Source organism: Hibiscus syriacus, unplaced genomic scaffold (genome assembly GCF_006381635.1).
Source record: "Hibiscus syriacus cultivar Baekdansim isolate YM2019G1 unplaced genomic scaffold, ASM638163v2 tig00112383_pilon, whole genome shotgun sequence".
Lineage (NCBI taxonomy): Eukaryota > Viridiplantae > Streptophyta > Magnoliopsida > Malvales > Malvaceae > Hibiscus > Hibiscus syriacus.
The window spans coordinates 1,060,744-1,132,832 of NW_024063319.1; the positions used below are offsets into that span (position 1 = coordinate 1,060,744).

At 33.1% G+C, this 72,089-nt stretch overlaps 3 protein-coding genes, 1 non-coding gene and 1 pseudogene across 4 annotated transcripts; 3 read left to right on the forward strand and 2 right to left on the reverse strand.

The window, feature by feature from the left end:
• Nucleotides 1-16,302: 16,302 nt before the first annotated feature.
• Nucleotides 16,303-16,894, reverse strand: LOC120178949 (40S ribosomal protein S19-3-like). The gene is made up of 2 exons (XM_039184702.1): nucleotides 16,789-16,894; nucleotides 16,303-16,622 (listed from the first exon to the last, which is right to left on the reverse strand). The coding sequence occupies exons 1-2, from the start codon at nucleotides 16,892-16,894 to the stop codon at nucleotides 16,303-16,305; spliced, it is 426 nt and encodes a 141-aa protein (XP_039040633.1).
• A 21,931-nt stretch (nucleotides 16,895-38,825) lies between these two features.
• LOC120178901 (sphinganine C4-monooxygenase 1-like) lies at nucleotides 38,826-40,686 on the forward strand. The gene is made up of 2 exons (XM_039184670.1): nucleotides 38,826-39,132; nucleotides 40,106-40,686. Exons 1-2 carry the CDS (start codon nucleotides 38,905-38,907, stop codon nucleotides 40,658-40,660), a joined length of 783 nt encoding a protein of 260 aa, XP_039040601.1. The 5' UTR covers nucleotides 38,826-38,904; the 3' UTR covers nucleotides 40,661-40,686.
• A 1,914-nt stretch (nucleotides 40,687-42,600) lies between these two features.
• Nucleotides 42,601-44,769, forward strand: LOC120178899 (sphinganine C4-monooxygenase 1-like). Its single transcript, XM_039184669.1, has 2 exons — nucleotides 42,601-42,843; nucleotides 44,118-44,769. The coding sequence occupies exons 1-2, from the start codon at nucleotides 42,616-42,618 to the stop codon at nucleotides 44,667-44,669; spliced, it is 780 nt and encodes a 259-aa protein (XP_039040600.1). The 5' UTR covers nucleotides 42,601-42,615; the 3' UTR covers nucleotides 44,670-44,769.
• Nucleotides 44,770-45,101: 332 nt separating this feature from the next.
• Nucleotides 45,102-46,101, reverse strand: LOC120178950 (annotated as a pseudogene).
• Nucleotides 46,102-57,427: 11,326 nt separating this feature from the next.
• On the forward strand, nucleotides 57,428-57,534 carry LOC120178988. Its single transcript, XR_005521570.1, has one exon. It is a non-coding gene; the product is annotated as a small nucleolar RNA R71 (small nucleolar RNA).
• The last annotated feature ends 14,555 nt before the right edge of the window (nucleotides 57,535-72,089 follow it).

Here is a 72,089-nt window from a genome sequence, read left to right on the forward strand (position 1 = left end):
CAACTAGTACCATTATACTTTTCAAACTCAGGTACCCTAAACTCGTGGGGAATAATCAAGGTGGTGACTAAGCTTACCTCTCTCGCGTCTAAATTTTATGGGATACCTCACCAACCTTTCTTGCCTTAATCGACCCTTCTAAATGTTTAATTTTCCTTTTGAAATGCTTGGTAACCACAAGATTCTTCCCCTTATCCAAATAGGATGCCCTAAGGTGGTCAACCAACCTTGGTGTGTCAATTTGTTGACATTGACATCTTTCAGCAGATGCTCTTCATCTGTTGATAGCCATTGTAGCCAATATTCAAGTCATATGACCCAACACTTCTTCTTGATAAACTAATGCTTGATTTCTCATACTCTGTTATAGTGCGACCATCTGGTCTCGTATTTGAGTTCTTAAATCACCTTGGGACTGCTCTATTACTTCTAACGTCTTATCCATCGAGATTGGATGAGAATGTAAATGGGTGATCTCGGTATTACTGTCATCTAACCTTCCATAAATTATTTTGATGATTTTTTATAAGAAATACATAAAAATAAATTCAATGCATGCAAAAAGGTATCAATCCATAGTAACCATCTTAGATGATTTTCATTGATCACAAGAGGTTTCAATACATAGAATATCCAAACTACAGATAATGAATAGTTTTAGTTTCTAGCTTTTCTATCTAAGCCAGGTTATCTTTTAGGCATGATATGGTGTTAATCCATCAATCTGTTTCAAATCTCTTACAAAGATAGCTAAGTCGACCAACTTGTGAGCCACGTTGCTTGCATGAGTAACTGCCTCATTTATCGCGTTATCTTTTTTCTCCACTTTACATTTCAACCTTTGAAGTTGTAGGAAATTTTAATCATTCTCTTTCTTAAAAGACTCGATACAGTCATGAAATTCTCATGCAAGATTTCTATAGTCATGTATCAGCTCTGTCATTGCTTGCTTTATTGTCGGCTCTACTGGCTTCTAGTTTAGAACTTTTATCACAATTATGGTTTTAAAACGAGGCTTATGCATCGGTAAGGGATGTTCTCAACATTTCATTCTTTTTTTCCATATCCCCAATTCTTTTAAGGTTGTTTTACGTTCACTTTCTGCAATCCGCATATCTCGAGAGCACCTCTTAGCTTATCCTTTGTGCATTTTACAATTCTTTTTCCAATTTTTCGACATCATTCTTTAATTTAGAGGCTAATTTTTCCCACTCTTCTGGAGTATTTCCCAAACCCACACTTTGAAAGGCTTGGCCGATTCTTTGAAAACCATCTTGCATAGCTTCCAATTCTTTGTTTAGAATGTATTTTTCGTTCTGCAACTGACGTATTTGAGCTTCGTATTTCAACATAAGCTATTCGTTTTGGAAGCCCTCACTGATGCTTTTTGTCTTTGGATTCTGTCGGCTTTACCTTGACTGGATGTTCAACTACTGACCAGGATGACCCTCCTTCTCGAATTCCAAAATTCCATGATCTAGCAAGCAATAAATTCGACGGTTAAAGGCAACACATGTATCAATATAATGTCCTTGAGCTCCTGTGTGATATTCACAATTGGCATTGGTATCATACCACTTCGAATACTGAGGTTGCAAAGGCTTTACGTACTGTGGGGTCACTTTTCGTGCTTCTAACAACTCATTGTATAAATTCGCAAATGCGATAGGAGCAAAATCAAAGTTAGGTACATTATCTCCTAAATTTCGGTCATCCATGAGGTGTGTCTTTGTTGAGCGAACATTAGTTTTGGAAGCTGGCGTCAAACACTGAGCCGATGTAGCTGGATTGTTTTTATCCTTTATTTTTATATTCCCATGTACCTTTGTGGTGTCTGGACCTTTAGGGAACGTGAATTTACCCCGTTTAAAATGATCATATGGCATTTATTCATCTATTTTTATTTGAAATTTTATCGTTGTCACTGTTTTCTTTGTACTTCCTGACAACTTGTTGATACGGGCAATGATTGCATATGGTTCCTTAAGTTCGCTTGGATTACCTTATTTAAAAGTAGCCTCTTGTGTTACATAATTATATTTGTTAAGTTCCTTATCCCTTTGCATAGAAGCCCCTTTTTCTTTAGCCATCACAACTATTCTATCAATTATCTTGGATATTTGCTCCTTTATTTGTTGCAGTTCACTTTGTTCTTCGTCATACATGTAATCTTTGGACGTACAACTCTCTATTCTTCTCGGAACTTCTTTCGAGTGCCAATTCTTAGTTGTATTGTGGTCTATCTAATCATGAAACCCCTTGTCCATTATGAAAACCTTTTTAATTGACGACTACTCAGAATTCGACACCCTTTTGGTATGTCATGACTATATGATGCAACAAAAAAGAAAGGTAGAAAGAAAACAAGTTAGGACATATAACAACAGGTAAGGTGTAAAGATAAATGCAAATGCAAATGTTGATGCAAATGCAACAAAGCACGAGACGAGATAAAAATAAATTGAGTTAGTTAGAAACAAGACAAAAAGAATCAAGTTAGTTGAAATTATTATTCAAAGAAATGTAAGGTTAGCAAAAACTAATTAAATATGATTCAAAACTGAGACTGAAAAATAAAGTATTCAGAAGAAATTAAGAGTCCTAACCATACGCGTTCTAATTCTCCTAGGCTATCCACATGGCTCTAGTGGGGTAGGTTTGCTAAATTTTTTATATGAGGTTTGGTTCTATCAAAGGTTCCCAAGCTATCTATACAACCTACTAGGGTTGACCCTGATTCTGACCCATTACAGACTTACGTATCAGATTCGGCTCAGGGGATCACACCACTAAAAGCATATCTCAGATCATATATTCAGATAGGCAAATTAGGATGCTTTACAGATATATTTATCAGACCCACATAAGAAAGCCCATAGCTCCTCATGAGGTGTGACGTTTCTCTCTACTTAGATAAATCGAGATTGAGCTCGGGTTTAGAGATGTGGTGTGCAACAGTCCTACATAATTTCACAGAAGAGTAAGCATTAATCAAAGATAAAATCTTTTTTTTCTTTTTACATAACATAATGAAACGTAAATTACAATAAGATCGAACTCATAATTTCCAAAATCCTAAATATATGGTAACCAACTCGGTTCGATTCTCAAGTTATTTTTTTTAAAAAAAGTTCCCCAGTGGAGTCGTCAAGCTATCGAAACCGTTATTCGCCCAGGTGAGGAAAGGCCTAAGTACCGACTTGGGGGTTTTTCTTTGAAAAAGAATTTTGAAATATGAGGAGTCACCACCAATCACTTAAGATATGATTGGTACACCATAAAAACCGGGTGATTTTAATAAAACATTTTATTTTTTTATCAAAATATCAAGTTTTAAGGTCTGTAAAAATCTAGAAATCTGGTTCGGGAGTCGGTTACGCATGGGGAAGGATTAACACCCCCACAAGCGCCCAAAAATTGGTACCTAGTTTATTACCCTAAATTTAGAATCAAAAATTTTGAGTTCGAACTTTATCTAATTTAAAATCGTTACGAATACAAAGATAAAAAAGATATTTGTTTATTAAAGCTAATAGCATTCGCCCCTAGCATGAATACGGGAGATAAACTATTGTGCTTAATAATAACTCCGTAACAATGTCATATTTGGGACCTTTTCACTTAAGTTATTGATTGTCTAATAGCTCATATAGGATCATATAGATGCATTTAGGAGCATATAGTTGCATGTGTTGGAATTCTGTTTGCTGAGACATTTTATTTTGTAATCAGTGTTGCTTTATGGGGAAGGTGTTTTGTTTGATGATGTGTAGGATTTGGGAGCAAAGATAAGAAAAATGTGATTGCCGCGACAACTCAGACATCATTTCCGGGCAGAAAAAAATAAAAGAAGATATTTTTAGTAAGTGCCAACTGTCATTGACTATACGTGATTTCTATAATCAGCCATATAGAAAGGGCCCATTACCACCTATGCAGCGTCTTTCACATAAAATGAATGAACTTTAGGGTACTAGGGTAATTTTAACACAAAATCCTAGGTTCATTCTCTCCCTATAAATAGAATATGAAGCCACAATGAAAAAACACACTTTGAAACTTTTTGACAACCGCCAAGAGCCTAAAATTTTGGATAAGAACATCTCTTTTTTTTCCATCAATCATTTTTGCCGTGGCATTCCTCCGCTGACAAGCTAGAGGGAGAGGCGAACTAGGCGTCCAAGAGGAGCTAGATCGCTGGGACAGTTCGTGGTAGCCGAGGGAAGCTCCGATAGTGCACGTCAAAGGCTTTTCCTCATTCCCTTTGCTCTTTTCTTTCATATTTTATCATTTGGGTTGTAAGGAATGAATTAACTTGCTTTGTGCTTGCTTATTTTGAACCCCACCATGAACTAATCTTATTTGGTGGGAGTTCCTTATGGATATTTGATTTTGCTTTAATGAATGGTTGTTTTTTTATGTTATAATTTGTTTTGTTTATGAAGTTTAATGCCTTAAGGTTGTAGGAGCTATGAGAGTAGCCATTCCTTAGGAGATTACTAAGTTTTTAAGAGAATGTCTAAGTAGCACATCCTTATTATTCGAGAGAAACTAGGGAGGAATCACATAAGCAAGGGGTTTTAGGTAGTAACTAGGCCTAATCCACCTTAGAGATAAGGCTAAGATTTCAGTCGACTAAAAGAATTAGTGCATGATAGATAGGTCAGATGTTAATGTTTCCGCAAAAAGGTATTGCCGAGACATATCCTGTTATCTAGACTAATAGGATCCCTGCAGTAGCTAACGCCAACCGGTTTGCCAAGACGTCTTCAATCTGTTGAGTCCCTTGACTAGAGATAGCATAGGGCACCCTTAGTAAACTCTGTCGGGCAGATAAGGCATAGAAGTAAGACCATTATGAGAAGTAGACTTAAATTTTCTAAGTGACTCCTATCATTCATTCCCATAGTAGCTTGTCGTGTGAGGAGTCTAAAGTCCTTATAAGAAAATCCAGTATTTATAGTTTATTTTGCCTTTACATTTTCATTTATTTGCACTCAACACAATTCAATTTGCCATAACATCTCAACTTACTACCATATTACCATCAGACAGTTTCCACAACATCCATTCATTTTGCCACAACATTTTCATTTGCAAATAACATCACTAACTTTACTTAGGTGACATAGTAAAGCGCTTTGATTGAACTTATCAATTTCCTCCAATCCATGTGGAGACGATACTCACTCATCACTATATTACTTGTTCGATTGTGTATACTTGCACATATTTCCGCACCCATATATAGTACTCACAAACAGCGGGCACTTAATAACTGTACATTGCCTCGATTTTAGAAATCATGATACAATCTTGAAAATGATGTCGATCTATTTAAGGAATCACCAGTAGTCACCCCTGAGCATACCTGCGAGAGATATACTATTGACTCCCTAATAGATGAATATTACCTTGTGTTTGAAAATAATATGCAATCAAACAATTTATTATTAATCCTAATTAACTAAGGGTGAATTAAGGCTTTTTCTATCTTAAAGTATCAAATTATGAAAATTAAAGAACCCAGAGGCATAAACCTATAAATGTAGGTCTAATATTATTCATGTTCGATTTTAATCAATTATCGAATCGAATAATTGAGATGGTCCATTGAGCATTTAGGCAAGGGCCAACTCGAATTATTCTCTAAATTAAAAGGTCTATATTTAAATCTAGCTAAAAGTGGAGGCTCTATTTAACCTATTCAATTATATTAATTTAAAAATCTAATTGAAGTTTTAAGGACTAAAGTGTAAAAGAACTAAAATCCAGAGTTCTAAAAATCTAAAAGTTCAAGGACCTAAATATAAGAGAAGATAAAGAAGAAGAAAAAAACACTTACAAATGGTGTGAAACAAGTAAATAAAATATAAACATAAATATAAAATAAAAGGTAAACTAATTATAAAAGAAACACAATCAAGCTAGATCAAAATCTTAATCTAACAAAACGAATTAATAAATAATAAAGATCATGAGTTGGACTTTTTTTAGGAAATTAAAATATTAAAAAAATGGAACAGAATAATAAAGACCACGGGAGAGTTTTCTTAAAAAATTAACATAAAAGTAGAAATAATGGTTAATGAACAAATAAAATTGATTAACACAAATTAAGGCCTTAAAAAAGTAATAAAACAAAGAGGGAAATATTACACCAAATCACAATGTCAGGCAACAAACAAAACTATTTAAAGTAAAAAAACAAACGTATTTAAAACATTAATAAAGTATCAATACACGCCTAATATATCATGCCATAAATAAAAATCTTACTTAACATAAACATACAAACTGAAAAGTATAATAATGGTGGCGAAATTTGAATAAATACAAAAATAAAGATAAAGATCAGATATAATTAAAAGGCATTCAAACTAGTTGAGGGACTTAATTGGTATATTCTAAAACATGGATAGATTGTAAACGAAAATAACTCAATAATATATAACATGCACAGGAAAGGGGAAATAACGAATTTAGTCCTCACAGATGACCATAATGTAAAAACTCGCTAAAGTTAGAGGGACTAAATAGTGAATAAACCAAAAATTATATAACATACAAAGAAAAGGGGAAATAATAGATTTGGTCCCTACATGTGACCAAGATGTAAAAATGCGCTAAACCTAGAGGACCTATGTGTGATTTTACCCTAAATTATCTATATATATATATATAAACTTTTCTTTATTTCTTTTCATTTTAAACCGAAAACCAAAGTAAAATCACCAAATGCTCTCCCCTCTCTGTAACACCCCAACCCGTATCCGACCCGAATATGAGTCTGAGATGTCACATTGACTTTTTGAAACCATAGTCTTGTAAGATAGCAAAACATTTGAATTTATATTAAGAAAATATGATAATATATTGTTGAATTATGTTTTTTATAACCAATTTAAGAAAATATACGTTTTTATGAACAGTAAAATACGATATGAACAGTACCGTGAACATTAATGAACAGTGCCATGAACAGTAGTGAACAATACCGTGAACAGTACCGAATGTTAAAATTTTCCATATTGCTTCAGGGGTATCTATACCCTGCTACAGGGTACCGATACCCTGCTACAGTACTGCTACAATAACTTCGAAAAACATGTATAAAACTCATAAAATACTAAGTTTTCATCACTATACATTTACTATTTACATATATACGTTTAAAACATTACCAAACTCAATCATATGATTTTACAAAACCTATTAGAATATATATATCGGATTCAAATCTTTATTTACATGCCAACGTCAATCAATATTACAAAATACGATCTGTTCAATTCTTTTCTGATCTGATCTTTGGAAAGGAGAAACTGACATGTCTTGCATAATTTTTATCAATCTTCCTCTTCTCGAAACCTACGTGTGAAACAATCACATGCTAAGTCGTTGACTTAGTGAGGCATATAAAACATATAATAAAATCATAGAACATTTCTTATAACAGAATGCATACCTGCATATATACCCTCCTTAACTTATTCCATTATCATTAACATGATTTTATCGTATAATCTTATACTTATCATTTATACACATCATATATCATTTCATAAAGAAATTCACATTACCTCATATAATTCATGTAATACATTTCATATAACTAAAATCATATGCATAACTTTCATTGTATTCATTGTTATCTCTTTATTAGCCCATGTACACCTGTGAGAACTTACGGTATGTGAGTACATTGAGGTTGTGCACACTATGCTATCACCACAGCTCGTATAAATATCCTGAAGAACCTATCCAGAGGTCATAAAGAACCTTGACAACTGTCCATAGGTCCCGAAGAACCTAGGTAAACTGTCCATATGTTCCTTAGAACATAGGTAAACTGTCCATATGTCTCAAAAGACATAGGTAACCCTCGACTCTTGGCATGCCAACTATACCCCTAACGCTCATATCATATAACATGGGCATTATATTCATATCACTTCACATATTCACATGTATATTTCACTTTTCATATGATTTCATAATCATATGTCACTTTGCTTATAACACTTCTCTTGTGTTCATATGACATATAAATCATTGTCATCTCTTGTTCTCATATGCTTCACATACATCACATATATCACATTCATATCACATATTCATATAGGCTCACGGTTTTATCACCTATCATATCATTTCACATATACACTTTTATATCGTATAAAACCATATCTTCTTATCACATATCTTCTTATTATATCATTCACATATCTTATTTAATTTTCTTCAATTCTCCTTAAATCATATGACTATATTATTTATATAGCCTTTACACATGTTTATGTAGTTGCTATCGTTTCTCATGAATTCACTTTCATCATATTCTCCTATGATTACCTATTTTATCTCATAACCATATGTTTATATAAACCACATAGCACATACAAAAAAATATCCACTCATATAATCAAGCATACATACATTTTATGTCATTCACCTACTTATAATCAAGACTTCATGCACTATAACTATCGGAAATAGACTTATCACAAGTCCAATTTCCATATAATTTTATAAAATAAGATACACTCACCTTAGCCTTGCTTGCTTTGAATAAATCCTAATCCTTCGATTATTTCGGAACTTGTTTAGGTTCAATATCTACATAACATAATTTTCGAGATGATTATCAGAATTCTAAACCTTTTAACTTGATGTTAATAACTTAAGCTAGTTTAATGAACCAAAATTCCATTTTTCCTTTTGGGGGTATCGATACCTCCTCCTAGGGTATCGGTACCCTTATAGAAATCTGTAAATTTTGCCCAGATATCACTGTTCATGCACGAAAATTCACTATTCAACTTCAATTCTTCATGTTTCATTCCCTTTCATATTCTTAACTCAAATATACATACTTAAACCAATTTATATTCATTTATCTCATCTTAAACCTCAAAATCTTCTCCTCTTTATGAACTTCAATAATCATACCCAATTTTCAACATGTTTGAAATCCAATTCTAACACTTAATACTTCTTAATTAAGCTGATGACAAGTCAAATTTAACTTCAAATTCAACTTATCAACTCTATTTCAAGATTTCATTCAAGAACTCCAAATCTTTAATCTTCTTTAACTCCTTTATCTTTTGATTTTAAGATAACTTAAGTTTTCCTTAAGCTTAGTTATCATCTAATGATCAAAAGTTAAACTTTAAATAAACAAATAATCAACAAAATAGAAAACTCACATTTGCTCTAGCATGGCACGTTGGAGAAGAAGAAAGCAAGAGGAAGAAGATAACTCTCTTCCCTCCACGTGAATCATTCATATAAAGGGGGGAAAATATCTTTCTTGTCAAATGACCATTTTGCCCTTTAATTCCTTTGATAATTACTAACAACTTTCAGGAAATATCTCCACATAAATCATTGAACTATTAAACTATTCTATTTTTATCCCCAAATTCTAAAATTTTACAATTTAGTCACTAACCCGTAATTTGGGATGTTACACTCTCCTCTCTTCCTCGGCCGACCTACTGCTGGTCGCTTCGTACCCCTCTCCGGCGACCGTCCACCTATTGTTCCAGCTGCCACACACGGCGGTCGAAACTCCTAAACTAGCCTAAAATGACACACACTTCTAGATCTACTAACCTATGCCCCTATTTAGGGCTAAAAATACCAAAAATCTCCCTAAAGACCTCGAAAACCCCCTAGACCTTTTAGTTTCCCCCAACTTCGACGAAGCCCCCCACGACTCAGGTAAACTCAGATCTAACCTTTTTTTATTTTTTTTTTCTATTTTTTATTGCGAAAAACTTGGATGTAGTTTTATTTTGACTGAAAAAGACTTCATTTTTTCTGTGTTCATTGCTATTTGAAACTAAAAGAGGGTTTCTACTCATATTATTTACTATTTTTTCAAAACAAAAAACATCGTTGTTGTTTATTTTTCGAAAACTAAAAAAGTTTTTTTCTTTCTCTACCGAGATTCAAAACTAAAAGAAAAAAATTACAAATACTTGAAATTTAAATAAAGATAGAAATATAACCTTGAAATTTACAGTTTATTGTTTTTGGAAAAATGAAAAAAACAGAGAGAGTTACATTGTTTGATGCTTGGGGTTTTATACTCGTTTATAGAGAAAATAAAATAATTACATCTTTTGTTTGCTTGTTGTCTCTGCAGGTAGTGTGGAGTGTTGGGTGATGGTGGCATTCGTGAAGCTTCCCTCTGGTATTGGGGCAGAAAACGACTGTCACTGATAGGGGGATTGGGGGCGACTACCCTAGGGTTAGGTTTAGGTTAGGGTTTTGGGTCGGGTCTTGGTTTGGGCTCTGGGTTGACTTCTGGTTGGGTTTTAGGTTGGGTTCTGTTTGGGTTTTATTTTGTAAATGGTCCTGGAAAGAATAATCTATGTTTTTTGTATAAGTGTATATGATATCAGGATTATACGAGAAATGTTGGTGCATTGAGCTATGCTCCAAGAAGTGTACGAGGTAAGGTAGGGCGTTGAGACTTAAGTGAGTTTGAAAATAAAATGGGATTCATATGGAGTCCGTTTATCCAATGAGTGAGTTGTGTTTTAAAAAAAAAGGTCATTCATCTTAAATTGAAAGAATGTATGTGTGCTTGTGTTTTGCTACAAGATATATTATGTTGTACAAGAATATTATAATATGGATTTCATGTGCATTTATGATGCATTAAGTGAGCATAGAATCATGAAATTACGGTATGATCATTGAGGTAAAAACAAGTAAGGTTCAATGGCATTTAGATATGCTTTCTTTTAACCTTGTCATGTACATCATATTTGAATGTTAGTCATTCACTGGGCTTCATAGTTCACACTCGTTGTTTAATGTTTTTCATATCTTTACTTGTCGGATCGAGAGCTTGATCATCAATACACTTGGTAGTGATTAAAACAAAGGAGTTTTTGTAATGTTATTTGAACCTTGGTTTTATTTTGAGGTAATATGGGATCCTTAATTGAGCATTAAGTTGATTTGTTCTTGTGACACTTGCTAGTGCATAAGTGACCTATAATGACTTATATTATGCTTTGATTATTGAGTTAACAATGAAATGATGAATGTTGATGTTAGATTACATGTTCAGCAATATGTTCAAGTATTCCTTAAGTGACTAAGAGATGGTATATGCCCTTAACAAGTGTTTAGACCATTTAGACAAGTGACATTAAGTGAACATAACATGTTAGACCTTTAGGATGCATGAAACGACCAATAATGTACAAAATAGTTAGGTGACTTGTGTTAAGTTGACTTTATATGAAAATTTGACTTCGGATTCTAAATACTTGTATGATATGTTAAATGATGATATGAAGTATGCTACATATGCATTGCGACATGTTCTACGCGATTTAAGGGTGTCCAAGCATGTTCGTAGAGCATAGGATCAATTTCATGACCAATTTGATTCATTTTCATGTACATTAGAATGCATTTTTCATAAAAATGGTTCATCCCTTGCTCAAAAGGATCGATCCCTTCAGGCAAATGATCGATCCCTTCTCTAAAGGATCGATCCCAAACTCACTGATTTGCAATGGATCGATCCCCTGTGAAAAATGATCGATCCTTTCATTGTTTTCTTGATAAAATTAGGTAAAATTTCATTAATCAAATACCTAAAGTGTTCCCTAAGTCCTTGTACGGTCCCTAAACTTTAAAAGGTATTCAATTTGATCTAAAAACATGATTTTGCAATTAAAGCTTGGTTTTAACTCAAATTTTGCTAAAATTTGTTCTATGACTCTATAATGATAATAATTTCATATTGGAACCTTCGAATTCATATTTTTGGTTTATTTTCATATTTTTTGAAAAGTTTGCATTTTAGTCCCTAAGTTGAGCATTTTCAATTAGGTCTATGTTTGACATCCGATTAACCTAAAAATTTGTATGTCATTAATTAATGAGTAATAATAAATATTGGTAACTCTAAAATAAGAATTTGACTTGAACAAACATGCATTTTGAAATGTTCAAATTACCCCTACATTGTGAATGACGTTTATCCTGCGATATTCGGTCGTACAAATATTATGATTGATATCCTTATTGGTTGCTACCACGTGTTGAATGATGTATGTTTTAAAATTTCTTCTTCTTATCACACATGTATAAGGTTTTTGTTTTGTCCAACATGATTGGAATCTAATGTACGCTCAAGTATCCGAGTTAATGTTCATAACTGAGTATAGGGTGTTACAAGTTCTCTATATAAAAATGCCAAAATTGCTAAGCCCTAACTAATGTTTTGACACTTAGTGAAATTATTCATTATCGAAAGATATTGAGTGTGAGCCAAATTCCTGAATTTATCTAGGAACAATATCCCTCCAATCAATTGGAGAAGATACGAACGAATTACAAATTTGATCTCATCCTTGATAGAGTCTTCATTTACTTGAAATTCAGACTTCAACCAAGTTATCCATGTTCGCATTTCGTCTAAGACCTCTGGTGGTGACACCTTTCTCAAAACTTCATCAACAATAGCGAATCAGTTGTAATTGTTATGCCTCACTAATGTCGCACCTCAGAACACCTAATTGGTAATCGATTTCTTCCAACATAATCGTAGCTTCACCACTTGAAAAATGATAAGTATGCATTTCAGACCTCCAACATTCAATCAACACCGAAATCAGTGTCGAGTTCACCTTAAAACAACGAAGAAACGTGGTTGGATACAACCCAGATTGTTGTATATATATAATAATCCGCTGATGCGGATCTTTAAGTGTCATTCCTCATTGATGAATGCCCCATTCTTCTTCCAGAGTGAGTTTGAACGAATAAATATGAACAACATCAAGGTGTAACATTTCATATCGGGTAGAAATTTTTAGAAATTCTTCAAAAAATACAAATTTTTCTCAATTTTTTGTTCTTAACAATACACAATAAAAATCATAAACCTTAAACCCCTATTTACAACCCCAAACCCAACGATTATAAACGAATATAATTTTTAAAAAAATCCTATAGAACTCGTCACCTCAACGTGACGAGTTTCGATATGACCAATTCTTTTGATTGTTGCCCAACGAATATAAACGGCTAGTTAATTTTAAATTCCAATGGAACTCGTTACGTCGACATGATGAGTTCAAATATTTTTTTAATTTATTATAATTTTAAAATTAATTATTGAATTAAAAAAAATTAATTTTCACCTGACTCATCACGTCGACATGACGAATTCGAGGAAATATATTATAATATTGACCCACATAGGGCCCATTTTCTTGGGACCATCTAAAATATTATTTAGGCAAATTCGTCTTGTCTATGCATTATAGTGTTTGTCGTAAATTTAAAAAAAAAAATCGGGTCATCATTTTTTTCAAAATTTTTTTTGGACCCAAAATAATGAAAAAATGTAATTTTTTAAGTGATGAATACCACACACATTTATGAGATTTTGGTGGTTCGGGGCAAATTTAAAAATGTGAGCTCTAATAATAAATATTAAAAAAATAAACTTTAAGAGTATATAAAAATTTATTTAAAACTCCCTTTTGTGGTTGTATTAATTTTTGTGTTCATTTTGTTTTTCACTATCGGAAGTATGTTTTCGCGATAACATTATACCATAAAAATATGAAGAAAAAAATATAGAATGATAGCATATGAGTCATCGTCATTGAAATTTTTCCTCACTTTTAGATAAATTAATCGACTTTGTAATTCACTCTCACCTACATTTCATAATTAATAATAAAAAAATATAATGTACAACCACAAAGTATAAACATAATACAACATTCAAAATATACATAAATAATCAAAACACAATAATAAATTAATGAAATATATTTAACTTGATTTGAGTGGATTTTAACCTTCAATCTTAATTCACAACCACATTCAAATTCTAATATAAGAAAATGTTAAAAAAACAATGTTTTTAAAACCGGACCGGACATTGAATCGGTGAAAGTACTGGTTCACTGGTTCAACCGCGGTTGAACCGGATTTTATATAAAATAATATATATTTTTAATTTTACATAATATTCAAAGCAATATTAATATATGTGTAACACTTTTTTTAAGTTTACAATATTAAAAGGTATAAAAATATCACAAGTCATGACATATATAAATTAAAAATCATAAAATCAAGTGAAACAAAATGATTCAAATCAACTCCAACATAATATTTAAGGTAAAACATATTAAATAATAAATATAATTATATAACTATAATTAAAAAAATAAAATTGGGGCTTAAAAAATTATAACAAATGATGTCATTTAGTTTAATTTTTTTTTTAAATAATCTCACATGGCTAAGAAACATAGAAGAGCATCACAAAAGTTTAAAGAATAAAAATATGAGAACAAAACAATCTCACTTGGCTAAGAAACATAAAAGAGAATCCCAACTTACTTCTATAAATAATAGAGGTAATTTGACATTCAAAATCATGGAGCCTTTTGGTGAGCACAGAGCGAACTATTCTTTCGCTTCAATTGAGCTCAAATTTTAGGCTTCAATCGAACTTCTAAATTTTTTTGAGTTCGAGCCTTTTCGAGTTCAAGTTTTAATATTATATTTCGAGTTCGAGTTGAATTTGATAATTTTTAACTCGTGAGTTTTTGAGTCGAGTTGAGCTTACTTTTAAAGTTTTCGAGTTCCAGTCGAGCTCATCAATACTCGAATTTGACTTGGCCCGTTGAACAAACGACGTCGTTTAGTTTAATTTTTTTTAAAAAGAAAAAAAGTGAACCGGCAGTTCAAACCGGTTTTACCAATTTTTAGCCGGTTCACCCGGTTTTCTGTCGGTTCTACCGATTTTCAACCGGTTCATTGTCAGACCGATTTTATGAGGTAACCGGACCGGGCAGGCCACCGGTTCACGGTTCAACCGGTTGAACCGACTGGTCCAATCCGATTTTAATAACGATGTAAAAAAGAGTTACGGGCTTTTAAAAAAATAATCCAAAAAAATAAATAAATTTATTTTAACTTACTGCTCACCACATAAACAAAAGAGAAAACAACCGTTGGACATAAATATAATTTATTAATTACATCAAAAGGAGCATAGGTAAACTTAAAGAATAAAACAAAAATTGAATTAATATTCGTTTTTAAAATTTTGCTTTTGGATTATTTTTACGATTGTATTTTTTACAAATAAAATTAATTTTAACTTTTGATTGGGGCCTGGGTAGATATCCCTCCTGTCTAGGCTCAGATACGGCTTTGATAAATACATCTGAACTTAGGTTGGAAAGTATTTTTCAGAAGCTAGAGTATATAGCTTTTGATTTTTATCGAAAGTAAATTTTAACAAATTAATTTATTTGTGTTTATTTATACCATTATTTTTTTAACTTTTTAAAAATAAAATCATAAGTATATGTTTAAGGTATATTTATTTCTTTACTTGATTTTTGAAAAAAAATGTTATTTTTATTTTTAAGTGTTTGGTTGGATATATTATCTTTTTATTTAGTCCCTACGTAATTTTAATTGTTATTTTTTTACTAAAGATATACTATCTTTTTATTTAGTCTCTTAACTTTGAATTTTACTCTATTTGATCTTTTGACTACAAGTATTTGTAAATTTTTTCTTCACATCAATTCCTTACTCATTTATACTCTCAACAATATTTTGCCCTTAAAATATTTTCTTTAAAATATAATATTATGAATATATTTCATAAGTTATATTATATTTGATATATTAAATAACATTATAATATAAAAGAATATATATATATATATATATATATTATGGTTAGATAAAGTAAAAAAAATTGGAATAAATCATTGTCATAATACTATAAATAATTATAATAAAAATAGTATAAAACCTCGAATAATTCGACTTGAATTTCTTAAATTCGATTAAAAAAATTCAAGTTGAGTTCAAGTTGTAAAATACGACTCATCGACTCGTATAACTCAAAATTTTTTTACTCGACTCGACTCAATCGAATGCTCACCTCTCTACATAAACGTAGTGAGTAAAAAAACTGTAGTTACAAACCCATCGTCTTCTTCGGTTTGTTCCACACGTTTTGTGGTATCCTAGCTTACGCGGGAAGTTTTAGGCCGGAAAAGTATGGTCGTGTGGGAGAGCCGACAGTGCCATCATCAAGACAAGAATTGTGTTGATTGCTAATATCTTCTTTGATTATCCTTTTGCTTTTGTTTCTTTTCTTAGCCGATTCAGGGGCTGCGGGAGGAGCGAACAAAAGCTTCCATCTTCTTCTTCCTCCTAGGAAAACACTCTTTCCAAACGACTAAATTTCAGCAACATGAAAAACATTAAGATTTCTCAGATGGCAACCGCAATCCTTCCAGCTATTTGGTCCGTATACCGCTGGCTGTTTGCTGTGATTTTCCAACCACCTCTAGAATCAATATCAATGATGTTGACATTCTGCAATTGCTGGAGAATGCGACAAGCAATAGATCCACTGCTCTTACAGAAATGGCGTGGGCGACTTTCGTTTCTCTTAGTCCCTCCATAAATTCTTCTAAAGGCATCAACACCAAGACCTCCTACTTTGAAACCAATTTTGCTTCCATTGTTGTCAACTGTGTGCTTCTTGCAGGGTAAATCAGCATTCCAGAAGAAATTTGGGTTCTTGAAATCTGGAAAAGCAGGTTCAAAAGATGCAGCAGGTTAATCTTTTCTTTCACATGTAAATAAATTCTGGCATTTTTTTGGCACTAATGTATCATATTCTCAATGGTTTTATATATATCTTAACTTGCATTGAACTAATCCATTGGAACAGGTGGTTTTGAGGAAAGAAACTGGGAATCAATGACAAAAGGGTAAACTGTCTACTGCTCAGGAGAGAGAAATAGGAAGGAGGTTTAATTCCAGAAGAAGAAGAAGATAACGGGAGGTAACGTGACATGTCCGCTGTAACTAGCAGAAGGTAATGACATGGACCGTATTTAAAACGAATTAAAAGTTCAATGACTGTATTGTAAGTTTTAAAAGTTGGGTGACCAAAATTTAAGTATCTAAAAATTTGGGGACTATATATATATTTTACCCTTATTTTATTCGTATTCCTATCCTGCGACCTGCTGTATATACAAAATTTAAAATCATCTTCGTCATGCAATCCATAAAACTAAAACCATCTACATAGGTCTCAAAATTCAATTAATTCCTTCTATATTCGTTCCATGCCCCTTCATATTATATATTTATAAGTTTCAAAAATAATCAATACATGCAGCATAAGTGTTATATAATTTTTTTTGAAAGAACTGTTGCAATTTTGTTAAACACCATTTACAATAACTTCATGATCTAGAAATATTAGTAAGAATAGAGGGGGTTCATCAAACAATGCTTCACCTATGGGTTGTTCGCGTAATAGTTTTACCGATGCATCTGTCACCTGGTTTTGTTTGCGAGGATATATTGAATCCGTATCTCCCAATTTTGATCATTATAAATCATCCTTTGAATCATGCCCCCTACGAATGATCTCGTAGAGTTTCTGATTGTCCTTGAGCCACCCTAACCGCTTCAATGTTGTCTATTTCAATAATAATTTTTCTAAACCAGAGGTTCTTTGCACGGTGAAGCGCTTCATGCAACGCCCAAAGTTCCGACAAAAGAATTGAGCATTTGTTGAAGCGTTTTGAGAAACCAAAAACCCATCGACCTTCATTATCTTACAACACATCATCCATTGCTGCATTTTTAGTGGTACTCGACACTGCTCCATCTATATTAACTTTCACCCATTCCTCCGGTGGTCAGTGTCAATCCATTATGTCTTCATGTTTGTGTCTGCTGTTAAGCGCTACTGCATTTTTTTGTTTCTTGCAGTTACAATCTCCTCTTTCATGACTACATTTTCATCAATGACACTAGTAATCTTCACAAAGTTCGTATTAAATATTTGCTCATTTCGTCGGACCCACATGATTTTCAGCAGATTAATGCAAAATTAATTTTGTTTGTAATGGTTTTTTTTTATTAATTTATGGTGATTATCAGTTGTAGTATTTGTTCTAAAGACATTTAATTATTTGGAAATGAACGTTTAAATACGCTACAGTCGTTGATGTTTAAATCTGTGACCTCTAAGTTTAACAATCATTCATTTAATCATTGAGATCGTTTGATTCGTGTTATAATAATTATTTTTTAAATATGCTTATTATGATGCAGAACATGTGAGAATGATGCGAAAAGAGACGGAGAATTAGACGAGATAAGTAAATGGTCACACTCACATTTGTCCCACCACCTACGATGGCTCTAATGTTCACATCCTCGTCTTGAAGCCTCATTGTCCAACCCTCTCCCCCCCCCCCAACCCCAAAAAAACACACACACACACAGAGTATGACATAATTTTGATAAGGATTTAAACCCATTTTTCTTTCTCATTTTCTCATTTTTTCCATTTTTCCTCTTTAAAATTTCCCTAGAGGTCAGATATCGTCCTCCCTGTCAATCGGTCATCAATCACCATTAATCGTCGCACCAATTACTGTCATCGATGGTTTTCTCAAACTAAAATTTGTAGGTTAGACCTTTTGAATTTTTGATCATACAAAGATTCGGTGTTCGGTTTCTCAAAAATCACTCCAATTATTCTAAATCTAAATCAAACTCTTCGATTTTCTTGGAATTAAAACTCATTTGATCCCCATCATCTTTCGTCAGATGAGCTAGTCTTGAAGATATATTACTTCCACCGTCACGAAGAGTATTCCCTCTGTTAGGATTTTGAATTTTCAAGGTGAAGCTCAGTTCGTCAGAAAATGCAAGACTTAGCTTGGGCTTTCCTCTTTCTCCCTTCTTGTTTTTCCCATTCGACTTAATCACAATTGGTTTTACAAATTGAGGCTGTTGAGTGAGACAGCGGTGGACACTGCCGTTACCATCGTCGCTTTGATTGTTGTTACGATTAGCGAGGAAGCCACTCGTTCTCGTACTCACTATTATTGGCCGATTTGGGCCTTGTTATTAGGCTAGAACAACACCAATGGTTATGGTGGGGTTGTTTTGAGTTGTGTAAATGGATCACGTTTGGGTTTTACTGGTTCGCGAGGTTAAATAAATATGTTTCATGGGGAATTACATTATTACTTCAAGAGACATCTGATATCGATATATTAAAGTATAAAAGTCACATATACACACATATATAGTTATACAATTAATTATAATTAATATACATATATTTTGAACATGAAAAAGGAAATGAATTTACGTGAACCAACTTACTTAAGTGGTTGAAAAAATCGTTATTATTCTTAGAGGTCAAGGGTTCGAGCACTAGCGGCTGTAGCAATAGCGGCTGTAGCAATAGGGATGTAAAAAACTGACTCGACTTGTAAAAATGATTGAAACTAACTCGAGTTAAAACTGGCTTTTGACATGAACGGTGGTGATCTGAAACATACTCGAGTCCGAACTGGTGTTTACCTGAACTCGAGTTGGACCTGGAAATTGTGTATCTGAACCTAACATCACCCGATCTGAGAATGACATGAACTCAATTTGAGCTGATAATATGATAACTGAACCCGACCTACATCCGACGAAAATGAACCTGAACCCGAGATTAACCTGGTAAATAACTGATATTATCCGACCTATTATCAAGCTGACATGTTATGAACCTGACCTGTAATTGACTTAACCTATAAATGATCCGACTTGTTATTGAACTGATCTGATATTTACATGACTTACAAATTATCATTAATGAAATTATGAGATTTTGATTAAGTTGTGAGATTTTCCGTTTATAATAAATCATGCTTATTTATGTGATTAATTCTTAAATGTTAAAATAAATTATTAATTATGGTAATTTAATTAATAAATTTACTTAATATATTAATTATGATTCTTATATTATAAATCTTAATTATAATCATTAAAAATAATTTTATTGAATAATTTATTTATTGAATATGACTAATTAAATAATAATTAATTTAAATATTTATAAGTTCAATTTATGTTTTATGTAATAATTAATTAATATTGTAAATCTAATTTATCTGAAAATTGGAACATTTATATAAAAGATAGATTACTTGAGATTGAAAAATTGAATAACATAAAATTTATTACACTTTAATACAATAAAATTTCAATAAATGAACAAAAATAATTTTATATTAAAATTTAAGCTCTCAGATTTTATAACAAAAGTTTTATAAGGCAAAAAGTCTTACTTTGCTACCATAAATCTCTTCATCGAGCTTTTATCTCAAAAGATCTAAATACTGCCAACGCTATTAAATTATGGGTAACTTTTCAGCTTTAAAAGTCAAAATGACACCAACATAATTTAACATGAGTAACTATTTAGAAAAAAAAAATTTACAACAGTCAAACCAACAATAATTTACAAGGCATCAATAGGCAGCATTGCATCAATCAACATTTTCTTCATTCAACAAGCATCCAGTCAGTGGTAAAGCCAAAGGGAATACGATGGTCAACAGTGCCAAACATTTACAACTTTACCAAACCCTAACAGAATCAAACATTTAACAAACATTTCTAAATCAAGCAATATCAAGCAAAATCAGGACGTAAGCATTCAATAAGCATTCAGAATTATGTTTGCTGCAATTTGTAACGCAACCTACAAAAACAAAATCATCAATAAACAATTTGAAAAATTAATTAAATAAACATAATAAATATATAAAAAATGAAATCACCTTTAAAATGAAGAAACAAGACAGAATCATTCACAGACCAATTCCAATAGAAAAACTCAGGAGATAATGTTCTCGAAAGAATTATTTCACGAGATAATGCTTTGGTCGGATTAATTGCTGATATAGGGTGAATTCTACAGTTCCCATGCAGGTCGCCATGTACTCCGGGCGATGTAGGAGGTCACCAACGCATCCCTGCAAGCTGCTAGCCATGCACGTCGTTGGAAGAAGGTCACCAGGGCATCCATGTGAGCTGTGGTGCTTTGCATGCGCCATGCATTCCCAGCGACTTACCAGGTCGCCATGCACGCATGCAGTCCTGACGACCAACGTTCACGTTTACTCCTGCTCGCCTCTGCATGCCTGTCCCCTGTCGTTGCTCCTTTGGTCCTATGCAGCTATCATAGCTGCATTATTGCAGCGTGAATTCAGCTACATTATTGCAGCACTTATTGATACATTATTGCAGCCTTCAGCAGCCCGTGAAGGACATGTTTTGGGTGATATAATTGAAGCAGTCGGGTGGGTGGGATTGTTATATATTGGATGAGGTTAATGAATGAATCATAAAAGAAAGAAAGGGAGAAGAGAGAAAGGGAAAAGAGGAAGAAGAAGAAAGGGAGCTAGTATCAACATCGAGGTAAGTATTATTATTATTTAAATTAGTTTATTATTTTAAATAATTAGTTTGTTAGTTTAGGGTTTAGGGTTATTATTAGTTTAAGTTATGTCATACATAAATATAAAATTATTTAATTAGTTTGTTTGATAGTTATGTATTAAAAAATAATTAATTAGTTTGTTTGGTAGTCGTTAGTTATATATAAAAAATATTAAATTAGTTTGTAGTTAGTTAAATTTGGTTGTTGAATTTATATTATATAAAAAATTTAGTTAATTAGTTTATTAGTAGTTTAAGTTATATTATAATTAAAAAATAGTTTATTAGTTTAAGTTATATAAAAGAATAGTTTATTAGTTGATTAAGGGAACATTTAAGTTATATTTTAAAAAGTTTAGTTTGTTAGTTTATTATATTATAAGTTATTATATAAAAAAATTTTGTTGGTTAGTTTATATTAGATTATATTAAATGATTTTATAAATATTGTTGTTTATTTTTTTTACAGATTCATTCCAATGGATGACCAAATTTCACTGCTGAGATTTGACAATGAACATATTTCAACTCATTTGGGAATAATGGTGAATAAAATATTTTTTTAATGAATTATTATTAATAAATATTTGAATATTATTTTATGATTATGATAAATTTTTTGAATTATTTAATTGCAGGAGGAAGAGCAGCGAGTCCTTCGTCATCGGCTACATAATGTGCCCAAGCCACACCGATTGATAGAAGAAAACTTGCAGCAGGCTGGATTTTGGTATGTAACATTTTTGCGAGAATACAAGTTGGTCTCAGGTTTGATCAGTGCGTTGATTGAGCGTTGGAGACCAGAAACGCACACGTTTCATTTGCTGTATGGAGAATGTATGATAACTCTGGAGGATGTGGCAATGCAACTCGGATTCCAAACAAATGGGATGCCAGTGGTAATGACACATGAGTACAATAATGTGGCACAACTTTGCAGTACGTTTCTTGAGAAAACGCCGGTACCACCAGAGTGTAAAGGGTGGCGTGTGAAGTTGTCATGATTAAAGAGTCAATTTCAGCTCCAATCAAATAGTACAGAGCAAGAAAGTTTATATGAAACACGAGCATATATATTACAGTTTATTGGGGGAATTTTGATGCCGGATAAATCCGGTAATTATGTTCACACTCAGTATCTTCTTTTTTAAGAAATTTTGTGAATAGTAGGCAACGTAGTTGGGGATAGGCGATATTGGCATTCTTGTATCGTGAGATGTACAAGGCGTCATTAGTCGTGAATGATAATAATACAAAAAAAATCGGTGGATGTCTGATGCTGCTACAATCATGAGCTTGGCATAAACTTCAGTTTTTGACACCGATTAGTCGGACTGCGATTGACTTTCCACTTGCCGGAAGGTAATATGAATTCTCTATTTTAATATAAAATATTAATTATAAATTATTTATTTTGATTAAAAATATTGAGCAAAATGACCATATTTTTGTTTTGATTGATATACAGGTGGAGGCATAAAATTGAAGGAACGGGGTTGGTGTACAACAATATTAAAGAGTTCAGGGTGAAGATCGTCATTAAGGGCAAAAAGGAGGTATGTATAATATGTTATTATTAATTATTATTTAAATTAACTATATTATTTGATTTAAATCAATTTTATTGTTATTTTAATCTTACAGTTTAATTGGAGACCATACGTAGATACAGTAATTTTGGCGTGTGTGTCGCACGATGTTTTTCATGGGTGTCAATATTGGTGTGTTGTTACACCATTGATCAATTTTGCTTTTGTTGAGATCCAATTTGCGGATAGAGTTCTGAGGTAATTCGGCTTCCACCAACCTATTCCGCAGAGTCCATGGGATCATGACCTCCTCCAAAACTTAGATGGTCGCCGTCAGGTGAATTAGGTTGAGACGTATGACCACCTCCACAGATTTAATGGTCGCCGTAAAGATAAGGTGAATTGGGTTGAGAAGCATGCAACCTACATTAATGCTTGGAACAATAGGGCTTAATTCTTGCCAACTCTTGACCCCATTCAAGACGATGACTTTAATTTTGAGACTTCGACTTACCTTAATTATTTTTTGGATAATGGAAAGCCGTTCTTGACAACAAGGGTAGAAAGTAAATAGTTTTTTAGATTTAAGAAAAGATTTGGTAAAGCTGAATACTCTCTACCGAGTGGGAGTGAGAGTTCACCTCAACAACCTGAAGCGGAAATAACCCGTGTGGATAATAGCGCACCACAACCGTTCGTCGATGTAGGATCGTTGCATCACGTATTTGATGATTCTACTGTCCCGGCATACGTATCAGAGTTTGTACAGCCTGAGGCACCCATCTACTCTCCCATGTTTGAGTCGACGTATGACTTTGATCAAATGATATCTATGATGTCAAATACAAGTATTTGTTAGTCAACGTTTGCAAGTGGGATGGAAGAGCAAATTGGTGGAATGACAGTTGAAATGCCCCCAATGAATGAGGAGGATGGGTACCATACTCCTGAGAAACTGCAACGGCCACAATGCATCAGACGTCCGCCCCGACATTATCATTCAACAACACCCCGGCATCGACAACAATTGTAAACTCATTTGTTATTTGTTACAAATTAAATATTGAAATTATACTAGTTTTTTATTTTTTAAACATAAGTTATGTATTTAGAATTTTTTAACCTTAACTTAAAAACTTAAATTTCAATTTAAAATAAACTTTAAGTTGCAAATGTTAAATATTATTAAAACTTAAATATTATAATATTAAATATGCATATCTCTACGTGAAATGTAAAAAATATAAATTTGACATATTTATAAATATAAATTTGACTAGTTATAAATTCAATTATTTATAAATTCGATTTAAATTGAATAAATTCTATTTAAATATTTAATAACTATTAGTAATCATTATTAAATCATTAGTATCAAATCATTATTATAATTTCATTTGTACTAATCATTACTAAATTATTAGTATTAAATCATTAAATATTAATAATAAATCATTATTAATAATCATTACTAAATCATTATTATAATTTTAAATATCAAATCATTACTAAATCATATCATTATTAAAAAATAATTATTTGTAATGATTTAAATATGAACAGATTTATTATTTGCTAAAAATTAAATGGTTAACGTTCGAATCTCTTTAAAAAACTTGAATAGTCAGAGGAAGATTTCGACTAGTAATCTTAAATTAAATGATTTAAATATTGAAATTAAATATTATTATTCCATAATTATTAATAATCATTATTAAATCATTATTATAATTGCATTATTACTAATCATTATTATCAAATCATTAAATATTAATAATAAATCATTATTACTAATCTAGTAAATCATTACTATCAAATCATTAAATATTAATAATAAATCATTTTTAGTAATCATTACTAAATCATTAGTATCAAATCATTAATAAATTCGACTATTTATAAATATAAATTCGACTAGTCCACACTTGTGAAGATAAGTAATTTTTAAATCAAATGTTAGCCTTTAATGCTCAACTACGGTTAGAAAGCTAAGTTGAAAGCTAAGTTGACTGCTAAGTTGTTTTTGTTGAATAAAATAATTCAATTAAAATTGAACTTATATATTATTAAAAAAATAAATTTGATTTAATAATTATTAATTATAAAACATAAATTCAACTTCAATTCGAAGATCTAATAATTTAAGAACAAAAATTACATAAATTTCCTTGCAAAAATAGGTTCATTATTACAAAATCAACTATATAAATACATAGAAATACATATAAGATTACTAATGATGAGGCCTATATCTTAGTAAATTAGGACATTTGTTTTTTGAATGGCCTTCACCCCTACATAATCCGCATCTCTTTGGTTGACCTCTCTCTAGCATGGAAATCTATACTGGTATGAATACGAGCGGAGTCAGGTCGATCCTTTGGACTTCTACGAAGCATTGGATTTGGCAGCCATTTGTCATGATCCTTTTTGGGCCAATATGATTCATTTGGGATTTGCCTGAACGCATAGCTGTAGACATTTAATATCCTATGTAGGTGAAAGCATTCATCAACATAAGTGTATGCGCTTATACCAGCATATATACATGCAGCGACTGCATGAGCACATGGATATTTCCATGCCTGAAAACGACCACAATCACACCATTTGTGTCCTAAATCAACTCTAAATGTTGGTCTTCTCCTCCGACGTTACGGCGTATGCACGACACAACAAAGGTATGACCAACTCGGTCGAAATTATGAACAACCATTGATGTTGCTAATCACTCATTTGCTTCCATTACTTCCACCACTGTATGAGCCCAAGTTTGACCTCTATTTATGAGACTCTCAATTTCCTTGCCTTTATCAGACCAAACCTTAGCCAACCGAAAGTACGTCTCTTTCACCACACTCACTATTAGGAGATGACGTGTACCTTTTAGTACTGAATTAATGGCCTCAGCAAGGTTTATGGTCATATGTTCGTATCTTCAACCTTCATCGTATGCTTGCGACCATTTTTCCTGCGGTATTTTTGAAGCCCATTTCCAAACACGCTGATTATCATAAAATGCCTTCAAATTCTCCAATCTCTTATCAAAATTTGGTCGGCGTAGTTTGTATCATGTTTCATAATATATTATATTGGACCGCAATTAAAAAAACCCACATAAAAAATGCATAAATATTGAAAATAAAACTTACCCATGCTAATTATCTCGCTTCGAATGTGTGCGTTATGAAACTGGTCGATACTATTCTTACCAATATGATGGATACAAAATGTCGGATATCCATACAGAGGTATCCAATGACTTCCTGGTCGTTCAATTGCCACCAAAATACCCGTTCCTCTATCGGATATCAAGCAACCTCCATCTTCACGAACGACATATTGACGTAGATTGGTCAGAAAAAAAATCTCAAGCCTCTGTTGTCTCTCCCTCAACAATGGCGAATACAATAGGAAGATATTTCGTTCACCATCTTACGCAACTGCTATCAAGAGTACATGCATATATTGACCATACATCCACGTACCATCTATTTGGATCATACATTTGCAAAATTGAAATCCTTCAATAGATGCCTTGAATGCCCAAAAGAGTCTATCAAATATTTTCTTCCCTAGCACAAGTTAACCTTCTTCGTTATATGCGGGCATGGTTTGAGACTTCACTATGGTTCCTAGGATAAATCATTTCATTGCTTGTAGCAAATATGGTAGCTCATTGTACGATGTATCCCAATCTCTATACGTCAGCTTCATTGCCTTCATCTTCGCATTCCACACCTTGCCATATTTTTCTTGATATCCAAATTGGCTTCGAATAGATGCAGCTAACACTGAACAATATATCTTTGGATTCTTTTCAACCATCGCCTTCACGTATTCGCATATTACATTGGAGTCCAATAGTCAGTGGTCTTGTTCGATGGAGTTTCACAAACATGTGTGAGGACCATTGTACCTCGTGATGACCCAAGCATCGTGCCTTTGAATTTTCGACACTATGATCTTCCACTTGCACTCTGGGCCATATTTTACACACTTTGTATATAGGGTTTTCTAGATGGACTCTGCAACATGGAAATCAACATTGCATTTGATGCAGTACTATTTAATTGCCAGCATAGCTTTATTTTTTCCTCTGAATTGCACCCCAACTGAAAATTCACCAAAATTATGGAATGATTCAACCATTTGGTACGGAGGTAAATGTGGCATGTCTGGGAATTCAAGTGCCCTCATCGCATCATAATCTATCTCATACATGTGAGGAGTAGCTTTATACAGTGTCGGAACTTCATCAATGCCCACCTCCACCGAAAAAATTATCATCGTCGCCCAAAATGGGTTCTTCGGTTTCTTCATCTTCGCTTGAATCATCATGAATTTCTCCCCATCGATTTTCAGCATCAATATCAACAGTCAATTCCGAATGTGTATGTTTATCGTCTTATACTCTGCCGCTGCAGATATCCCTCCGACTTCATTTCCACTTTCCAATAGTGCCATAAAATTGTTCGGGAACCTGTATGTCGGGTCCTCAAACTCTCTATCGAAAGCCATTTCAGATGGATTTTGAGCCACATCTCTTGATGACCCAAGAACATCACATATGTTACGCACATCAACAAATAACTCAATAATTGCTATATTGGTTGACTCATGTAATCCATTCATGGTTCTAATATCATCATCTTCTTCAAGTGGAACTGCAACATATCTGACTGCGTTGGGACATATCATAAATATGTACCTCAAACCATCAACTGCAACTCAAATTTTTATTTCTATCTTCTGCTTCATTTGTATAAATGTGAAGTCTTTTTTGAACATCATATTTATTGGTTTTTCAGACTGAAAACAACTCCGCCCTCATTTTCCATAATCTGTCTATTATAATGGACAATCGTGAAAAAGTTGTTGCTCATTTTCTCTACAAATAAAAAAATATAAATTTAGATTAAAAAATTAGATAAGATAATTTCATAAATCATTAAATAAAAAAATATAATATATTATTATATTAACGATAAAATAAAATTTGTTATTTAACTTGATTGATTGATTACTAATATTACTAATAATGATTTAATAATTATTATTAATATAATTATTTAATAATAATATGATTTAGTAATGATTGCTAATAATTATTTATTAGAAATATTTAATGATTTAGATTTGATATTAATCATTTAGTAATGATTACTAATAATAATGATTAGTTTGCTAATGTTTTTTATTTTTTAAAATATCAAACAAATTTGTTAATTAATCAATCAAATTTGTTAAATATCAAATAAATTTTAAGATTATATTCCATTCAATTTTTACTCCTTACAAATTTACACATAATCTAATATAAATTAAACAAAATATTTTTTAAACAACAATAAATATTTTTAAACACAATATTTTTTAAACGGAAATAACTTAAACATATTAATTTTATATAATCTAATATAAACTAATTAACTAACTAATTTACACATACACAACAACAAAAAAATGGACAACAAAAAATAATAAATTACCCACGTATTTATGTCTTCTTCCTTTCCTTTCTTGTTTCTTTCTTCGAATCAATCTGTACGTGGGCAAAAGTTGTGGAATAATGCCTTGTTCGTGTAAACAAAATATTTCTTTAAACAAAATATTTTATACAAATTAATTTTATATAATCTAATATATTATAATATAACTTAAACTAATAAACTATTTCTTTATTATAATATAACTTAGTTAAAATAACAAACTAACAAACTAATTAAACACTAATTAAGTTTTTTTATAATATAACTTCAACTTAAACTTCAACAAACAACCTAATATACGTTTAAACACACTAACAAATTAATTAAATAATTTTTTTACATATAATAACTTTAACTAAGAAACTAATTAACTAATTTTTTATATAATATAATATATAATTTAAACTAACAAACTAATAATTTAAACTAACAAACTAATTAACTAAATTTTAGTTTTACCCTAAACCCTAAACTAACAAACTAATAATTTCATATAATAAACTAATTTAAACAATAAAAAATTACCTCACAAACGATGTTTGAGCCTTTATCTCCCTTTCTTTTTCTTCCTTTCCTTTCCTTTCTCTCGACAAATTTTCTTTCTTTCTTATGCTTCTACCCTAAACCCCCTATATCCAATATATAACTCACTTTCAACCGTTGGTGAGCTGCAATCAATTTGAGCATTGAAGCTCCATTCAATTTGAGCGTTAAAGTTGTAATCATGCTGCATGCAACAGCTTAATTAACGCTGCAATAATGTAGCTGCATGGGATGAGCATAGGCATGCAGCGGTAGGGAATCACGTATGGAGGGAGCAGCAGTAACATTCGTGCATAAGGATCAGGCGTGAACGTTGGTCATGGGGACTGTACGGCGACCTATAGGTCGCAGGGCGTGCATGGCGACCTGGTAGATTACTGGGCGTGTATGGAGACCTACCCCATGCGACGTGCATGGCGCATGCAAAGCACCACAGCTTGTACGGATGCCCTAACAACCTCCTTCCTCGCCCGGAGTACATGGCGACATATAGAATTGCTGTGGAATTCACCCTATCTCAACAATTAAACTCAGCAACACATTATCTCGTGAATGTTTTTTCCAACAACATTATCTCGTTGATTTTGTCAATTCCAATGTATTGACTTACTGTAAAACACCCTACAAAAGTAAACCTAAAAATCATTAATAAACAATTCAAAATATTAATGAAATTAAAATAAAAAATAATATATTTACCTTTACATAGCATTATCATTAACTACAATAAGATAATCTTCGTCCCTTTCCTCCAGTTCAAAACCATACAACCAATTACGAGTTGTTACAAAAATCTCAACATTTTTAGGTAAGAGTTTAGCTCTCAACTTGTTCAAAATTCGACCCCCCATACTGAAGGACAATTCAAATGCAGCTGAAGTAATTGGAATAACCAATATATCTCTCGCCATGCGAGAAAGTACCGGATAAGAAATACTTTGATTTTTTCAATACTCCAAAATATAAAATTTAGATTCTCCAGTATGAGGAACAATAGGCAAAATGATGTAAGGGTCAACATCTAATCGTCTACTCCTTGAAACTGCTAAATTGGTATCAAAATTATGGAAATAAATAAATAAATTATGAAAATATAATAAAATAAGTTAAAGTAAATAAAATTAAATATCAAATTCTAAAAACTAACCTTAAATAGATCATATTTTTTAAATAATCGAGGCAGATTGGAACTTGACACACTTCTCTCTAAAGATGTGTTACTTTGGACAGAAGAAGAAGAAGAACCACAAGGTGCATATTTTGAATAAAATATATATAACTCAAGAAACTCATTATAAATGAGACTCACCCTCCGTTGAACCTCGTCCTCTACATAAAAAACATTGTACAACTCCTTCAGAAGTTGTAATTTATATCGAGGATCAAGTAAAATAGCAAAAGGCATAATCATTGAGTGATCAGACCAATATTTCTCATATAGTTCAAGCATGGGTCCTGCCATTGAAGAAATACCTTTACAAGGATCATTATAAATATCACACAACAACTTCTCAATTGCAACAAAATTGTAAGTACCAAAACGTAGAGAAAACGTGTCACAAAGACATAGATAAACGTGCCATAAAAACAAAGAACATGTCACATGTCATAGAGACATAATCATTCTTAATAAAAAATTAAAAAAAATTAAAAAATTAAAAATAACCGACGGTGACAACCAACATTAAAACCGATGCCGCCACCGATTTAACAAAATTCAAGAAGAAAAAGTTGGATTGATCAATAAAACGTAATCGCTTTCTTCCTCCTCCTCACTTTCTTTTTTTATACTATATTATATATATAATATATATAGTTTATATACTATGCAGTTTATATATAGTATATAAATATAAACTATATACTATGTAGTTTATATATAATTTATGTTATTATTTATAATTTATAATTTATAATATATATAGATTATATATTTATATAGTTTATACATACTATATAAATATAAACTATATATTTTATATATTATATATTTTATAAATATTATATTATTTTATGGTTTACATATATATTAATATATTATAATTATTTTAATTTTTCTCAAACTTTTGAAATGAATGAAATTTAGTCTATTTTACAAATTATCTTCATATTTTACAATTATTTCGATTTGATCCCTCTACATTGTTTAATTTATTTAATTTTTTATTTGTAATTTTATATTTGTTTAATTTAGTCCTTAAAATTATATTTTCATATGAAATTGGCCCATACTTATTACTTATTTATATTTTTGTAATTGGCCCATAACTTTTTAAATGGGTATAATTTAGTCCATTTTTATATTAATTTCAACTTCACAATTTAAAATTATTTCGATTTGGCCCCTTGTCAATGCATGTTGTTTAAATTATTTAAATTTTTATTTGTAATTTCATATTTGTTTAATTTAGTCCTTAAAATTATATTTTTATCAAAATTGATCCATAATTATTTATATTTTTAGTTATTTACTCTAAATCATTTACAATTATAAATTGCAATTCAACGTTCACGAAAGGCGAAAAATATAATTAATCAAAAAAATAAAAATGTCCCGACCTGAAATTAATCGGTATCCGGTAAAGATCCGACTTGAATTTTATCTATCAATGATGTGACCCGATCTAAACGAGATATGGCTGAAGTCCATCCAAACATGAATTAACATGGTCTTTAACTGCTCTGGACCTAAACCGTTTTGACCTGAATTAACATTGATCCGAATTGAAATTAACCCGACCTGAAACTGATGTCAAATCAACCTGAAAATGACCCGAATTGGTTTAACATGGACCTGATCTGATCCGATTCGAACCATCAAATTAACCTGACACGATCTGTATTCAATTTTACCTGACCTGACCTGACAGGATCCGATTGAAACCTGAACAATTACCTAGTTTTACATCCCGATGTAGCAGGGTGATTGAATGTTTATTATCAATAGTAGAGAATATTTTACAATAGATACTACTTTGTAATCACTTTAACTTAATAAAAAGAAAAGAAAAATGAAATGAATTTAATCTTTAAATAGATTTAAGATCTCAATTCATGTTGAATCTAGTCCAATGTGCTACCACTCTAGACCAATTGCTTCGATATCTAAGACAAACTATCTTCTATTTTGGACTTTAGATAATATAATAATCTTTATTAATTATCTGCTTAGGATAATTAAACGGATTACATTACGTAGATATTTTTATTACCACCTATTTTAAATTGTCTTATGTATTATAATTAATATAAACAATAGGTAATAAAAAAGTCAGAATTTGTTTAAAACTTTATCACTTTTATATGCAATATCAAGTTTGAAGATAATGTGCGCAACCAGGAATATAAACATTTAATGTCAAAAGATTTAAAGTTATCTTGAATAAATATTGTTTTGTATTTACCTCATATTAAAAAAGAAAAAAATAATGTGCGCAACAAAATAACTAAATACTAATATATAAAAAAGTATTTATTTTATTTTAGTTCAAATGAGTTCAATAAATACATAAATTACATCACTAATGACTCAAATGTGCTTGGGGTTAGTCTTCTTAATTAATTTGTTTCGGTCATAAATGTTTCATGCTCCTTGCACCAGAACAGTAATGGTCTAGATCGAAGGCTGTGAAATAGTTCATCTCTGATTTGACGAAGAGTCACAGGAAGAACGATTGGAGACGACGATGATGGGTTCATTCTTCTTTCATTAGTTCTTGAAATACAGTACTTTTCATTCGTTATCAGACTCATACTAACGGTATTAGCTTTGGAGGGGATCCTTCTTTCAATGGGACCAATTTTTTTTTTGGACTTTCAATAGGACAATTGACTGAATAAGGACAGGGCCTTGTGCCCCAGTTCAACATGTGCCTTGTGTCTGGAAGTTGGTTGGCGCCCCACAAGTTTAGGACAATATAACTATGTCTGGAGCCCAATTTCCCAATTCCAATATAATTATATATAGTTGTTTTTTTCCTTTTCAATTTGGCATGCACTATCAAAATCAAAAGCAGTAAATACGTGAGTGGAACAGCGAGCAATCGGCTTCCTCAAGCTCTTCCACATATTCTTTAGCAAAAAATCTTTGTAAAGCCCCAAGCTCATATTATTTGTGGTGTCAAATTTACAACTTCTCAAAACCAATTCTTTGTCGTGTGGGATAGAATAATTGGGGTGTTTATTCTGATTGTGAAATAATTTGTGAGTTGTTGTTTGAATTAAAATATCTTACATTTCTTGCATTAAAATTTCGAAAGGATAATCTTTTACTTGAAATTTTCGATGATTATTGTGTGTATGCAACATTCCCTTTTACTGAATTACTATGTACTGTTTTGCATAACATTATTATAGTAAAATTATTGAAAATATATTAATAAATTTTTTAAAATATGTAATAATTTTAATATTTTTTGCCCTTAGATCTATCTCTGATTAAGATGTCATTAACGAATGCAACAATTATTTACCGACATGCGTGCAATTCTCACACATGATCCCCTTAGTCAGGATTGTTTGCTTCTTCAATTATTTTAAAAAACAAAACCTTTTTTCTCATCTGAAAATTTTATTGAAAATTATTGTATCAAATTGACCAGTTAGGGAGTCTGCAACACACAATAATTTTATTTCTAATTTTGTTATTTTTAAAAACAATTGAACTTGTAATCGATTATAATTTACAAATAAACAAAAATATTACATATAATGCTTAAAATAATAATTCAACTCACAAAAATATACTTATAAGCATAAAAATTTACACTATAGAATACAATTTTATACTAACAACCAATTGAAACATGTGTTTTTAGGACTCTAAACGAACCAAATGAACACGAATAGGGAATGTTCACGTTCGTTCGTTTAACTTTAACCGAACAAATGAACGGACACGAACATAAACGAACAAAAAATTTCTTGTTCGTGTTCGTTCGTTAAGAAATGTAACTTTTTTGTGTTCGTTCATGTTTGTTCATTTAAATGATAAACTTACACAAATGAACGAACATAAACAAAGGGATGTAAACAAACATAAACAAACGAACGTAAATGAACATAAACCAAAACAACAATAATCACGTAGACGAACATAAATAAACAAAACAAACGAACATAAATTAATTTATTTTACAACAAGATCTCGAATTCTTGGAAAAAAATTATTTTGAGGTTTCGACCTAGTCTTCTCCTATGATTCAATGAAGAGTGCTAGACAACAGTGAACAAAGTCTAAATAGTGTGAGGCATGAGCGATACCCGATAAGATTGAGATTTGAAAATAAATTTTTTCTTCTTTCTTAACAATTTTAAGATTATATTATATTTAATTGTTTTGGGCTTTTTTATTTGTATTTAAAATTAATTAAATTTTAAAATATTAATTAGTGTCAGATTAAAATTTATTGGGCCTTAATATTTTAATTGGGTATAGAGATATTGGTCTAAACATAAATGAACGAACAAAAACGAATTAAAGTAAATGAACATAAACAAACGAACATAAATGAACATATGACCGAACGTTCACGAAAGTAAATGGACAAACGAGTCATATGTTCGTGTCCGTTCATTTTATTAAACGAACACAAAATCTTGTTCATGTTTGTTCGTTTAACAAATAAACGAACACAAAATCTTGTTCGTGTTTGTTCGTTTAACAAATAAACGAACACAAAATCTCGTTCGTGTTTGTTCGTTTAATAAATAAATGAACATAAACAAACTCTCCGCTGAATGGTTCACAAACAGTTCGCTGAACGTTCGGTTCGTTTACAGACCTATGCGTCTTAGAGCAACCAACAACAACTCAAATGTGGAAACTAGAAAAAGCATCAGCAGTCAATAGCAACTAACTATTAAGGAGTCTGCAAAACTCGATTTGACTTAAAAACTTTTTTCTTTCTATTCGATTCAACTCAAAAAAAAATTACTCAAATTGACTTCGAGTTCTAATTTCAAAAACTTGACTCGAAAATATTTCAAGTTCAAGTCGAGTTATAAAATACAACTATAATAATTCAAAAATTTTATTAATTAGTGGATTGATTTTCAAGTTTGAGTGGAGTCTCTCGACTCTGTATGATATATGCATATTACATATGAAAAAATATATAAAAAATACATATGTACTGTATATGGTTAAAAAACTCCATTTAAATAAGAATCAAATAACATCATAATATTATAAATATTTACAATTAAATTTAAACAGAAACTCGAAAATTCAATTCGACTTAAAAAAGTTTCAAAATAAGTTTGAGTTATAAAATAATACTCTTCAACTCAAATAGCTCAAAATTTTTTTGTTCGAATCAACTAGATCAAACGGTCAGTCCTATTAAAAAATATGAGTGAATGAATTAGAGTTTTATAGAAAAATTGAAAAAAAAAATTAAAGAAATTATATTCTAAAGTAGAAAACAAGGAAAATAAAAAGAAGATTCACACCATATGTTGCCTATAATGGAAAGAAGAAGCGGTTGATGTTGTTCAATACAAATATTATGTTAATTTTCCACCAAAATTTATAGGAAGAACAACAGTTTCTCAAATACTAAAGTCGTTTGATAATTTTATTTTTTAATTTTTTGAATGAAAATTAGGGATAAATTGAGGGACAAGAGTCACCCTGAAAATTTAAAATTATTATATATTTTAAATTTTTTATATATTTCTATTAAAAATATATTTTCACATCCTAAAATTCCTGTAAATTAAAGTTCATTATCCAACATAAAATCTTGCCACCGTGAAAATGATAACTGAAACTGATAATTTAACTGTTTGTACAATATCGATTTACGTATTAATCTTTTACTAGTAAAATATAGTTTTCCTATATCGATCTTAAAAATGGACATGAATTCCACCGACCATTTGCTATAATATTTCTTAGAACCAATTATTATTATTTTCTTTTTCCAACTATTAATGGGAATCAAAGCTAGAACTTTCCATGCTTCCAAAATCACTGATAAGCGAAAGGACCACCGAGAAAACAAGTAACTGAAACACTAATTTTTCCCTTTTTCTTTTGGAATAGATCAATAAAAATATATATATACTTCAAACATAATCATTTAAATTCAAATATTTTAAACCACAACATTTTTAGGATAAACTATGAATTTAATACCTAACTTATAAATTTTGGTATGTTTTAGTACCTAAATTTTTAATTTTTTCAAATTCATACCTAACGTTTAGTTTTTGTTTAATTTTAGTACCCATCGTTTAAAACTTAACGGACGGGATCACGGGGCATAGCTCTGGTGGATGGACGATCAATTCGAGCAGTGGACTACGAGAGAATGATGAGTCGACCAACATAGTCCAGTTTTCGGTCCATCAGATGGTTGACGACGAAGATTGGAGGATGAAGAAATCGAAGAATTCATCATCGATTTGGGAAGATTAAGGCAATTTTTGATGAAATGGAGGCTGAAATCATGTTCAGAGGATCGAAAAGGTGTGGGCTGGAAAGCTTGAGCTTCATTGGTTGATGGATGCGATGGTCAATGATTGTAGACATGGTGGTCTACGAGCCCATCCACTAAATTTTTAACGGAGGGGTACTAAAATAAAACAAAAACTAAATATAAAACGGATCAAATTGGATAGTTGAGGTACTAAAAGCGTAATTTACCTTTTTTATTATTAACATTATTTAATTAGTTTTAATAATTATATAGATAGATAGATATTCTTGTGATAAATAGTTTTGTAGGTACACGTTTACTCTTGTGCACAAGAGCAGAACTAAAAATTTATAGCGGACGGAGACTAATTTTTTTTTCATAAATACAATTTTTTTTAATCGAAGAGATCTAACAATTTTTTTATTTAATTTTTAAAAAATATATATATTTTTATATTAATTAATAATTAAAAATATAATTGATGGGGTCAAAGCTCCCCTTGTCCCACCTTGGTTAGGTTGCTTCACATAGTTGAGTCTGTAGTCCATTTTAATTAATGGTCAATTTAAAATTGAAGGACAGCTGTCACCTTTTCGTTCATCTTTGGCATGGAACCAAATATTTGCATGTGTATAAAATTAAGAGGCAATTCATGATGGAGATTTCGATCAACGTCCCCTTAACGTCTTTAAAGATAGAATTTGTTATACACTCGCCATTGGAGAGAGATTTCACTTGAAGACCATCATCAGTAATATATACGGGACCTCATTTTCACGTTCTATAATTCGATCACAAATTAAGCGACATAAATGGTGAAAGAATTATTATTATTTCTTAAAGTTTCAGGTTCGAGCATCAGTAATATCAGGAGTGCGAACGTTTAATATCAAATAATTGAGAGTTATTTTTAAATAAATATCGTCTTATATTTATCCCAAACTCAGGGCCGTGGTTAGGTTGTTGGAGGCCATGTGCAAATTCTTATAAAGGGGTCCTTAGATTTCGAATTTATTTTGGGGCCCTATTTTTTTAAAATTATTAATGGCAACAACTGATAGATATACTCGATTTCGGGGTCTCTATTCTTCGAGGCCTCTATTTTTTAGGCTTATTAATGACAATAACTGATAGATATACTCGATTTCAGAGTCCCTATTTTTTTGAGCCATGCGCAGTCGCACACTTTGTACACCTTCAGCCACGCCCTGCCCAAACTATGTAGTTACATTTAAAGATTTATGAAAATATAAAAAGAGAACCCTACAAAAGTTTTGTCATGCTTAAAATTATAGATAAATTTGTAATTTTTATTTTTACATTAAACCTGAAATTATTCAGCATCAAAACTACGATTCTTTTTTAAGCTACGCATAAAGTATTTGTTTTAGAAAAATACATCAATCATAGAAAGAATTAATTGTAAATTTGTGATTACATATGAAATGAGGGACCACAACCGGTAATTTTGTAGTTCAACAGTCTAATATACTACTAAAAAATACACTATCGAAAATATTATTAAATTTTTAATATTTTTAATAAAGTGTTACTTAAAATATTATTATTTTTATTAAAAATATTAATTTTATTAGCTAATATTCGGTGAGAAAAATAATATTTTAAATAACACTCAATCTTAATATTTTCGATAGAAAACTAATGTTTAGATAATACCAAATATTAACATTTTAACAGAATAAATGATATTTTAAATAATATTTTATAAAAAATATTAAAAAAATAATATTTTTGATTACATATTTTCTTTAACGGTATATTAGGATATAGACTTCCCCACGACATTGGGAGAGGGTATCCACAAAATTCTGCGTCTGGTTTTGTTCAGGTGCCATTAATGAATTCAACAGTTATGTACTGACATGACTGCAATACTCACACATTGGCTCCCGTTAGTTTGTATTCTTTGCATCTTCCATTATTTTAAAAATTAAAAGCTTTTTCGTCCTAAACTTTTAGGATAAATTCGTGTTTAGTCACTAACCTATTCATATAATTATATTTTAGTCACTTCATTATTCTTTTGCAAAACCATATTTAAGGATACATTCTCATTATATGTTAGTCACGTACCGTTAAAAATAAACAAAATTATTGATGTGATGAATTTTTTTATTATTTTAATAATGATATAATATTATCTTATGATGACGTGCGCCATCATCACTGTTTATTCGTAGCAATAAATTTTATTTATTTTATTTTCATCTTACATAGACACAACATCCATCCCTAAAACCGTAGTTTACACCAACCTTACTTTCCATTAACAATTCATTTGGACGATTCCCCAAAAAAATGCCAAAAAAAAAACCCAGTGGTCCACATACACATTTGGGAGCAAAAACTTTCATTTAGTGGTCGAAAGACACATTAAACCCCACCACCTTTTTTCGTAGCTTCACGGACCCTCTAGACTCTAGTAACTCTCACTTCCCCTATAAGTGAAGGAGAGAATGCTTCAAGTTTCTCATACGCTCTGGGTTTTCGTGTCCTAAAATCGATACATACATTTCGTGGGGTTTGCTTTTGCATTCTGCAATGGCTCTGGAGATAACAAATGAAATGCTGGTGGGCAGTTTAATGCCGGTTGTTGTTTACTGGGTTTATGGAGGACTATACACTATTTTAGGCTACTCTTGTAAGAGTTACAGATTGCATCCCAAGGAAGATGAGGATGACAAGAATTTTGCCTCCAAGGAGACTGTCATCAAAGGTGTCCTTTGGCAACAATTCCGTCAGTTCATCGCCACCAACCTATTGTATATGGTATGAATTGTTGCCAAAGGGTTCTCTCTTCATTTTTCTCAAAAACTTGTTCGTCAAACTCTTTTCTTATGTTTTAACTTAATAATATAGGGTAAATCACGTATTCAGTCATCCAATTATCGCTTTGATTCTGTTTTGGTCATCCAACTATTTTTTTAAATCATCACTAATGGTACATTTTTGTTTCATTTTGGTCACCTGCCGTTAAAAAAATTAACAGTGATACTAACATGTCACCATATGGCAATGTAACATCATTATTGAAAAAAATAAAAAGGCCACATCAGTAGTACTGTTAATTTTTTAACGGCAAGTGTCCAAAATGAAACTAGAATGTAATGTTAGTGTTGACTAAATACGTAGTTTACCCATAATATTATTAAGGCATAATACCAAAATGCCTCTAATATTTGATTAAATATTCAATTTAGTCCTTCTTTTTTTTAGAGCATTTTTGGTCCATAAGGTTTCATTTTGGGACAAAAAGGATTGTTCGTGGATAAAAACTTAAGTCAACAAACTGTTTACGCTCCAAATATAGGGGTCCTTCTTCCTAATGAAATGTTATGGGATAAAATTCTCCCAAAAAAATATGGTTCAAAGTGACTATTTAATCAAATGTTAGGGGCCTCTTTGCTCTAAAATGAAATATTAGGGACCAAATGCTCTATAAGAAATGTTAGGGACCAAAATGATTACTTAATCAAATTTTAGGGACATTTTTGCCATTATACCTATTATTAACTATAAAGTTAACGTAAACAACTACGAAAACCCAACATATCTTATGATCTAAAGTATAAAAACCACATTTTTTTTTACGTTAAAAATAACTAAGTAATCCATTGCAGACGAGGGAGTGATGAATATTTTATATTCCAATAGCGTTTACAATTATATTTTTATCTTGGTTTTTGTTACCCAATTTTTATCCAAGGCCAATAATGTTGAATTTTTTGTTAATATGGTACAGCTGACAAGAGGAAACGACGGCGGAGCATCTTCAGGGCAGTCAGCTTCCTTCTTTGTCATAGCAAGACAGTTTATTGTAGCAATGTTCGTATTCGACACTTACCAATATTTTGTTCACAGATACCTACACCAGAACAAGTTCTTGTACAAGCACCTCCATTCCAAGCACCACCGTCTGGTGGTTTCCTACCCCTTTGGTGCCATCTACAGTCATCCGGTCGAGGGACTTCTGTTCGACATCATCGGCGGCTCGCTCGCCATTTACGTCTCCGGCATGTCGCCTCTAACGTCGGCCTTCTTCTCAGCTTTCTGCAACATGAAATCGGTGGATGACCATTGTGGATTAGTGCTTCCCGGCAACCCTTTTCACTTCTTCTTTACCAACAACACCGCGTACCATGACCTCCACCACCAGCTTTACGGCGGCAAATACAACTTCTCGCAACCGTTCTTCTCCATTTGGGACAAGATTTTGGGAACGTATATGCCTTATGAACTTGAGAAAATAGAAGGGGGAGGCTTCAAGTTGAGGCCAGTTAAGGAGTGCAAGAGTTAATTAACTAATTAATTACCACTGCTCCTATTAGTTTGAGTGTGTTGCTTTTGTTTTAAATTACTGTAAAATCGTCGCAAGCATGTTTAGTGCTTATTTCGGAATTAAAAAAAAAAGCTTGTAAAGTAAATTTGGGTCTTATTTGTCATAATACTAGCTAGTATTTAAGCAAAAATGTGGATCTTTTTTCTTGTGAAATCAATTGTTTGTTTCAGAATGTACGAGAACCAATATGAAATTCACAGCCGAATTAATAAAGGTTTAGTAACTTATAATATTTTCGGATAAAAAATAATAGTAAATTTATTATTAATTATTCTACATTAATTAGAAACTACACTAATAATCACTCAACTATTATAATTCTTTTCATCATTCAATTGATTGAGACATAACGTTTTAATTACATATGGATAATATGACTTTGTTTGAGTAGTAAAATAAACCATAATGTTTATACATTTCATCAATTTAGAATTGTTTCTGAAAAATATTCCTCAACTTTTATCTATTTTGATTTTGATTTTAATAAAAAAAAACATAATTTATATGGAAAAGTATATTATAAAATGCCCTTATAGTTAAAGAAAAGCTCTACAAATAGGGTTGATTAATGAATGACGTCTGACATTAATGGTTAGAATCCAGATTTTAAGATTTAAGGATGAGAGAATAAGATTTTAGTGTCTAAAGTTTAGGGCATATGATGATATTTAAATATTATTTGTGAAATTAAAATATTTCACTGATAATATACCAAATGTTAATCGATTTTATACTTATTAGGTTCAACTTAAAAAGAGGTCCTCGAATTATTTTTGTTGTTACATGTTAAGGCTAGTAAAGACCATCATCCCAATTCATTATCAATTTATATATACCGAGTTTAATTCGTGAAGATGATTCATCACGTGAAGACATAAGATATATGCACCTTGGAAGCAATCTATTATTATGTACAAAGGCTCACCTTACAATGACATAACATTTACTCCCACTTAAAAGGGACAATATTCGAGTAAATAACTCATTTTATACAAATGTATAAAAGGTGTTCATGCAAGAAACAACCCCTACAAAATAATCTTCATATACTTTTTATTACGAAAGTGTAACCCTCTAGATTTAACTCAAGTTTTATGATCGAATCAGAAGGTCATATTTGTAATATCCTAAAATTTGGGTTGATAAAATTTGGTCTTTATCTTGATATGATTTAGGGGTGGGTATAGGTCGGGTTGCATCAACTTTTCATCCATTCTCTTTTGACTCGATAAAAATAAATCCTTCACCCCAAAAATTAAACCAAACCGATTTAGTATGATTCCATCTGATCCAAAATCTAACATATCTTTTAAGATAAAATCTGCACCTAACCTAACCCGATCTGACACAAATATATGTATATATATAATTCTTAATTTTGTTTGATAAAATTATGTTAAAAATAATTAAAAATAAATATTATTTTACGAATGTACCACATTGTCAAACTGATGAAATTAAAACTAAGTGATCTAAATAAGATAGACAAGAAATATAAGTAACCAAAATATAAAGTTCTCAAATCCAACAATCAAAATAAGACAGACCGAAAATAAAAAGTGAGCAGACATGTGGTTTACCTTTTTGTTATAGATATTTCCGAAAGGACCCACCGAAATATGCTTCTTGTTATTGAAGCCCATAGTTTCCGTCTTTCTTCTCACACCTTCCTTTCCTTTTCGAATCTTCTGCGACCTTTCCAACCCTAAGCAACAGCTGCTTTTGTTATTTTATTCTACTTTTTCCATTTCCATTTTCAATTGCGAATTCCTCTTATCATCATTATTAGTTTTAATAAATAAAGTTTTGACTTTTATTTATGTTCATTTAAATCTTTAAATTCCGACTGAAAGACTCAAACTTTGATTAAAAAAACCAGTTCATGTGATTTTGTTTGTGATTAGTTTAGTAAAATGGGAATGGGTTTTGCTGTATCCGATGAATTGTTGGGAACTGTGGTTCCTATTGTTGTTTATTGGATTTATTCAGGAATTTATATGTGTTTAGGGTCATTTGAGAATTATAGATTGCATTCTAAAAGAGACGAGGAAGAGAAGAATTTGGTTTCCAAACGAACAGTCGTTAAAGGCGTTCTCTTACAGCAGTTCCTTCAGGCTGCTGTCGCGATCCTTTTGTTCACGGTAAATCATCCCTTCAACGACTCTTATATGCTTTAGTTTTTGAAACATTGATCTGAAATTCTCAAATTCAAATTCTGCAAAGGGTTCCTTTATGTATATTTATAATTATACCTGAAATTTTAGGAGAACAGAATGGTTTCTTTGTTGGGTTTCATTCAAATTCTTGTTTTTTCTTTGATGACAATTTGTTTCACCCCCCCTTTTTTTTTTCTTTTTTGGGGCATATAAAGATGAATCGAACTACCTTTGGAGAAGTTTTTGTTAGATTATTATTAGAGTGTCACTTGGTTTGTCTTAGAAATTAGCTAGCACTCAAGATTTGGATCTATTGCAGCGTTCCAAATTCATACCTTTGATTACTTTGCAAAGATGAAAGCAAAAGTTTGGAGTTAATTGTTTGCATCAGCCCATTGCATGCCATATATTTGCTCACCATATTAAAGTTGGATAGATAAATTTAGGTATAATCAGCCATGAGTCTCAATTTGATTTCTTTTGACCCATGAAAGATTTATATTGCAATGAAATACTTAGTTATAGAGCATATGGTGTTCGTGTACTTATAGATGATTGATCAGGCTCATAGCTTATCTGGTAGCATTGTTTCGTAGAATCTATGTTGATCTAATGCTTCATTTCCCTCCTAGAGTACTCGTGTCCAACACATATTTGAACATAGGTATGTGGTACTATTCTCCAAATATATGAAAGAACTTGTGAGAAATGAGTGTATCCGAGCCGGATGCTATTCTTGTGACATAGCTGTGGATTGTCTTCATCATTATTAGATTTCATCTGTAATTGAGCTGCAATTTTATATGCTTTTCTGCATATACCCTGAATACTGTCTTTTGAATTTATGCTTTATTGGATAGGAGCTAGGCAGAGTATATATATAAAAATGCTTGTTATGGATTGTGTTGTAATCTTTAGTTTAATGGAAGTAATCTATTTTCATTAGTTAGCACAACCAACCACATCAAATTTCCTCTATTTTAGGACTGATTCACAGGTTTCTTCATTATCGTGTCACCTGATGAAACACTTGTAAGCTAGGTGTTGTTTCCCGTTTCTTGTGTTACAGAACTGTTATAATTTCATATGTAGCTGAGTCCTTACTAGTTTTCATTTTCTTTTTTTATCTTTTGATTTGTTGTTAATTGAAACCAGAAATCCCGTATGTTTTGCTAGCATGCACAATGAGCCATAGAGGCAATTTCATTTGTGAAATTATATCTATATTGTACATATTTATCAAACATTGTTTTGTGCAGGTCACAGGGAGTCATGCTGGGGCTTCCCCTCAGCAGCCATCTTCCTTTATTATTCTAGGTAGACAGTTTGTTACAGCAATGCTGGTTATGGATACCTGGCAATACTTTTTGCACCGATACTTCCACGAGAATAAGTTCCTCTATCAGCACCTGCACTCTCGGCATCACCGTCTTATCGTTCCCTATGCATTTGGAGCTTTGTACAACCATCCATTAGAGGGGCTTCTCCTTGACACAGTAGGCGGGGCCTTATCATTTATGCTCTCTGGCATGTCTCCTCGGACCTCCATCTTTTTCTTCTCTTTCGCCACCATCAAAACAGTGGACGACCATTGCGGGCTAATGCTTCCCGGAAACCCCTTCCATATATTCTTTAGAAACAATTCTGCATATCATGATGTCCACCATCAGCTTTACGGTAGCAAATACAATTTCTCACAGCCCTTCTTCGTCATGTGGGATCGAATTATGGGGACCTATATGCCTTATTCACTTGAGAAGAGAGCAGAAGGGGGATTCGAAGCTCAGCCAAAAGTGTTGAAAGAAGATTAGATTGAGAATCCGTTTCTGTTACAGAAAAAAACATGTACCACCTGTATTTTCCTTTTCCAATTCATCCATCATTCATCAAATTCTTGTGCTCTTACACCTATAAGTTTATTTTTTTAGTGGTAATCCAAGTAGTATAATCGAAGCTTGGACCTCTATTATCTTCTACCGGTGGTCCACATAGAAAATGCCGATAAAAGCATAGGAGGTCCAATGATTGAAACTCCAGGTCATACCACTTCCTAATAAAGCTGGAAACATAAATTAATCATGGTCTTGATCAATGATCTGGTCTTATATTGAATATATTAGCTGAGCAAAATAGGTTCTGCAATGGAAGAGAAGACCAAGCTGTACAAAATAAACATGGTACCGTAGTAAAAAATCCCATCATATGTTGTACAAAATAAACTCCAGGGTAAACCTATTACAGGGCTACTGAATATGCAAGAGATGTGAAGCTCTTGGCCTTTGAGTATGTTGAAAAGCACCGGCGAATTTAATTCCGCCTTGAAAACTTGTGGCAGACATGTAGGAGTCCGACACACGGCTCATTCTTGGGTTAAAACTTGACTTCTCATTTGTTGCATCTTCGGCAACATCAACAACTTTCTGGCTATTACACCCCAATAGGCCACTTGAACAGTGCCTCCGAAACTGTCATTTTTAGTGCTTTCAGCTATGGTGGTTGTCGAAAATGTGTTCATTGAGCTTGATAGAGTTATCGGTGGCCGTAGCTCTTCGTAGTCGGATATGACTGAGAAATCTGCTGCACTGGCCGTGACCACACACCACTCTATACTAGCTCCGCTTGGTGCATAATAAGTTGGTGGTGTGGCACACCCGGAAACAACATTGGTTGCTTTGTTTCACGAGAAACAAATCGACTTTGCCTATCAGGCTCTATCTCAAACAAATCTGAGCTTGCATAACTCCCTGCATCATTATAGTTACCTATAGGATTTTCATTTCCTTCGAATTTTGGACTAGAATGATAACAAGATAACATTTTTAGCCCCCTCTCAATGTTCAATGACTTGTTTCCCCTTGCAAGTACAGGGGAGCCGAAAACCTCTAGTGATTTCTGTCCAATTTCATCAAGATCTCCTTGGAATGAAATATCAACCAATTGAATTCTCGGGAAAGGAAAAATATCTTCCTTCATCCAAGGCTCTGCTACTGGTTTATTGACCTCTAGAATGGCCTTAATGGCTCTGCTACTTTTTTCACCAACTTGTACGTCGTCAGTATCAATAAACTTCCTACCAGAACAGTAACAATTGCAGCCTGCAAGACCCGGAAGAAAAATCTTTCCATTCACTTTACTAAGTTTTCTTCCAGGAATACTTTGGAGTAATGCACTTTGGCTGTCCCGGCTTGAGTCAGAACGAGCACTTGGAGTTCCTTGATGAGTTACAGGCTTGTTCGTCTCTATGTTGATTCATCCGTTGAAATATTTTTTAGCTCCAAATACTTCAATTTCTCCATCTTCTTCTGGATAATGATGTTCATCTTCGTTGGTGGTGTTCGAGCCGATGAGGTCTAGGCTCGACACTGAAAGTTTTCTACAACACTCCCCATGAATGAAGAGAAAAAAACATCATGACGACTGTTATTGTTTTCCTCGAAGGTTAGTATTCGTGACATGTTTGTGCTGTAATTTGATGTTAATGTTATCATAACCATGGGGTTGTCAAAATCCACACAGAATAGTCGACGCAATGAAACAAAAATAAAAGAGCAAGTGAAAAAAATGACCCCAAGAAAACAGTTCCCCCTTTCCAATACTTGGAAAATATTGGGAATCAAGGTCGTTTCCGCTTCGTGAAGTTAAGATAGACACTTAGAGATTAAAGATAGTAAAGAGGGCACAAGAGTATAATTCTCCAATTTGGAGATTCTTCCACTATACAAAAGAATAGTAGGATTACAAGGATGTATTCACAAAATTTGACTCACACTCGGTGGCTCACTAAAGCTTGAGGATAAAGACTTCCCAAGCTATCTCTCTTCTCTCTCAAAAAGGTTCTCTAACTCTCTTAGTATTTTTGGATTTCTTGGATGGTTAGGAATGAAGTCTCTCACCCCTATTTATATTACTCCACCTCCACAATCAATGGTGGAGATTACTTGCATCAAAGGGTGTAGATTAATTATCTAGAATGCTCCACACACTCTAAGAAACTCTACACTATTCCACTCCCTTCCATATTCTTTCATAAGGTTCCACACATCTCTAGAATATTCCAGAAGATTCCACACTCTTCCACAAGCTTCTAGAGGGTTCTACACTTCTCTAGAGTTATCCGAAATGTTCTAGAAAATTCTACACTTCTCTAGAAAGCTCTAGAATTTTTTAGAACCTCTTCAATTAAGGAGAGATCCAACAAATCTCCCCCTATCGACTTAATTGAGAGGTAGTAGAAAGCCGACACATTGACAGCAATCTTCGAACTTCTTTGTCGGTATTACATTGGTCATCATGCCTGGGTTAGTTAAGAAGCGACTCACGACTCCAACTGCATAGGCGATATCTGGTCTTGTGCATATAATTGCATACATGAGACTGCCTACTACAGATGAGCATGGAATTGTTTTCATTTCCTCTATTTTGTTCTCACTTGTAGGACTCTGCTTCAAACTCAGCTTGAAGTGTCTAGTAAGTGGTGTGTTAACCGACTTTGATTTGTTCATGTTGAATCTTACCAACACCTTCTAAATGTATCTCTCTTAGTATAACCATAACAATCTCTTTGATCTATCACAAGTTATTCGCATCCCAAAGATTTGTTTAGCCGATCCCAAATCTTTCATGGCGAAACTCTTCCTTAGTTCTTTATTTAAAGCAACTATCTTTATGCGATATTGTCTAATAATTAACATATCGTCAACATATAGTAGGAGTGTGAGAAATTCGTCACTTGCATACCTTTCATGAAGACACAATGATCGCTTTCCGTCTTTTTGAAATCATGTTCTGCCATAAAAGAGTCAAACTTTTTGTACCATTGTCTTGGTGTTTGCTTAAGCTCGTATAGACTCTAAGTCAGACGATACACTAGATATTTTTTGCCTGGAACTTTGAATCTCTCAGGCTACTCCATGTAGATTTCGTCCTCTAGATCGTCATGTAGGAACGCTATCTTGACATCGAGTTGTTCAATTTCCAAATCTTGCATGGCTGCTAAGCCAAGGACCATTCGGATGGATGACATATTTACCACAATAGAGAATATTTCTTCAATGTCTATACCTTTTTCTTGTCCGAATCCTGTGACGACCAACCGAGCTTTATAGCGAGGCTTTGAGCTGCTATATTCGGTCTTGATCTGATACATCCACTTATTCTTCAAGGCTCTTCTCCCTTTTGGTAGCTCCACAAGTTCATAAGAATGATTCTCATACAAGGATTGCATCTCTTCTTGCATGGCTCTTCTCCATTATTCTTTATGACTATCACTCATTGCTTCTTCATAACTTTGAGGTTCCCCCTCATCAGTGAGCATAACATACTCATCTGTATTATACCAAGTGGATGGTCTTCTTTCTCTCGAGGATCTTCTCGGATCTGGTGCCATTAGAGAACTAGATTGAGGATCTTCCTAAGCTGGTTCATCATGAGTCTCATGGTTGCTTTGCTCTAACATAGATTCATGATCTTCAATATCATTGTTTTCTTGTGTTTTATTATCCTTAAGTCGAACTGGAGTAAGTTCGGTGTTCTTGCTTCTTCTCAATCTTGGTCTCTCTGAATTTTTAATATCTTCGATTGTTTGATCTTCGAAGAAAACAACATCTTTGCTGCAGACAAACTTTTTATTGACTGGATCCCAAAGTCGATAACTGAATTCATCCTTAGGTGAACGAAGGTAGATGCATTCCTTCGTCTTTGCATCAAGCTTGTCTCTCTCATCTCTGGGTATGTGAACAAATGCCTTGCACCTGAATACCTTGAGGTGATTGTATAAAGCCCTTTTACCCGTTCAGACTTCTTCTAGGATACCCCCGTTCAAGGGAACTGATGGTGTGAAGTTGACAATGTCAACCACTGCCATTATATCTTCTCCCCAAAAATGATTTAGGTAACTTAGCATGAGAGAGCACACATAGAACTCTTTCTTCAACAGTTCTATTCATTCTCTCAGCTACTTCCTTTATTTGTAGTGTCTTGGGTGGAGTCCTCTATAGTCTAATGCCACTTTTCTTGCAATATGCTTCAAAAGGACATTTATACTCACCTCCATTGTCAGATCTTACACACTTGATCTTCCTTTCGGTCTCACGCTCCACTAGAGCATGAAATTCTTTGAAGCGTCAAGCACTTGATCCTTTGATTTTAGCAGGTGCATCCACACCTTCCTTGAATGGTCATCAATGAAGGTGACAAAGTATAATGCACCACCTATTGATCTCTCAGACATCGAGCACACATCGATGTGTACAAGGTCTAGGATGTTTTTTCTCCTTGTGGGTGGAGAAGATCTTTGGAAAGTAACTCTGTGTTGTTTTCTAGCTAAATAATGAATACAAGGATCAAGTGGTTTCCGAGCGAGCATATGAAGACCCTTCTCAGTGATATGCCCAAGTCGTTTATGCCATATCTCCACATCTTCAGTGGTGATGTTTACCTCTCATTTGCAGAGCTTAGCTTGCATCACGTACAATGACCCTTCTTTCTTTCCTCTAGCCATTATTAGACTTCTTTTGGTGAGCTTCCACTTTCCTTCACCAAAGTAATTTACCAGACCAACATCATCTAGCTTCCTAGCAGAGATAAGATTGAGGCGCATTGCTGGAACATGCCTCACATCTTTTAAGATAAGCTTGCATCTATTGCTTTTCGTCAGGATAATGTCTCCTATCCCGGCGATCTTGCTCCTGTCTTGATTTCCCATTTGCACCATACCAAAGTTACCGCTTCGGTATGATGAGAAGAAACTTCCCTGTGGAGTAACATGGAATGAAGCACCTGAATCGAAAATCCAAGAGCTGTCATCATAAGCAATGTTTAGGATATTAACTTCATCAAAGAGATATAGCAGATCTTCTTTTGATACTACGTCAGTAGTACTGTTCTCTTCTTGCTTCTTCGTTGGGCTGATTTGATCTGGTTTAACATTATCGACCTTCTGGTCTTTCTTAAAGGATCGACATTCCATTTTCTTGTGGCTCATCCTTCCACAGTAGTAGCATGTAATCTTCGAGAGTGACTTGGATCTACCTTGGGATTGATGCATATCTCGGCTTTTTCTACGTCCACGGGTTTTATTCCTACCCCGATTCTCAATAATATTAGCTTCGGGATGAATAGATGCACCTCGTTCCAATGTCTTTGCTTCTTCATCGAGGAGGCTATTACTAACGGTATCCATGGTGAGCTTTCCTTCAGGAGCTGAATTACTAAGTGTAACAACGAGTGTATCCCAACTTTCCGGTAAGGAACTAAGGAGTAGAAGGGCTTGTAACTCATCATCAATTTTCATCTCAGTTTTTGTTAAGTGGTTTACGAGCCCCTTAAAATTATTTAAGTGCTCAATCATACTTTGACCATCCTTATACTCCAATTTCACCAACCGTCGAACTAAATTGGCTTTGTTACGAGGCGTTTTCTTTTGAATCATGGACTCAAGCTTTGTCCATAATTCATAAGCATTTGTCTAAGTAGAAACATGCTCAAAGAGGGTTTTATAAATGTACTTACGGATCATAGCAACGTCCTTCCAATTTAGTAGCTCCCATTGAGCATCACTCTTGCCTTCTATTTTGTCTTTGTAGATGATGGGTTCATGCAAATCCTTGCAGTACAGGTGGTTCTCCATCATCGGCTTCTAATATGAGTAGTTATTGGCTGTGAGCTTGAACATGTCTCCATCATGAGCAATGTTATCCTCCATCTTAAACTGTACGAGCTAATTACGACTACGGATGAACCTGGCTCTGGTACCACTGTTGGGAATCAAGGTCGTTACAGCTTCATGAAGTTAAGATAGACACTTAAAGATTAAGGATAGTAAAGAGAGCACAAGAGTATAATTCTCCAATTTGGAGATCATCCACTATACAAAAAATAGTAGGATTACAAGGATGTATTTACAAAATTTGACTCACATTCGGTGGCTCACTCAAGCTTGAGGATAAAGACTTCCCAAGCTATCTCTCATCTCTCTCAAAGAGGCTTTTTAACTCTCTTAGTATTTTTGGATTTCTTGGAGGTTGGGAATGAAGTCTCTTACCCCTATTTATACTACTCCACCTCCACAATGAATGGTAGAGATTACTTACATCAAATGGTGGAGATTAATTATCTAGAATGCTCCACACACTCTAAGAAACTCTACACTCTTCCACTCTCTTCTATATTCTTTCACACTCTTCCATAAGGTTTCACACATCTCCATAATTTTCTAGAGGATTCCACACTCTTCTACAAGCTTCTAGAGAGTTCTACACTTCTCTAGAGTTCTCCGGAATGTTCTAGAAAATTCTACACTTCTCTAGAAAGCTCTAGTATTTTCTAAAACCTCTCCAATTAAGGAGAGATCCAACAGAAAAATAGCACACTACAAGAAGTACAAAATTACAGAAAGAAAATGAAAAAGAAACAACAATAACAAACCTGGGACTAGGAAAAGAATAAAGAAAACGTGCGTGTGTATATATATAGGAAGTACAAAACTTCACTTTGCAGGTAAATAGAATTAGAGTTTGAGAAATCCTGAGATTCCCTTTAAAGCTATATGAAACAAATACTAAAAGAGAGGGAAGTACTACGTATTACAAGAAATCAAATGATGAAAACTAGCTGGGTGAAGAAATGATATAAAACGTCCATGAAATTGGTGGATTCAGAAAACATTTGAGGGCAAATACATAAATATTAACAACATAATTTTTTAATGACGTGTACATGAATAAAATTTCAAGATAAGTACTAAATAAAAAATAATAGATTTCAAAATAGATATGTATCTAACTCAAAAATATTGTTATCTTCAATTGGCTCCGAAAGCCGCTTTAATTGGCTATAGAAAGTCCTGTTGACAACATTACGTATACGATATCTCAAATATGCAAAGATGTTAAAGGGCGTAGGCCCATGAACTTGTGGACCAATGCAAATCTGAATTTAATTTCTACACAACTGGAGCTTTGATACAAGTCTTCTCAAGTTATCTTTAGTAAATGAATATAATTCCCTTTGATTAGTATATAATAAATAAGATAAACTATACCAATGATCAATTAACTATTTTTTTTCTTTTTTTACTTTCATCATCAATCTTTTAATTTTGTTAATCAGATCACTTAACTATTTAAATGATGTCAAGTCACTAGTGTTAATATTTTAACAGAAGTGCTTATGTAGCAGTTAACAAAATTGATATAATTACATATTTAGCCTTCAATACTTATATATTATATCAATTTTCTCCATAATTTTAAATAATTTAATAAATTTAATCTTCTAATCAGATGGTTAGGTTCATGTGGAACGTAGGTGTACAAGCATGAGGACCAACTGGATGGTACAATGTCTCTCTAGGATTATACCTAGGGATAATTTAGAGACTATGGGTTCCATATCGCACTCTTGATTGAGGAGCGAGGTTGCAACCTACCATTCACTATGTCTTGTGAAATCTCCCTTCCAAGAGTACTTATGCATTTGGGATTATATTATGGCTTGTGAACTAATACGAGGCTTGTTCGTGTGAACATGTTGATATAGGATTGACTAATGATCCAAGGGAATGACTCTTTTCGAGTGTGGCATGGCTTTATGACAAGTCGAATCATCAGGGATGAGTCTTATTCATGCTATGATAAATGTTATAGCAATTATGCAAGTATACGTATCGTTCAAGTAATAAAGTGGTAGCTTAAAAAGATACGAGTGTCAAACCCACAAAGAGTAAAACATATTACAATAGAGTTGTGCGAAAGACTTCAAAGGATATATGGTTGAATGATGAAATAAGAAAGACAACAAAGTATAAAAATCAGAATGATAAGTGTCGGGCAGTGCTATAGTATTTGGGGAGCAACATATAAAAGATTCAATGGATGCATGTGTTATTTGGTCGTTCCCGCTATGGATATGCTAAAATCAGTACATTCATGTGTCTAACAATGATTAACAATATTCAATTAACAAGAATTAACCTTTATTAATTCAATTTAATCAAATAGTTAACAATGTTGGACGATTGACATCATACATTTCTATACATTAAACTTTGCTTTTCACAAAAACCAATATTGCACAAAGATAGTATGAAAAGAATTCCACAACTTTTATTGCTAACAATTATAGAAATCACATACATAGAGATAAATATATTTCTAAATTCTTTTCATAAGCACGACAACACATAAAAATAAAGTTTAAACATAAAACATAACAAGAGACATTTAATCAAACACTTCATGTTCAAAAACCAAATAACATCCAGAATATCAGAACTATTCAACTGAATAATTGTCACTTCCCTATCTTAGTCAAGAGATGGAAATAAAGTAGAACTCCACTTGATCACCGCTGCTACACGGCAGTGCTCCCCAACTGCTGTTGCACTTCTCGATGATTTGTTTAGGCGACCATGGTAGGAGAGAAAATAGGAGTGAATATATTCCAACTTGGTGTGCCAAAGTGAGTGAATATATTCTCGTGAAGAAATCTCAAAACCGACTTAGCATCACTTGAAGGTAATGCTACAACTTCAACCTACTTGGACATATAGTCAACAATAAATAGGATATAAAGATTACCACATGATGATGGATACAGTCCCATGAAATCCAACCCCCAAACATCGAATAACTCAATCTCTAATATAGGTTGCATCGGTCAATTGTTTGTTTGTTGGCATCAAACATATTGCACCGAGAAATGCTTCATGTTTGTTGGCATCAATCACATTGCTTAACATAATCATTAGCATCCTTAAACAATGAAGGCCAATAATAACCACATTGCAGAACTTTCGCTATTATACACAAGCCCCAAAGTGGCCACCATAGGGTGCATTGTGGCAATGATATAGAATGCTTTGTTGCTCACATTCAGGAACACCTCTAACACCTCTAAAAAATTTCTGTCTTCCTTGGTGATTCAAATCTGGTGGTAGCAATCCACTTACAAGATAATTCACAAAATCAACGTACCAAGGCAATGTCGCAATAGCAAAAAGTATTTTATCCAGAAAATAATCAACAACCACAAATTTATTTCCATCTTCACTCCCTAACTCTAACCGAGATAGATAGTCAGTTACTTGGTTCTCGAATCCCTTCTTATCTTTAGTCTCTATATTGAACTCTTACAACAACAACACCTATCGTATCAACCTCAGCTTTGTGTCAGTCTTTTCAAACAAGTGTTTTAGTGTTGAATGGTCAATGTAAACAATCAGCTTTGTCGCTACAAGATAAGATTAAAATTTGTCAAAGGCAAAAATAACAACAAGTAATTCCTTCTCGGTTATTGTATAGTTGGTATGTGCATCATTTAAGGTTATGCTCACATAATGTATGACATGGAAGAACTTGTTTTTTCATTGCCCCAGTACTGCACCGACATCATGATCACTTGCGTCACACATTAGCTCAAAAGGAAAGTTCCAGTCAGGTTCGACTACAATAGGAGCATTTACCAACTTCAACTTAATTGTTTTAAAGGACTCGAGGGCTTTATCATCAAAGTTAAATTTCCTATTTTGCTCCAATAATGAGCAAAACAATCCAACAATCTTTGAAAAGTCTTTTATAAATCTCCGATAAAAGCCAGCATGCCTAAGAAAACTTGTTATTCCTTTGACATTGGTGGGAGGTGGTAATTTTTCAATGACTTTCTCTTTAGCTTTATCCACCTTAATGTCATGATGTGAAATACAATGCCCCAACACTATGCCTTCGGTCACCATAAAGTGACATTTCTCCCAATTGAGCATAAGATTTGTTTCTTTGCATCGCTTTTAAACCGCGACTAAGTCGGTAAGGCATATTAGTCAAAGCTTTGGCCAAAGACAGAAAAATCTTCCATGAATACTTCAAGGAAGTCGTCAACCTTGAAAGAGAATATTGCGAAAGTGCAACGCTGAAATGTTGCTAGAGTATTGTATAGGTCGAATGGAATTCTTCTAAATGTAAAGGTACCATATGGGCAATAAAGGTGGTTTTCTCTTGATCTTCAGGAGCAATGTCTATTTGATTATACCCACTATACCCATCAAGTAAAAAAAAATAAAACTTTACTCGTCAACCGGTCTAGCATTTGATCAATAAATGGCAATGAGAAGTGGTCATTTCTTGTAGCTTTATTGATATTCCTATAACCCATACAAATCCTCCATCTAGTAGTAGTGCATGTGAGAACAAATTCATTCTTATCATTTGTAATCACAGTGATGCCTCCTTTCTTTGGAACACATTGAATGAGGCTCACCCATGTGTTATCCGAAAAATGGTATATAATATCGACATCTAACCATTTAATGATCTCTTTTCTAACCACTTCCTTCATGATCAGATTCAATCTTCTTTGATGCTCAATCAACCTACTATTAGTATCTTCCAGCAATATCTAGTGCATACAAAAGGCTGGACTAATGTCCTTAATGTCGATAATATTCCAAGCAATTGCACGCTTATAGTACCTCAAAATAACAAGCAATTTTTCTTCCTGCAATACTCCAAGATTTGCTGTAATAATAACCAGAAGTGTCTAATTCTCCCCAAGGAAGACATACTTCAAATGCTCGGGTAGGGGCTTTAATTCAAGAGTGGGTGGATCCTCAATAGAAGGGTAAGAAATCTCAATCGGTCTCACTGAAAGGTCCAATGACTCAACATGTTGAACAAAATTTCCTTCACCCTTGAAAATCTCATCATCCTCACATTCTTCTATTCCCACAGCATTAAAATCTACAACATCGAAGCTATGTCATTCATCCAAGTGTTCCTGTATAATAACATCAATAATGTCAATTGAGTGGCACTAGGCGTTATCATCATATGAAACATTCTTCAAAACATTAAAGGTAATGTGTCCATCATTTAAACGCATGGTATGTTCTCATTTTTCCATATCAATTAAAAGCTAACATGTGGCAAGAAAGAGTCGACCAACTATAATTGGTACATCCTTGTCGACTTCACAATCCAATATGATGAAGTTGGTGAGAAAAATGAACTTGTCCACTTGTATTAGCTTGTTCTCCACAATGCCACTAAGATAGATGGTAGAACGATTGACAAACTGTAAAGTGACAGTAGTGGGTCTTGCTTCTCTATTTCTGAATCTCCTGAAAATTGACACAGACATAAGGTTAATACTAGCACCTAAATCACATAATGTTTTACCAACAAATTTATCACCAATAATACAAGGGATAGTGAAACTCCCTGGATCCTTGATCTTAAGTGGGCAATCGACTTGTGGCCATAACACTACATCCCTCGGTGAGTGCAATAATTTCAAGTTCTCCAAGCTTTCTCTTCTTTGAAAGGACTTCTCTCATAAACTTGATTTAGTTCAGGTTTTGCTCCAAGGCATCAATCAACGGGATATTGATTGTTAATTATTTAAACACATCTATGAATGCTTTAAATTGTTAGTCCTCCTTGGTCGTCTTGAATCTTTGGGGGAAACGGTGGTGGAGATCTTGGATTCTGTTGCATTGGCGTTGCTGGTGCATTACAAGTAGTGTTGTCGGTATTGCTGGAGGTGTTGGACCAAAATTACTACGCTGTCCTGTCTTTCTTGCTGTAATATTAACAGTCGATTCAAGGTACACTTCCATTTCTTTGCCTTTATCTTGCTGTCCAAGCCCATCATCATCCTTCTTCGTAGGCTCTTCAGTTGGTTTTCCAATATGGAGACCGCTTCTCGTAGTGATTGCTTGACAATGCTTATTGCAATGGGTCTTCCTATGTGTCTTTGGATTCTTGGTATTACTAGGCAATGTTCCTTGTTACCTACTACTCAGAGCATTTGCTAACTGCCCTACTTGATTTTCCAATGCCCTCAGTTATGCTGATTGACTTTAGATCAAAGCTTCATTCCTTTGATTCGTTGCTTTATTTATTGAGATATACTCCTTCAGTAGAGACTAAAATGATGCCAATGTTGAAGCTGAGGCTTGATTGAAAGTCTACCTCTGATACCCTTACTGGTTATTTGCATTGTTAATGTGGTATTGCCTTATGGTGTGTCAGTTGATGCTACAACATCAGCTGTTGTTGAATATATTGTTGTGTATTCCCGAAATTTGATTGCAATGTTGTGTTGGTGTTGCCTACATTCTGACTCCTCCAAGACAAGTTGGGATGATTTTAGAAGTTCAGGTTGTAGGTGTTCCCATAAGAATTGACATTGTCATTCCTGTTGTAATTTCTCAAAAAATACATAGACTCGGGGTTTTGTGAACATTCTTCAAAATTAAACACAATTGACAAGAGATGTAGCTTTTACCTCATACTTACCTCCAGTCTTTTTCATGTTCTTCATTATTTCAGTCAATTCTATCACCTGTGTGGTCAGTGTGTTCAGAGCATCATTGTCCACTCATGCAGCAACACTTCTACCGAACATGTTCCTCGTATTGGGGTATTGGTAGTCATTGTTTGATATTTTTTCCAAAATATCATTTGCCTCATTATATGTATTAGCTAGCAATGCACCATTTGCTGAAGCATCAACCACCATTTAAGTGTGCATGTTCAACCCATTGTAGAACATTTCTATTTGTGTCCAATGCGGGAATCTGTGTATTGGGTATTTGCGTAACAATTACTTAAAATGCTCCCAATCTTCTTACAAACTTTCATCATCTAACTGCTTAAAGGAAGTGAGGTCATTCCTAAGTCTGACATTCATATTAGGTGGGTTGAATCACAACAAGATTTTTTGTGCAATCTCATTCCAGGATGCTATAGCACCAGGCGACAACGATGTCAACCAAGCTCTAGCTTTGTCTCGTAGCGAATAACGGAAAATCTTCAGCTTTTGTGCTTCTTTAGGAACCCATTGCTGAACAAACAAATCACATACCTCCATAAATGCTCGAAGGTGTGCTCTAGGCTCTTCGGTAAATGCTCCACCATATTACTCCATGGACTGTAGCATTTGAAACATCATCAGTTTCAACTTAAAATTGGCAGCTTGTATTGCTAGTTGCACAATGCAAGGATGTAAATCGTAGAGTGTTGGCACCATGTGCTCCTAGATAGACCGATTTTGGTCATCCATGTTGTAGTAATGCTGCTGGTTTACTCTATTGCCATCTGAAAATCCATCCTCACCATTTGGCACTGATGGCAAAGCGTTGTTACCATCACCATAATGAGCCATGTTTTCTTGATTACAGGCTACTTGTCTACGGAGTTCTCGTAACGTATGTTCAATTTTGAGATAAAAAGGCTCTAGATCTTGATTGCTGGTGCATGTCATGCACCAACAACACCATGCTAGAGAAAATGTACCTACGAAAAGAAAATAAACAAAATTAGTAATTAAAATAAACTCTAATGTAAAACCAATGCTCCCCGGAAACAACGCCAAAAACTTGATGCTACGATAAATGTTATAGCAATTACGCAAGTATATGTATCGTTAGAGTAATAAAGTGGTAGCTTAAAAAGCTACGAGTGTCGAACCCATAGAGAGCAAAATAGATTACAATAGAGTTGTGTGAAAGACTTCAAAGGATACATGGTTGAATGATGGAATAAGAAATAAACATCAAAGTATAAAAATTAGAGTGAGAAGTGTTGGGCAGTGCTACAACATTCAGGGGAGCAACAGATCAAACATTCAATGGATGCGGGTGTTATTTGGTCCTGTTGGATATACTTAAAATAGTGCATTCATGTGTCTAGCAATGATTAAGAGCATTCAATTAACAAGAATCAACCTTCATTAATTCAATTTAATCAAATAGTTAACAATGTTGGATGATTAGCAACATACATTTCTATATACTAAACTTTTATTTTCACAAACACCAATACTGCACAAAGATAATATGAAAAGAAATCCACAACTTTTATTTCTAAAATTTATATAAATCATATACATAGAGATAAATTTATTTCTAAATTCTTTCTATAAACAGGACAACACATAAAACAAAGTTTAAACATAAAACATAACAAGAGACATTTAATCAAATGCTTTATGTTCAAAAAACCAAATAACATCCAGAATAACATAACCATTCAACTGAATAATTGTCACTTCTCTATCTTAGTAAAGGGACGAAAATAAAGTAGAACTCCACCTGATTGCTGCTGCTACACGATAGTGCTCCCCGACTATTGTTGCACTTCCTAATAATTTGTTTATGCAGCCATGGTAGGAGAGAAAATATGAGGCGGCTAGGGTTTTTCAAGATGGGAAAAGTGTGTAAAAATTATTGTATTTATAACCCATCAAAATCAAACTTTCCACCAATAGAAAAATCCCCCTTATAATGCTAGTTCTTTTTTAAATTCAAACTCCAGCCTTTAGTTCTGCAACTTTAATTTCCTGAAATTTCTCTAACCACTTTGTGACTCAGCAATACTGTAGAATGGTCGTGGTAATCCAATCTAGCTTTATCAATATGTCACATCATCAATATATCAATTTGTAGCAAAAACATCAAAATCAACCTAAATACTAATAATTCACTCCCAATATGCAAATGATGAAAAATATGCTAAAATAAACCTAAATATGATCCTAAAAATGCTAGAGTGCAAACTTAACCTAAGTAAAATGGATCTAAAAGATAACTCTTTTGAAGAGTTATCACTCATTCGAGTGCAGCATGACATAACAATAGAGTCGAAATGTTATGTGATAAAGAATTTTTTTATAATTTAAATTTCTTTATTTTAATTATTTGTTCTTTTATATCACCATATGCCATGTTCCAAAGAAAGGTAATATAAAAGGGGTTTGCGGAATCAAATTAGGGTGCAAAGGCTACAGTGCACACACCTTTGCCATTGAGCCATGCTCAACATATGGTTTATGTGATACACAATAGTGTATATATTTTATATTAAATTTAGTCTCATACAAAAGAAAGAAAATGGCCATGAATAGATTTGAATTTAGGCCACATAAAAATTTTGTGAGCACCAAACGATTCAAGCAAATCTTAAATTTAGTTAATAATTAGATAAATGTCATATATATATTTTAAATACTAATTTATATAAGATTAAAATTTAAAATTTATATATTTCTAAATTACATTTAGTATTTTTTCATATTTGTAATTCAAAGATTATATATAAATCTTAAATTAAGTTTTTTTTTTACTTTAATTAATAATTTTATTTTTATTAAAATATAAAAAAATTATAAACATATCAATAAAATATTTCCACAAAATGATTATATGTAATTTTATATTTTTTATTAAATTTATTTTTCCGTACATTTTATTTTTCTTATATAGATTGAGGGTCAATTGGCTTGCATGTGGAGACCGTAATACTGCTTATTTCCACTCCTGTTCTTCCCAGCGTCGCAAACATAATACATAGGGGTTTGTACATAAGCTCCAGTGAGTGGGTTGAAGATCTTGATGATATTCATGGTGAGGCGGTGACATTTTATTTAGATTTATTCACTACTGCCTCGCTCCTCCTGCTGATGCTTTACTCCAAAAGGTAACACCGATGGTGACCGAGAGCATGAAAGCCACTTTAACCGCTGCCTGTTCGAAGGAAGAAATCCATGTTGTTTTCCTTCAAATTGACCCTCGTAAGGCACCTGGTATTGACAGACTTCAGAGTAGTTTTTATCAGTCTTTTTTGCCATTGGTTGGGGTGATGTACTTGATCTTTGTCTTGCTTTGTTAGAAGGTCATGTGTCCATGTCTACGGTTAATAATACTGTTCTTATATTTATTCCAAGCTTGTAGATTCAATTAATTTGAAGCATTTCAGACCCATTGATTTGTATACTTATTGTCTTTTATAAAATTGTTGTAAAGGTTCTTGTTAATCACCTTTGACCTCTTCTTCCCGTTTGTATTGATGATAATCAAGGAGCTTTTGTACAGACAGATTAATTCCAGATAATGTTTTGATTGCGCATGAGTTGTTTCATTCTCTCAAATCTGGTCAATCACTACACACTCGCAATGCTACCTTAGAAATAGATATGGAAAAGGCTTATGACCGTGTGGAACGGTCTTTTCTTCAGGCAATGCTCCTCCACCTCGGTTTTGTGAAGAGTACGGTTTCTTTTATCATGTCTTGTGTTTCATCTATTTCTTATCATATTCGTAAAAATGTCAGTCTTTTTGATCAGTTTTCTCCATCCCGTGGACTTCGACAAGAGGATCCTTTGTCCCCATTTTTATTTGTCATGTGTGCCCAGGGTTTGTCTTCACTTCTCAATTTTGAACAACACTCCAATCGACTTTATGGTCCTAGTACTTGTCGGGGAGGGCCTCAAGTGATGCATTTATTCTACGCTGATGGTAGTTTGCTTTTCTTTCGTACATTGGACTCGAAATTTCAGCATGTAAAGGCTATTCTTGATCTCTATGATAGTTGCTCGGGTCAAAAGGTAAATTTTACCAAATCAAGTATATGTTTTAGCCTCTCTACTCCATAAGTAGATCAAATCCGTTTGAGCTCTTGGCTGGGTGTTTCTTGTGTGTCTGATTTGGGTCATTGTTTGGAAATGTCACTTGTTATTGGTCGTAATAGAACTCAAGCTTTTGGCTTCATGTGGGACAATGTGACCTCCCACGTTCGCACTTAGACTAAAAATTTATTATCCTAAGGAGGAAGTGTAGTTTTTATCATGTGGGTCAAGCGCTTCCTATGTAGGTTATATGCTGTTATTTACCTCCCGATGGAATAATTGATGCCATGGTTTCGGTGCTTCGCTCCTACTGGTGGAGCGATGATTCAAAAAATCGGGGGTGGTCTTTAGTCTCGTGGTAAACAATGTGTCGTCCTAAGTGTGTGGGTGGCCTTGGCTTCTATGATTTTCGAATGATTAATATTGCCATGCTCGGGAAAAATATTTGGAGGTGTATTACAAACCCAGATAGTTTTGCTGCCCCATACTTGCTGCAAAGTATTTTTTGTCGGGAAACATATTCGATGTATTTCTCAAAAATCAAACATCCTTTTGTCACACCCTAAATTAGGGGTTAAAATTTTATTTCTTTTTTGGAGACAAAATAGAGATTTTCTTAAATTTTTGGACTAATTTGGAATAAGGACAAAATTTGAAGGACTTAATTGGTAATTTTACTCTTTTGTAAAGGTGGATATAAACCCCATCCCACATGTCTGGAGCCAATTAATTTCACCCTTCCCCTTTTAGAAGCCCAAAGCTTCTCTCTTTCCCCCATCTTTCTCTCTATTTCCTTTTTAGTTTTTATTCTCCAAGAAACTTTCATCGGTTATATGTTCATGACACCGCTGACAACACTGTTGTCGACACCGTTTTTTCGCCCGGGCGGGGAAATACCAGTACCAACTTGGGAGTTTTCCTTTGAAATTTTTTTCGAAATGTGAGGAGTTGCCACCAATCATTTAAGTTGCGAATGGGACACCATAAAAACCAGGTGATTTTAATAAGACATTTCATTTTTATCAAAATATCAAGTTTTAAGGTCAACGAAAATCCAGAAATCGGGTTCGGGAGTCAGTTACACGTGGGGAAGGACTAGCACCCTAACAAGCGCCCAAAAATTGGTACCTAGTTGATTATCCTATATTTAAAAAAAATTTAGAGTTTGATCTTTATTTAATTTGAAAATCAGTACGGATGCAAAGTTAAAAAGGGTATTCGTTTATTAAGGCCGATAGCCTTCACCCCTAGCATAAATGTGGGAGATCAGCTATTGTGCCTAATAACCGGACATTGCCTTAATTTCAGATACCATGATGCAATTTTGAAAATGATGTTGACCTATTTTAGGAATCACCAGTAGTTAACCCCAGCATATTTGCGGGAGATATACCATTAATTCCCTAATAAGTGAACAGTGCCTTAGGTTTAAAAATAAAATGCAATCAGACAAATTTTTATTCGTCCTAATTAAGCTAAGGGTAGATTAAGGTTTTTTCTAACTTAAAGTGTCAAATTATGAAAATTAAAGAACCTAGAGGCATAAACCTAAAATTGTAGGCTATAATATTATTCTTATTTTATTTTAATCAATTATCGAATCGAATAATCGATATGATCCATTGAGCATTTAGACGAGGGCCAACTCAGATTACTCCCTAAATTAAAGAGACTAAATTGAAATCTAATCTAAAATGGAGGCTCTAATATTAATTTAAATCAATATTGCAATTCGAATAATTAAATTGGAACCTCAAGCAAAAGTAAGGACCAAATTAAGAATTATCTTAATTTAATGACTAAATATGAATCGAATAATTAAAAGACTATGGACTAAATCTAAAAAAAGTGATCCACCAAGGACTAAATTAAAAGGATACAAATATTAGAGATAATTGAAATATATAAAAGTACTAAAATTAAAGTATTATAATAAAGGGTTTAAAATATATAATAAATAAGTAAAATAGTAAATTAAAGTAATGAAATTAAGGACTGAAATTAAGTAACAAAAACATAGTAGAACTTTAAATGTGCATAAATTAAATAACAAAAATGAAAGATCAATAAAATAAAATAAAATGTTAACGTTAATTTTTTAATATTTAACCCGGATCTTAAATAATGCGAGTCATACCCCGGGGTGGGTCGTCACAAGGCCGTACGATATTTTGAACATAAAATAAATAAACAAATAACAAGTTAACGGTTAGTGGTTAGCGGTTAGAAGTTAGAAAAGTTAGTTGTTAATAGAGTCTGGACCGTAATAATATGGGGCGTCCCCCGGATCGGGTCACCACATGGTCTAATCAAATATTTAGTGCAATAAATAAATAAATATAACAGTGGTTAAAATGTAAGAAAATAAAAGTTAGTAGTTAAATAAGAAATAAAAAGTGACCAAAATGCAAAAATTAAAAATTATAACATCAAATTCATAAATAAAATAAAGAGAGTAATAATTAATGACTAAAATGAAACAAAACAAAAGTCAGTGGCTAATTTCAAATAAATAACAATGCAAATAGGTGACTAAAATAAAAAAATAAAACAAAACGATAAAATTACAATAAATTAGAAACGAAAGGTCCAATGACCAAAATGCAAAAATACGACAAACATAGGGGGACCTGGACTGCGATTTGAGCCTAAAACTAGTGACGTAAATTTACGTCTAAAGTATGGGGTCCTAAGCGTGATTTATCCTTAATTTTAGGTGACAAAAGCATGAAGTACCCTGGAACCGAGAGACATGCTGCCTAATTTACCCAAAAGTTAAAACAAATAACTCCTACCCTTATTACTTCCAATAGCCCGATGAACCAAAAAATAAAATACAACCTTTCCCCTTTCTTTTCCTCGAGCGGTGGCCACCATAAAAGCTAAGGATTTCATCGCCGGCCACCGGTTTGGTGGCCAACACACACTCTGATCGGCTCCTTCTCCGACCGGGGGAGGCTAGATAACCCAGACTGGACTGAAAACCCCCATTTTATGCACTAACCGAGACCCGAGAGCCAAAATCCAAACCGACACTACAAACCGACAGACCCGAACGACCGCTCAACTCTCCAAACCCGACAACGAGGGCTCTGAAGACTATGGTAAAAGTTTAAAACTCCCCCTCATTTTTATTTTTTATGCTCGAAAAAGAAGAAAAACTATAAATGATTTAAAAAAACAATAAATAAGAAATGTTTTTATTGTCGTGTATTGACTTCAAATGAAAAATAGTAGGGAATTGTTACAAAATGCTCTCTTTCTCTCCAGAGAAATGAGAAAATCCCGGGACCTTTACACCATTTTTTACATTTGTAATATGTTTTTGTTGGGTTTTTATAACCCAAATTACAATGATTTCTTTTTGGTTTTTGCTGGTTGTTTTGCTTGTTGTTGATGGAGTCGTGAAGGGGTTGTCGATTAGTGGTGGCAGGTCAGTGTGGCAGGTCATTGTGGCGTGGAGTGTTGGAGATGAGTTTGGTAGCTACTGTGGTGCACGTGGCTGGCTTTGTTTGGGTTTGAAAAAATGGTGATTACACTGCCCCTCTTTGATCGTTAGTGTGGAACATGAATGAAACAAAGATAAGAAACACTATTTTTCGGCTCAATCCTTGTTCTTCAAGTTACGGGTTATTCTTATTAAGAACTTTCTACTAGAAATATTGATCCCTCGAGTGAGGCGTTGCTGATTCGAAATGCCATGAATTGAGCAATAGGTCGAACAAGTTCTTCTCATTATGAACTTTTTCTCCCTCTGTCGGATGAGTTCTTCTTGTTATGAACTTTCCATTTGAAATGTTAATCCCTCAAGCGAGGCTTCGCTGATTCGAAATGTTGTGAATCGAGCGATAGGTCGAACAAACTCTTCTCATTATGAACTTCTTGTCCCTCTGTCGGATGAGTTCTTCTAATTATGAACTCTCCAATGGAAATATTAATCCCTCAAGAGAGGCGTTGCTGATTCGAAATGTCGTGAATCAAGCAATAGGTCGAACAAGTTCTTCTCATTATGAACATCTTCTCTCTCTGTAGGATGAGTTCTTCTCATTATGAGCTCTCAATTTGAAATATTTAATCCCTCAAATGAGACATCGTTGATTCAAAATGCCGTGAATCGAGTGATAGGTTAAACAAGCTCTTCTCATTATGAACTTCTTCTCCCTCTGTCGGATGAGTTCTTCTCATTATGAACTCTCCATTTGAAGTGTTAATCCCTCAAGCGAGGAGTCGCTGATTAGAAATGCCGTGAATCGAGCGATAGGTCGAACAAGCTCTTCTCAATATGAACTTCTTCTCCTCTGTTGGATGAGCTCTTCTCATTTGGAACTCTCTATTGGCAATGTCAATCCCTTGAGTAAGGCGTTGCTGATTCGAAATGTTATGAATCGAGCAATAGGTCAAACAAGTTCTTCTCACTATGAACTCTCTATTGGAAATGTTGATCGGTTTATCTTCTCCTTGAAGAATTTTAAACTTGCAAAAGACTATCATGTGTCAGTGCTTTGTGTTTGAAGTACCCAAAGGTCCTCGAATTTTTTTGTGACCCATGAAAAATAACCGATTCTTGGAAGAATGTGTATTCTCATATTCTGCAAATGCCTGAATATATATGCATGATGACATTTTAGTGTTGCAAATTATGATGTCCATTTTAAATGCATCATGCTTGAAAGTCTTATGGATGACCAAAATGACTTATCATCTTGCTCGAAAGACTTATATAGATGACCCAAAGGATTTAAACATCATGCTCAAAAGCCTTAATGATGAACCAAAGGACATACTAAGTAATAAACTTTGGAAATCATTTTCTTATTTTTCAAAAAAAATCAATATTCAGAAAATATTAAAATGAGAAACTTTGGAAGTCACTTTCTCATTTCTGAAAATCATGTGAAAACATCCTGCCCGAAAGTCTTATGGATGGCCCGAAGAATTTATCATCTTGCTTGAAAGACTTATATATGACCCGAAGGATTTAAGCATCATGCTCGAAAGCCTTACTGATGGCCCGAAGGACTTACTAAGTAAGAAACTTTGGAAATAGTTTTCTCATTTTCTAAAAATCATGTGAAAACATCCTGCCTGAAGGTCTTATAGATGGCCCGAAGGATTTAAGCATCATGCTCGAAAGACTTACTGATGGCCCGAAGGACTTACTCATCAAGAAACCCTTGAAAATCAAGCTTAGTTTATTAAAAATTTTTGTTTACAATTATCATAAAGAAACCGCTAAAAATTAGGCTTAGCTTTAAAAAAATCATTTGAAAACATTAAGAAACCCTAAAACAAATAGGCTTGGCTTTTTAAAAATTCATTTGGAGATATCAAGAAACCCTTGAAAATCAGGCTTAGTTTCTTTCAAAATTCATTGAAAGACATCACACTGTTTGGGTAATGTGCCCCACATCAAAGTAATGATTCTTCTTCATTGGTCTCCTCGATCCTTGAGGCTTAGTCACTTCGAACAAATCTCCTCCATTCGAGGCTCGAATGATGCTCTGTCTTCGCTCTCTTCTTTCTTTGGACAATCCGTAAAATCTGTCTTGATGCATGAAAAGTTAATATAGTCGAAGATTTTAGGTGGTTTAAGGTTGTTTTAGGTGGGTTTAAGCTCAATGTTAGGTCCTATATGGGTAGATCTATGTTTTTTTGGGTTTTTGGGGTTCTTTTGGGTTTTCCAACCACTTTGTGCAGCGACCGGCAGAGAAAAGAGGGGAGAGCATTGATACTTTTTTTGTGTTTGGGGTAAAATGATATATAAAAAAAGAAGTTGATATTTATAGAAAAATTTTGGGGGAAATCATGCTGAGGTCCTTCCATTTTTAGCGTGTTTTGCAGTTTGGTCAGCTGTAAGGATCAAAACTGCTATTTATCCTTTTTTTGTGTGCTTTGTATTTTTCTGGGTTATTCATGTTTTAGTCACTCTTATTTTAGCGTGTTTTTGCGTTCTGGTCACATGTAGGGTTTAAAATTATATTTTCCCTTTTTTTGCATGCTTTTTATTATTTTGGTAGAATGACCTTTAGGTCCTTGTAGTTTCTGCTTGTTTTTACAATTTAGTCTCTAATTTGTTTTTTTTATTTGGTTTAGATTTAGCCATTAAATATCAATTTGTTTAATTTAATCCCCTATTATATGTCTAAGATTTTTTTGCTTGGTAATTTAATGTTTATGCAATCTAGTCCTTGTGGATGCTAGTTATATTTTTTTTATGTTGTTATTTTTTTTATTTTTATTTTTTAATTAGGTTGTTTAAAATAATTCATTACTCCATAGTTTTAAGGTTTAAAGTTTGCTCTTAGATTAGGTTAGAACTCAAATCGGACTTAGAAGCTAGGATAACACCTTAGTTATTAATTAGAGAACAATTTGAGTTGAGTTTTCGCATAGGATGCCCGATTACTCGAATCGATTGTTTGACCCTTTTAAAATTTATTAATCATCAATATTTTCTAAAAAATACACTTTAGGTTTAGTCTTTAATTTGAGAGATTTCTTAATTTGGTCCTCGCTTTTGCTCGAGGTTCCAATTTAATTATTCGAATCTTAGAATTAATTTAAATTAATGTTAGAACCTCAACTTTAGTTAGATTTCAATATAGTCCTTTTAAATTTAGGGAATAATTTGAATTGGCCCTCGCCTAAATTCTCAAGGGACCATCTCAATTATTTGATTCAATAATTGGTTTAAAAAAAATAAGGTTAATATTAGAACCTACAATTCTAGGTTTGTTCCTTTAGGTTCTTTAATTTTCATAATTTGACACTTTAAGATAGAAAAAACCTTAATCTATCATTAGTTTAATTAGGATTAATAAAATTTGTTTGATTTCATTTTATTTTCAAACCTAAGGCAATGTTAACTTATTAGGGAATTAATGGTACATGTCTCGCAAGTATGCTCAGGGGGTGACTACTGATGATTCACGAAATATGTTGACATCCTTTTCAAGACTGCATAATGATTTATAAAATTAAGGCAATGTTTGGTTATTAGGCACAATAGCTGATCTTCCGCATTTATGCCAGGGGTCGAATGTTATCGGTCTTAATAAATGTATACACTTTTCAACTTTGCATCCATAATGATTTTTAAATTAAATAAAATTCAAACTCAAAATTTCTGATTCTAAATATAGGGTAATCAACTAGGTACCAAATTTTGGGTGCTTGTGGGGTGCTAATCCTTTCCCACGCGTAACAGACTCCCGAACCTAATTTTTGGATTTTCGCAGACATTAAAACTTGGTATTTTGATAAAAATAAAATGTTTTATTAAAATTACCCAGTTTTTATGGTGTCTCAGTCGCACTTTAAATGATTGATGGTGACTCTTCACATTCCGAAATTCTTTTAAAAGAAAAACCCCCAAGTCGGTGTCGGTATTTCCCCTTCTAGGCAAAAAATGGTGTCAACAACTGTGTTCCTTACGTTGAGAGGAGTTAACCGGTGTCCTCGAATTTGCCATCATCATTGGTGTGTGAGGGGGTGAAGATGAATTTTTTAATATTGCAAAATCGAGCTCTTTGCCGTTCACCATTGTGAACTAAGCTTGGTAAGTGACTCCCCGACCTTTAAGATTTAATTGTAGAAAATTTAGTGGTCGTCCGACCATCATAGACTACTACACGTACCCTTTGTTCTTCACCCTACACTTGGGCTTCGTCCACCGCTTGGAGAGTCTTCTTAAACTGGTTGGACCAATTTGAACCGGTTAGACTGGTCTGAACCATGAGCCATTTGATCCGTTGATCAAGCTGTTTGAGCCGTTGACCGAGTTGTTAATTGATTCGTTTGAGCTATTGATCAATCCTTTAACTAAGCTGTTAGTCGAACCGAGTTGAGATGTATTGAGCTAGCCGAGTTGTCATTTACCTCCATTTACCATTGACTGGTCGATGGTCGACCGTTGACTAGCCGTTGATCGGCCATTAATCAGCATTGAATTTTCTTTGAAGACACCTATCCAATGTTTTTGAATGTCCTAAGTCCGTTTCTTAGTCTATTTTACGAATTTCGAACCTAGTAAGTTGTTTTCGACATTTTCGATCGATTTTTGTGTTTAAGCCCCATTTATGATGTATTTTTTCCATGCATCAAGTTCAAGAGTGATCGAGTGTTTTTAAATGACCGATCAATGTAGCACATAAATAGAGGTAATACTTTACTACCTTATGCATGCCTTAGGTACATGTTGGTAATTGGTTAGTGCATGGATGAATATGATTTGTACATGAGTTATGATTGATTATTTTAAACTTATTCTGATTTTGATATAGTATTAGTAAATTGTTTTAGACTTGAATGACACGTATAAATAACTAAATGACTAGTATAAATTTTTAAGTTGAGTGAAGTTAACCTCTGAACCATAAATTTTAATTTTTTTCTTGTTAGGAGTTTTAATACCATAAATATTTGGATGAGAAATGAAAAAAACCCTAAGGTTTAAAAAGGACGCGGATTGCTTCTAATGGTGAAATTATCATAAAAATTAAAATTTGGTTTGATATGACTATCGATTTACATGTTAAATTCCGGATTTGTTTGGAAAATTTATGATAGTCAATTTTTAATCTCTAAGGAGGCACATGATCTAAAATTTCTTATTTATGAGCAACACCTAAAGATTATTTTACCGAAATTACTTTATATAATTGATTTGATTAAAATGAATGGAATACCCCTGATCTTTAAAATGACCGAATACCCTCAAGTCTTGGAATAACCTAAATACCCTCATGATTTGGATTAAGTGAATGCCTTTGGATAAGTTCTGAAATTACCGGTGAAGCTTTAATAACTATAACGACCATAAGGTTTATGGTGTACGACCCGAGTATGTCAGCCCTTCCTAATACTCATACAATACGAGAATAAGGATAAATATCATATGAATACATTTGTGTCTCCTTTAGATTTGTTTAAGGAAGATTTGTGAAGGTGGATTGTTCAACTTCATAATGCAATCGATATTAATAAATTGACATCCATGGATTGTTTCTATCAAAATTCTTGGTAAGTATCACAATGACGGGATCTGCTTAGTTCGATTCGACTTGGTAGCTGAATAAGTCATTAGGAATTTAGAATACTACAAATCACCGTTGATCCTTATTAAGTCACCTTACCAAAATTTCTTCAAGAATCAAACTGACTAAAATGTTTGACTAGCCTAAAAACTACAAATCATAGGTGATCCTTATTAATTCATCTTACCACATGTTCTTATGCTATAAGTATAGGGTCCTTACCGGGTGTACAAGTGTTTTTATGGTTCAAGGGATACATTCTTGTGTTCAAATGGAGGGCAATTAGATGATTTTTAAACTAAAATTTACTGTCTCTTTAAAATTCTATTTTACTAAAATAAATTGTTACAATTTGGAACAATATGTATATTTTTCTCTATATTGTTGGAACAAACTAAACTTTTCAACTCAATCTATGAGATCTATCTTTGTTTGACTCTTACGATCTATAGGATTTTCAACGGTTATTTTTAAGAGCATTAATGAAATTTTAATTCTTCTCTGGAGCCAGTAGATTCCAACATTACTAAAGAATTTCATGCTTTATCATATATCTTCTTGACCTTTAGCATCATCTGGTAGTTATGTATTATTAGTCTTTCTTAAAGCTTACTCTATTACTTATCATTTTAGATTAAATGAATTGATATTGTGTTTCTTTATCGATATCAGCATTGGAAGTTCCACTGGTGTTGCTTGCGGAGTACGGTACAAGTGTAATTAGTGGGCGTGTGATACATGCATCACAAGGCTCCCATCAAAGGAAGAAGTAATAAATCTTCCAAATGATCCACTCGTCCAAGCTTTGGAAAAGAAGATCAGAGCAGCAACAGACTTTCGACGACTTTTTGAATGGGATCCTGATCTTATTTGGTTGACATGTCTTCTGGATATACAACCGTCTGTCTCTTATATTTCTAACGGTTCTTGAATCGCATCAATCCGATATCGGGAACTCAAGATATGGACATTTTACTGAAGACGGTGCATGCAGAAAATCCTATACGGGATTAATACGGGATTTTGTAAATATTACGAATTTTCAATATTTTTATTGATTATTTGTAATATAACTTAATATAGGATGATGAATTATCTTTTAGGATTAGATTTATTATTTTATTAGGAATTAAGGTTGGGTTAAAATATTATCTTTAGTTATTATTATTTTATTAGGAATTATAGTTAAGACATGTTTAGTTTATTATTATTTTATTCATTAGTTATTTAGGACCTTTAGAACTCAGCCCCTATATAAAGAGGCTTCATTCAACTTTGTAATCAAGATTTCTTTGATCAATAATACAACGAGAGTTTGTTTTTGCAAGTGCTGATTGCCTTGTGCCTTCGAAGCTTCTTCTCCTGGAGTTCTTTCAAGTTCTTGTGAGGGAGATTAATCTTCACACTCCAATTTGCCTTTTCATCGCGACTAGGAGGGTTGGTTAGAGCCATTTATCGTGTTTGACTTTTCATTGCGACTAGGAGGGCTCGATAGGACACTTATCCATCTATTATCCACATATCCATCCACGCCATCAATCATCTTTACCGTTCACCTTAATAAGGGAGATCTTTTGATTTCTTGGTTATTTTTCTCTATTTTTAATTCCTTTATCTTTTGTTTATCTTATTTTAATCTTGTTTCTTTTCTTGTTTCCAACACCAAAAGAAACCCTAAAGAACCCTACTTGCTACCGCCATCTTCCCCTATTCGTTCCCTTTGTTCTTAATCGAGTCTAGAGCTTTCTAGGTTTGATTCTTCAACAAGAGCAACGTTCATCAATCCGCCACCGCTTC

Coding starts and splice junctions, on each gene's coding strand:
- LOC120178949 (XM_039184702.1), bottom strand. CDS start 16,894: ATGTCACGTTACCTCCCGTTATCTTCTTCTTCTTCTGGAATTAAACCT. Junction 16,623..16,788: donor CCTTTTGTCATTGATTCCCA/GTTTCTTTCCTC, acceptor CTGCTTTTCCAG/ATTTCAAGAACCCAAATTTC.
- LOC120178901 (XM_039184670.1), top strand. CDS start 38,905: ATGGCTCTGGAGATAACAAATGAAATGCTGGTGGGCAGTTTAATGCCG. Junction 39,133..40,105: donor CCACCAACCTATTGTATATG/GTATGAATTGTT, acceptor AATATGGTACAG/CTGACAAGAGGAAACGACGG.
- LOC120178899 (XM_039184669.1), top strand. CDS start 42,616: ATGGGAATGGGTTTTGCTGTATCCGATGAATTGTTGGGAACTGTGGTT. Junction 42,844..44,117: donor TCGCGATCCTTTTGTTCACG/GTAAATCATCCC, acceptor TGTTTTGTGCAG/GTCACAGGGAGTCATGCTGG.